Raw genomic sequence first — 72,089 nt, 5'->3', positions numbered from 1 at the left:
GCATAAAACATGTGAAACCATCCATGTACACACAAGTGCCCCATACAGTATAGTCACACCCCTTGCCAATGTAAGGAAAGCACATAGAGGTATGTCATGTAAAGTATATGATATACACTTAGTAAATGAAACCAGTCCTCTGATATATTTAAAAAAAATAAAAGTGAGCAATGGTTAGCAATGCTCAGCAATACTTAGCAAGTGCAACCATTGCTAAGATGTGATTGCTAAGTAGCAGGTAGCTCAGCTAAGTGGATTTGTGCACAGTTAAATACTGCTCAACAACTTCTCCTTTAAGCAGCGTTAAAACCAGCTCAGCGGATTTGCACACTGCTTAGCCGAGCTTAACCTTTTCAAAAAAGTCCAATGACAGCAAAGGATGGGAATATCACACTATTTAAATGTGGCAGGCAGAAATACAGCCATAATCTGTTATAGTCCATCTGTGCAGATACAATGGCTGGCATTGGTGAGGGAGTGCGCTTTTGGGCACAAAGCTGGAGCATTCGGGAGTCCAGGGTCATGGCTGAACTCTTTGTTAAAAACCATGAGGAGAGACTGCTGCAGGGCCAGGACCAGGGTTCCCAATGCAAAGTGGAGGCCTGGGACCATTTGGCATGTGAACTCATCAGTGCTACTGAAATTCCCCGGACTGGTGAGCAGGTACAGCACCACTATGCCAACCTAAAGTGTAGGAAGGGGGCACTCTTGGATCAGTGGATCCAAAATGGATGGGCCCAGAATGCTCCAGTAGTGTGTAAGTATCACTATCAAGTAGTTTGTAGCAAATACTAGCCTGAGAATGTGACAGATATGCATAATGTGTGTCTTTCTCCCCTACAGCTGCATCAGAGAGGGCTAGTTATGTTAAAGCTCATGACGACAGACTGCTGAGGCTGCACAGACAGGCTGGTGAGGACAAATATATTTTGCAGTATTTGGTTAAAATAGCTAAGAAGGAGTACATTGTTTACTGCTAGTAGGTATACTGTTACTGTGTGAACTGAATAAATAAAAAAGTATGACTGATGAATATTGAAGTCCAATAAAGACCTTTAAAAAAACTGTTGTGTTTATTCTGGTATGTTGTTGTTTTATATATATATATATATATATATATATATATATATATATATATATATATATATATATATATATATATATATATATATAAAATGTATACAGGTTCTTCACAGCAAATATGATGTGACAGCATACATTAACTGAAGTGCATCTGTGAACAAGCTATTAGGAAGAACCGTATATGGTGTAGCTGTAAACTGAGTTATAAATGAAATGTGAAATATATACTGCACTAAGCTCTGAACCCTGAATAGTAATATGTTAAGTTCGAAAGTGTGTTCTATCCAGCATTGCCTTGTGTTATCCTTTACTTTCCAGGTTGTAGTAATCCAAACGAGTAATCCACAGTACAATAATCATCTGCCATGCATGCATCACAGAATTACAAGTTTAGACTGTCTAACCAAGAGACTATTAGGCAGAAACCGTTAAAACAAGAAACTGCAATTCCCCAGTAGCTCAGTGTGATGAGAAATAGCTTAGTTGTTACTTTTGCACATCCAGACACGGTTTAAATCCAGGGAGTGATACTAAGATGTGTACATATCTACACACAAGGAATCAGGAATAAATGTAAAAACAGGCATTGCTAACAGATATTTTCCCCACAAGTTTTACAAGTAAGTAAATGTTGCCAGTAGCGGTATGAAGGGTATACTAATAAACTGTGTGCAACTGTTCAATTGTCCCACCACATGCCTGCAAATGACAGCAAGGTAGGTACATACAAATAATTACTCTTCAAGAATCATACCTCTCAATTGTACAGATTTTGAATGTCCAGATATTTGTCTCAGATTTCTGGTCCCTTTTACATAAAGTAGTGGCGTCATGGCAAATCACTGGTAAACCATTATAGATTGAAGTTAGAATATAATGATAGCTATACAAGTGTCAGATGTCATATCCATCAGAAAAAACATGCAAATGTAGTACCTGTAATTTTATTACCTTTCTAAGTTTGTAAGAGCAATATCTAAAAATTGTCCATATTTATGGGCCTTTGTCCCACTCATATGCATGGCTTTGTCCAGATCTCATGCTCTAAGAGGATGAGAGGTATATTTCCGGTACATGTCTCTCAAGTGTCACACTGTCACAGCTAGTGGTCACTGCTGCAAACAATCCTGGACACAGATGCGAAACCAGTTGACATATGCCTGTAGCACACTCACATAACAGCAGTCCAGGGTACCACTCTTGTGCCAGATATGTAACCCTGACACGTAAAAGTCCCCTCTAGTCATGTACCCAGAGTTGTCACAGTTTGCCTCATACCATTCCAGGCTGACAGTTTAATAGGTATGTTTGTACTACAGAAGCAATGGCCATAGGTAGATGTAAAGTGAGGGCAGACCCATAGAGTATTGAGTAGTACTGTTGTGGAAAATAGAAGCATAGACAGCTTTTAATGGATTTTCTGTCCCCTCCCCATCTGCATCAATAATTATTACTCATATACTACTGGTATGTTGTGCTCCAACCCAATGTTGGGACTTGTGTTATAGTATTGTTAATATGTTTGATTGCTTGCAAGTTAACATATCTTGTTCAAATATCATTGTTGGTGCCCTGTTGACGTCAATCTTACTAGCATGCTGTTACGATGCATACTGTCATTCCATTTATGCATGTGTTCTGTTTGCTGTGCAACTGTTTCAAATCTGTTTAATGGGGTTAATTGGAACACTCATACATGCTGTTATAACTAATTTTGAAATGTGTTATTCATGACTAACCAACATATTTTTTAAAAACTCAACACATACCGCATTTGGGAAGGCAGATCCCAATGGATCCATCTGTCCCACCTCTACTGGCCATGGCACCGGGCCCCAGCACATCTGGGACCCAACTCGGATCTCTCTCGTCAGCTGGTCCTGCACCACCTTCGGGTGGATCTGCCAGAGGGGGTGAGGCCCGTCCCCCCTGGGAGTGGGCATGGGACAGGAGGCCATCACCAGCAATCAGATCCAGGGTTTGGTGCCCAGCACCCTTTGATCTGAGTTTGAAGAGCAGCTGTGCCAGATTGAGGGCTGCCTAATGCACCTTGAGGGCAGGCTGCCCCTCCTGTCCAGCCCCCAGCACAGCCATCTTTGGGGCTGTGAAGGTGCAGTGGTGACTGCCCATGGGTGGGGATCTCAGTCCCACTGTAACCATATGGGGGCCCATTGGCTTTGGATTCCAAACCACCCTCCCCATCAAATGTGTTTACTCCCCTCACGTGTCATATACTGCCCCTATCTGCTGTCTTGTCTGTCTTCCTACCCAACTTAGCATCCTTGACATACCTACAATTCTTCCCCAACATCCCACTCTCACCTTAAAAAAAAAGAAAAGGACATCTGATTCAAACAAATATTGCCCCATACATAGCTGTCCATTTCACACACATGTCCACTGGACACGTAATCTGGTCCAATAGGCTTGACAACACATTTCTGTTTCTGTGAGAGAGAGAGAGAGAGAGAGATGTCTCAACAAGATGTTCTGTAGTGATATATAGTTGATCAGAACCTATGGCCATAGCAACTGGGTCTGTCTGCAGTGACATAGATCACAGCACATGACCCTGAGCCAGCCCAGGAAAGGATGGCTCACAAATGACTACTACTGGAGTGCGTGTTGAACAATACTGACTGTGACACTGCTAGGCCAGCTATTGGAATGTCGTAGATATCCATATGTTAATTGTGAATACAACTATGATATGCATGTTTGTCACAAAAATGTGAGAGACCTATACAGGGTATTTGCATAGTGAAATACTGTCGCAGATGTGTGTGTTGAACTGCATGTGATATACTGAGCTCATACTATTCAACTGTCAAATGTTATGCACACTGACCATATGTTATGTGTGCCTCATATTTGTAGTCATTTACTCATAGAGTTGTGTTATGTCTGGCAAATCACTGGCAACCTGTGAAGACTGACATTACAACATCTCCTTCCCTTTCTTTTGTGTGTTCCCTTTAGGGGTCGCCACAGCGGATCATCTGACTCCATTCCCTACTGTCCTCTACATCTTACTCTGTCACTCCAACCACCTCCATGTCCTCTTGTCAACACATCCATACACCTTATGCTAGGCCATCCTCTTTTCCTCTTACCTGGCAGCTTCATCCTTACCATCCTTTTCCCAGTATACTCAGCATCCCTCCTCAGCACATATCCAAACCAACATAATCCCGCTACTCTCTGGCTTTGTCTCCAAACCGTCCAACCTGTGCAGACCCTCTAACATACATATCCCTAATCCTGTCCACCCTCGTCACACCCAGTGCAAATCTTAACATCTTTAACTCTGCCACGTCCAGCTCTGACTCCTGCCTTTTTGTCAATGCCACTGTCTCCAACCCATATAACATAGCTGGTCTCACTACCATCTTGTAGACCTTTCCTCTCACTTTAATAGTACGCATCTGTCGCAAATCACTCCTGACAATCTTCTCCACACTTCCCACCCTGCCTGTACTCTCTTCTTCACCTCTCCCCCACACTTGTCATTACTCTGATCTGTTGATCCCAAGTATTTAAACTCATCCACCTTTGCAAACTCTGTTCCCCACATCCTCACCATTCCTCTAACCCCCCATTCACACACATATATTCTCTCTTAGTCCTGAAGTAGCTGCGCTGGTGCAGCGATTAGCATTGTCACCTCACAGCAAGAGGTTCTCCTGTTTGATTCTCAGCTGGAGTGCCTTCTGGTGGAGTCTGCATGTCCTCCCCACAGTCGAGTGAAGTTAAAGGCATGCAGGTAGGTGTGAATGTGAATGGACATGCCTTCTTTGAAGGTTGGGCGTTGGGCTGGCAACTCGGCACCATAAAAATCCACTGCCAGTCATGAGCAGACCAGAGTTCCGTTGTGGCGACACCTAACTGGGAAAAGACGAAAGACTTTTTAGAGTCCTGATGACCATCATTCCTCCCCTCCCTAGAGCATATCTCCACCTCTCCAGGGTCGCCTCAACCTGTTCCCTACTCTCACTACAGATCACAATGTAATCTGCAAACATCACAGTCAACTGAGACTCCTGTCTGATCTTGTCCGTCAACCTGTCCATCACCAGTGAAAATAAGAAAGGGCTCAGAGCTGAATCCTGATGTAATCCCACCTCCACCGTAAATGCACTTGTCACTCACACCACAGAACTCACTGCTGTCACACTACCCTTGGACATATCCTGTAGCACTCTTACAGATTCCTCTACCACTCCTGACTTCCTCATACAATACCACAACTCGTCTCTAGGCACCTTGTCATATGCTTTCTCTAAGTCCACAAAGACACAATGCAACTCCTTCCGACCTTCTCCGTACTTCTCTGTCAACACTCTGAGAGCAAACATCACATCTGTACAGCTCTTTCCTGGCATGAAACCATACTGCTGATCACTAATCCTCACTTACCTTCTTAACCTAGCTTCCACTACTCTTTCCCATAACTTCATGCTGTCACTGATCAGTGTTATCCTCTGTAGTTACTACAGCTCCGCACATCACCCTTATTCTTATAATCGGTACCCAAACACATTTTCTCCATCCCTCATGCATCCTCTCACTTTCTAAGATTATATTAAACAATCTGTTTAAAAAGACCACTGCCATTTCTCCTAAACACCTCCATGCTTCCATAGGTATATCATCTAGACCAGCAGCCTTTCTATTCTTAACCCTCTTCATAACTATCCTTACTTCCTCCTTGCTAATCTGTTGCACTTCCTGATTCACCATACCCACATCATCCAACTTACTCTCTATCTCATTCTCGTCATTCATCAGCCCCTCAAAGTACTCATTCCCTCTGCTCAACACACTCTCCTCATTTGTGAGTACATTTCCCTCATTATCCTTTATCACCCTTACCTGCTGCACATCTTTACTAGCTCAGTCCCTCTGTCTAGCCAATCGGTGCAGGTCCTATTCTCATTCCTTATTGTCCAACCTTTCATACAACCCTTCATACACCTCATCCTTAGCTTCGCCACCTCTCTCTTTGCCATGCACCCCATCTCCTTCTACTCCTGTCTACTTTCTTCATCTCTCTGACAATCCCACTTCTTCTTCACCAACCTCTTTCTCTGTATACTCCCCTGTACATCCTCATTCCACCACCAGGTCTCCTTGTCCTCCTTCCTCCATCCAGATGTCACACCAAGCACATTTCTAGTCGTCTCCCTTACACGCTGTGCTGTAGTTACCCAGCTATATGGTAACTCTTCACTGCCACCCACTGTCTACCTTAACTCTTCCCTGAACTCAACCTCATGATCACCCTTTTTCAGTTTCCACCATTTGATCCTGGGTGCTGGCCTCACACTCCTCCTCCTCTTCTTGATCACCAGCGTCATCCTACAGACAAACATTCCATGCTGCTTAACTACACTTCCCCCTGTCTCCAATCTCCTTCAAACAGGCCCTCCTGCATAATCTGCCTGTTTGCATCTTCCGCCACTCTTGTATGTTACCCTCTGCTCCTCTGTCTTGGTGAAATTTGTATTCACCACAGCAATGTCCATCCTTTTTCCAAACTCCACTACCATCTCATCTTCTGTATTCCTTTGCTTAACACCATACCTACCCATCGCTTCCGCATTCCCCACTGTTCCCTTCAACAACATGCCCATTGAAATCTGGTCCAATCACCAATCTCTCACCCTTGAGTACAGTCATCACCACTTCATCCAACTCACTCCAAGATTTTTCTGTCTCATCCATCGCACATGCAACTAGCGGAGCATATGCACTAACAACAGTCATCATTACATCATCAATGTCCAGCTTCATTAACATCACTCTATTCGACCCTCTTTTCACCTCCAAAAAAAACCCTTGCCATACTGTTCCTTCAGGATAAACCCTACACCATTTCTCCTCCCATCCACACCATGATAGAACTATTTGGACCCATCTCTGATACACCAAGCCTTACGCCCCTTCCATCTGATCTCTTGCAAACACAATATATCAACCTTCCTTCTGCCCATCATATCAGCTGGCTCTGGCCCTATACCAGTCATACTACCAACATTAAAAGTTCCTACCCTCACTAACACACTCCTAGCCTTTCTTCTCTCCTCCTCCAATATGAGCATCAGGCATCATCCAGGGTATGTCTGTAAATAAATGCAAAGGCTACTGTGTTATCAAATCACTTAAGTGTGTTTCAGCAATATTAAGAAAGTGTCACTAATTGTGGGCCATCACCCCCTTCCCATGTATGTGTGGCATCCTCAAGATGTCCTGCTCTAACAGGTTGACAGGACTGACTGAGCAGCAAGATTGTAACTACAGTGTGCCATACTGTCATAGAAAAGATTGTATATCAGGTATTACCTGTGCACATCTATATATGAGTAGGTGTACCTGGCTGCCTCATAACAACAGACACGGGATGCAAAATGTCAAGTAAATAAGCTGTACATGTTGTACACATATGTAATCTCAGATTCTGTGCATCCAACAGAGTTAGATTTCCGCAGCTACTGGTTGTTGCATTGCCCTGACACAGACATGGGTACTAGAATTAGCATGATTATCAGGTTGAAATTTCAGAGGTGTCCAACCATGTTATAACTTTGTGTCCATGCTTACTACAAACAGATATATGACCACCACCATAGCTGTATGGACTCAGCAATACCTTACCGGTAAAGTCTGTCTCCACCAAAGTAGATTAATCTCATTTGCTGGACAGTAGCAATACAAAAACCACATAATCGGTCACTATGTCGGCTGTACAGGTCAGAGTAGGAGCAGGCACCAACTTGGCAACCAGTCAAACTTTGTCTGAATGAGCATATAAGGTCATGGGTGAATTACTGTAATGCTAACTTTGAGTACAAATTGGACACATCCACCAAGGGGAATCACAAGGCCATCTTCACATATGTCTGCAATCTCAGAGGCAACAACCCAACCCACTCAGTAATGGTGGTCAATGACACCACATACACACACACACCATAGCTGTAGCCAACCTGCTGCAGACAGGTTTAGGGCAAATATCACCCCCCTGGCTCACCATCAGTGTAGGTGGATATGGACAGCACCCCCCCCCCCCCATCATCAGGGAGCAGGTGCATACTGCCAAATTAAAGTCAACAAAAGCAAGTCTCCATGGGACCTGATAACACTCCTGTGTGCATCTTACATGAACTCAGGCATATGTTTCCAGCTCCATTACACACTGTATGCAGGCAAAGTTTGAGCACCATTGATATCCTATCTGCAAGGAAGATAGCCATTGTCATACCTTTACACACAAATTTGAATGATGAATGGTGATTTATGCAATGTACTGGCTCTCCTGGGAGGAACATGACACATCAAGACCAGGAGTGAAATGCAGGTTCATATTGTGCTGATAGATGACAGGGGTATGATGTGGTTGTACGTGGTGGCTAATGATAGGCAATACTGATGTGCTGGCTCTGTAAATAACTCTAGGCAATGTCTGAGGTCCTGTGATGTGTTTTGCTGTTTATGTCTTCCAGGTGCCATGTAGTGTCAGCTGTCATACACTGCTGAGGAAAATGCAAGCACTACAGAAGCAATACTACAGCACCGTGTGGTTCTGTTCAGCCAGAGCCGACAAAATCTGTGGGAGCGGACTGCCCTGTGGGATGACCTTCTCCACAGAGTGAACACTTTGGGCCACCATGGCCACACACATGATCAGGTCAGACATCGGGCAACTGACTTGATAAGTCGTGCCAGGCAAAGGGCTGCTGCCATAGCCAGGGACCATACTGCTATGGGTGGGCATCCAGCCACACAGGCCCCACTTACGGGAACAGAGGAGCTCCTTGCCAACCTTGGGGCAGCCCCCACACAACACCCAACACATGAAACACCAGTTGTGTAGGTGGATGGCACCCAGGCAACAGGCAAGGAGCATACAGGTAAGGCCACAGTGCACATCAATTTATTCATGTAGCAGTCATACTGTCTTCAATAGAGTATCTAGATGCATATGTCAGTTCAAACTGTATTTGTAGGTGGCATTTAGTAATGCACACATGTGCACATCTATGGCGAGGGACAGCAAATTGTGTACTATTATAGCTTGTACTGTACCTGTGCAGACATGTAGCATTCATCTTGTACCAATGCCAAATGTGGGTCTTCTGACAATACTTCTCCCCCACAACTACATAGGTTTCTCTGGTCTGCATGTGGGGCAGCAGCCTGAAGCCGGTGAGTATGGAATGTTTGTGTTGTGGCTCACCAGTATCACAAGGAATGTTAAGTTCATGCATGTGACCATGCACACAACTGTTAATCTCAACTATTGTGCAATATCTGCATGTTCACTTGTGGTGGAGTTAACTGCATTGCATCACAGTGGTCATCACAGGGGCCTACTTGCAGGAGATGTCACATATTTGTAGCGTACCTCACAACATGTCATTGCAAGAAATCTGGACAAAGAATGACAAAATGGGGGGCAAAGGCCCAAAACTAAGGACATATTTTATAAATGAGTGTTATACAGTGCATATAAATGGTCTACATGCACCTATTAGAATGCCAGGTATTTATGAAATACAAAAATGAGAGCACAATAACACATTTCCAAACTCTTCAAACCTGTCATGTGACCTATAGCCTGTACAATTCAATTGTAACAGAAACAAATATGTTAGAGGAACAATTATGACACATAAAAAACGTACAAGAAGTGAGATGTATACATGTGCACAGACGGAAGCTAATACTGTGTTGAAGCAGCTTTAGATATTATTACAGCATTATGTATTATTGGGTACACACCTGTCATCAATTACAGACACTCTTTGCTTAACAGCAAATAACAGTCAGCTGTCTTACCAGGATTATCCTAACTTTACTCAGTTGCCTGCTACAGCAACAGCCATAGTTTGCAAACAGCTTATGAAGCAGCAAAGGGATCTCATTTATGAAAGGTATCAGCCCAGAGAAGGGTGCACACACATTTCCACAACATTACATATACCATGGAACACAGTGAAGACAGCCATCAAATGGTGGTGGACATATGGGGCAACAGTGACATTGAAAAGAACTGGACATACCTCCAAATGTGTGGAAAAGACAAGACCCAAACTGGTCAGAGAGGGTGCCAGCATACCTACAGCAACACTACAGGAGTTGTAAGAATCATTGGCAAGTACCACTTGTATACTACATGTGAGAACAATCTCTCGTATTCTCCACATGTCTGGCCTATGGGGTTGGTTTGGAAGATGAAAGCCTTTTCACATGCAGAACAACATCCAGGTCTTACGAATTTCTCAGGAAAAATACATCCAGTCACCCAGTAGCATGTGGGGAAATGTGTTATGGTGTAATGAGACCAAGGTTGCACTTTTTGGCCACAATACCAAAAGGTTTGTTTGGCACAAGAATAACACTGTGCATTACCAAAAGAACACCATCCCCATGGTGAAGCATGGTGATGGCAGTGTCCTGCTTTGGGATTGCTGTTCCTAATCTGGAAGTTGGCCTGTAGCCAAGCTGGAGTGGATTAGGAACAGTTCAACATACCAGTCCCTTTTGGCACAAAATCGTCATGTGTCTGCTAGAAAGCTGTGGATGGAGAGGACTTACATATTTCCACACAACTCTGACCCATACCATACATCAAAATCCATAAAAGAATGTTTTCTCCAGAAGACAATCAACATTTTGGAATGGCCCAGCCGCAGTCCACATATACATCCAACAGAGAATCAGAGGGGTACCCTGAAGAGGCCTGTGCAGAAGTGATGCCTTCACAATCTAATAGAGTTGGAGGGCTTCTGCAAGGGCGAGCACACATATTGCCAAGTCGAGATGTGCCATGCTAATACACACCTTCCCAAGAGGACTGACTGCTGTTATGAAATCAGAAGGTGCTTTAACTAAGTATTAGTTTAAGGGTGTGCACAATCATGCAACCAGCCTATTGTACGTATTTCAACTTCTACGTTACCCCTAACCAATGTGTTTATTCTTCAATTGGATTGCACAAGTTATAGGTCACATTAAAGGTGAGAAATGTTATCACATGATTTCTATGGCCACATGTTATATATCAGACAAACCTAGCATGTTAACATGGGTATCCACACTTATAATATCCATGGTAAGCTTAGAAGGTTGCAAGTTTAACTGGTTCTGTTGTAACATACATGTACTGCAGGTTTTGAAGTGTGAGAATCAAAATATGTCATTAAATGTTGACAGCAGTCCTCATATCATCCCAGTAATGTGTCAGAGAAATACAGGATTTATGACAAACAGACCAGAAATATGAGCCACAGATGTAGACATTCAGCGACACTCTGCACAGTTGAGAGTTATGTTCTGTAGGAGTTGCCACTGTGCTATACAGGTGAAGAGCAATTATGTGTACATGGGTGCAGTGTATGCTACTTGAAGGCACATCACCTACTAACATTACTCACATATCACAGAGGTGTACATAAGCTGTAACAGAAAGTGGAAATGGCTGCACTGCATGATGTTGAAGGCCTGTCCAGGGTGTGTATGTAGTGGTCTGACTATGTTGTGAATGTCACCAGTTGGCTATTGTGAGATCTGTGTAATGCCTGTCTGCCACCTGACCGGTATGTGTGTGTGTGTCTGTGTGTGTGTGTGTGTGTGTGTGTGTGTGTGTGTGTGTGTGTGTGTGTGTGTGTGTGTGTGTATGTGTGTGTGCATGTGCATGTGTGTGTGCATGTGTAGCAGCAAACGATATAGTGCAGGTATTAATTTGCATATGTTGTCTTTCCCCCACAGGTTGTCATGGTGGTCATGGTCCCTCCTGCTCAGTATCTGATGTCAGTGTCTCTGCAGACTCTGGCAATGATGATGGTCATATTCAGGCACAGGTGTTGTCAGAGGCTGAATCTGTGCCATCGGTTGGCATCCCACAGTCATCCACAATGTCCCGCACACAGTCAGAATGCCCACATATGCCCCATCCCCAGCAGCCACAGATGATAGAGAGTTGACAGGTGGTGGCATGGAACAGGCTAGTGTGGTGACTATGGCAAGTGGGAGTGTAGACACTGTCCATAGCCAGAGTGCAGGAGAGGTCCCATACAGGTGGATAGACAGGGGTGCTCACAGGAGGACTGCTGCTCATTAAGCTGCTGTCACAAGTGCCATAGCACGTGTCACCAGATGCATGCTTCAGGCTGTCGTGGATGCACAGGCATGTAGTGAATGCAACACCAGATAAATACTCAGGGTGGTGGATGCAACTCTTCCTGATTTACCTGGTGGCATACGTGACCTTGTTGAGGCCACACACAAAAACACTGAGATCATGAATAGATGGTGGGGTGAGACCTTGGCAGTCCTAGACTGTGGCATGTCTGCTAGAGCATGTGGGGATGGGCATTGACCATGTGGACGTAGATCAGCACCAACATCAGCTGAGAGTCTATGGGGCTGTGCATCTTCACACTCCCATAGTGGCAGTGACACCAGCACTACCAAAGGAGGGTTGCTGTCCACATCACAATGGAGCTGGCCATGGGCACATAGTCCTGACCAATCCCATCAGGGACACATCTCCAGCAGACAGCAATCACCATCAGGAAGCAGCACTGCATCTTGCCTTGGGCCGGGTGGTGCCAGTGAGACCCCTGGCAGGACCAGTTCACGTGTCCATGGCCGGAGATTGTGAACTGGACACTCTATCATGTACAGTCCACAGCTGTCCAACATACCCCTGTGTAGGGCAGCCACATGGCGTGACTGTGTGCATACATACACATGCACATCTGTATCACAGGCAGGTCACCTCCAGACATACACAGCCCCTCTGCACAGCCCCTCTAGAGGATACCCCTCCAAATGCACACACATGGATGTCAACCATTTGGCCTAGCCTAGGCCTCTGGCAAACCCACACCACACCCTGTGCATATGATGATACCTGTGCAACATCCGTGTCATCCATACCATTGATGCAGGAACAGGCTAATATGGGTCTGATGCACAGGGTGAATATAGTACAGTGTAGCTATGTAATACTATTTAAGGTGCTGTCTGCTTGCAATTGTTATGGGTACACATAAAGGTGTATGCCCCTTATTAGCCATGATGCATTATTGCTGTTAGCACCACTGACTGAATGTTGTCTGGCATGCTGTATTCTGCTTGTGTTCCAGGTGTCTGTGTGTCTGCAGGCTGTGGCCCTGCAGACATTACCGACTTGGAGTTTGGCAGAGTGGAAATACACTGACAATTTCATAGCCAAGTTACAGCTTTATATGTACATTTACCAGGTGTGTGTGCATACAACAGAGTGTGATGGACACTATTATCAGACAGTGTGACCTGGCAGACATACCCCTTGTCACAGACAGGTAGCCTTCAGACATGTCACCTCAGTGTTGTGTAGTACCACAGGCTCACACATTTGGAACAGGTTATTGGTGTACTGTCAGTAGGTCCCTCACCAGCTTAGCCATTATATTGACAGCAGCAGATTCATGTGTCAGCACTTGCTGCCCCTGTCATTTCTTTCCCATACACTCAACCCTGATGCAGTTGTTGAGAGCAAGCATGGCACTGTGTATGACAGGTTTGTGGCATGTATTCCTGAGTTTACAGGGTGGAACAGGGAGACAAAATGGTATATTCTTTGCATACACACAGTAAAAACTGACACAGGGGATGTGCATACAGTAACACACACACAGTTGGCAATGGACAGATTCATAAACCTACATATCCACTTTAATGTACTATAGTGCTACATACACATGACATTCCCCACATAAATTATATGCATGGGACATAACCTACTACCTCTTACAACATGTAATGTTGTGAATGCCTTCATGGATGGTGAGATAACCCACCAGAAATAGCAGCCGGAGTCATCTATTGCTCCTACAAGCGTCAACAAGTGATAGGGTTACAGACATTGTATCAGCATGATGTTTCAGTCAGGTATGACATCTGATGTTGGCATGTGTGTGTCAGTACACTAACTGTGACCTATTTGACAGCAATGTCACATACATGGCCATTGTTAGGGGACATAGACCACATATGGGTTGCAAACGTCCAGATAGTCCATAGACATATGTACAGATGACTGGAATGGCCCGTACAATGGTTTAACAAGCTGCATATGAGGCAGATGCCATTAACACGTGATATAAAGTAATGCTATCGGGAGGTGGCACACAGACATGGATGGTACACACATCAAAATGGTATAACACACACAGGATATGATTCTTACCCAAACACACACAATTTCCAGTATTGAGATTAGAACCCCTACCTATCTAGTTATTTCTACTATAGTGTTACACAGTCATCAGATGGACCACAGAGCTTATACAAATTCACCTTTCCCCAAGGTACTTCTAAGGTGAATGACAGCAGGCCTTGAAAAGTTGGGTGATGGGAAGTGTACAGGGTGGTACACAACTCAAAATGGTATAACCCACACACACTATGATTCTCAACCCAAACACACACATTTGCCAGTATTGAGATTTGAACTCCTACACATGTAGTAAATTCTACTAGAGTGTTACACAGTTATCAGACATGCCAAGGAGATTATATGAATTCACCTTGTCCCAAGGTACTTCTAAGGTGAATGACATCAGCAAGCCTTGTAATGTAGGAGGATTGGAAGTGAACAGGGTGGTACACAACTCAAAATGGTACAACCCACACACAATATGATTCACACACACACACACACACACACACACACACACACACACACACACACACACACACACACACACACACACACACACACACACTACCGGTATTGAGATTAGAACCTCTGCCTAGCTAGTGATTTGTTCTACAGTGTTACACAGTTATTGCACATGCTATGGAGCTTACTGGGCTGGCAACTGGCCAAAGGTGCTGATACACCCATACACACATTTGCCGGATCTACGATTAAATGCCCGTTCTATCTAGTGATTTGTTCTTTAGTGTTATGGAGTAATCATATGCACTACAAAGTATACTGGGCTGACAACTGGACAAAGGTGCTGATAAGGGGAATGACATCAGCAGGACTGATAAAGTAGGGCACTGGGTGGGAAACTCATCAAAATACTGCTTCCTACAAACATACACACTTACACACACACACTTGCCAGATCTGAGATTAGAATCCCTGCCTATCTAATGACTTGTACTATGGTGTTACACAGTTATCACATGTGCTACAGAGTTTACTGGGCTGACAACTGGCCAAAGGTGCTGATAAGGGGAATGACATCAACAGGACTGATAAAGTGGGGCACTGAGAAGTGTTGTGGGTGGGAGTGGCCTAAAGCTGTTTCACATACAAACAAACACACACTCCTTCACACACAGTTGCCAGTACTGAGATTAGAACCCCTACCTATCCAGTTATTTGTACTATAGTGTTACGCAGTTATTGCATGCACTACAGAGTGGGACTCCATTCCAGAGATAGGTGTACTCCAGTCCATGGTTTTGTGTGCCACATCCATACCTCTCAGGAGTAGACATGACTTTCCTCAGGGTACTGGCTTTCTTTAGTAGACATTTTCTGACATATCTATAGTCTGACACTGCAATGTATAGTGCCAGACATCCTCAGATCATCACAGTGCTTTACCAGAGGAATACTAAATGCGTAGACCAATATTATGAGGGCAGCTATGTACATTCTTGCCCAACAAGGCCATTTATGAGGTGTGGCTACAGCCAGTTGAGTGATGACGTGCTGTGTAAACAGTCCAGCAACCTGGTGATATAGTGGTTGGGGTTCTTCTGCTTGTGTGGTATCTTTCTAACCTGAAATGTCATATCCTTGTGTGGGCATACCTTTTACATGTGCATTTTTTGGCAGGTTGTCCAGGTTTTGGCTAGAGGTTTCATCCTGTCTACATAAACTTGTGTTTTATGGCAAATTAGTTACATATAATTGAAGAGTGATGCTTCAAAATAATGACAGAAGTTACTTTTTCAGACTACATAACCTTCAAACAATTCCCACTACTGCAACCCCCTCACCCTACCAACTTTCTTAGTATGTAAGGGCGATATTTACAACACATGCCTATCATTGTGCCTTTGTTCCACTTTTATTCCTGCCCTTGTCCAGGCATCTTGCTGTCAGAGGTTGGGAGTTATGGGTGTGGGTACAGAGTGCATTGTACTGTGCAGGCATGTCCATTATATGTAAAAGCAAACATAAGAATTATTGAGAATAACCATTGGCAACAGTACCAAAAAGCACCTATATTCACAAAAGCCGTGGCACCTCAGCTACACATCCTTCAAGATGTCCATTATATGTGTAGTATATTCCACATAGCACTGTAACTTCCAGGTATTTCAATGGCAGAGAGGTGGGTGTCACTGACATGCATAACAGTTGGCACTGCAGTTATCTGCACATGGCCCTGTCAAAGACAACACTCTATCTAGGGCACTACAAGACTGTCAGCAGAACATTCTGGCCAGATCCTGACAATATTAACCACACATACACATAGCTCATTGACCTCTGTATATTGTGGACAGGCAACATGTTTTCATGTGTATTAGTACAGCTCTGCCAATGTGTGCTATGCTGCTATTTCCCTGCAAACATACATGTTACTGCATTTCTGTAGGTATATGGGTTGGGGAGGGTACACCTGTCAACTGCACACATTTGCACAGACTGTGCTGATATTTGCTTTACATTTTGGTTCCATTTACCATACTATTGCGCCCTGTCTTGGAGACTAGAGGCATATCAGTAAAGAGCACAGGTCAGATTGTAATGGCATACATTTGAGTTTCAGACTTCTTACCCTTCATAGCCTTACTGCAACTGCGAGTCCTGCTGTGCTATCACTGTGTGAGTCTGTAGGGGAATAATTCAACATTGCCACCATTTGTGTGCCTTTGCCAGATATTTCTGTCTGGTTTTCTACAACTGACTTGCTGTGTGAGTGTGAGGGATGGGTATGAGACACCCACCCTGAAGTCCATGCCTGTGGCCTATGACCACCCAGTTAGTTGTTCTCACACACATACTGCAGTGGGATTTTCCACCTTGGGTACTACTGCATAATGTGTGGAGGCCAGTTTTGGCCAGACATTTCCTAGTGTCCCACATAGGTGTCAGTTGTGTGCTGCTATCCCAGTAGGCCACCTCATTCCATTGCATGCATTCAGCATTATTATATATATGCTAGCAAAGCATACAAATCCATTAATGTATTGTTTAGAAGACTGATTTACCTTGTGCCTGTGGCAGTTGTGAGGATGGTGCTTAAGGGCCACCCATGTTGGATGCACACAGTATACTGCCTATACATGGTAATTTACAGGTAATGTGATGTGTGTGTCATCCATTTTACTGTGTGTTTGAGTCAGAGAGAGGTGTCATTCCCTGGGGTCCCTACAGTGTCAGTGTGTGTGCTATGTGCTGCTTCTTTGCTAAGGCCTGAGCATACTGGGCATGCCTGCATCTGCCTACAGGAGCAGGCTCAGGTGCCTCCTCCTCTGAGTCCCTCTGTGCCTGTGGGGACCTTGGCAATGGTGGTGGGCTGTGTGGCCCTTTCCTGTGCTGTTCCTGCTGCAGCTGTTTTTGCAGCATCATATTGTGTAGCATGGCACATACTATGAACATATGTGCACATGTGGCTGGAGAGTACTGCAAGGCTCCACCAGATATGTCAATGCAGTGGAGCTGTGACTTGAGCATCCCAAACACATGCTCTATAATGATCATGGTCTGTGTATGTGCCTCATTATGGTGTTCTTTTGTGGTTGTGTGTGCATTTCTGATGGGTGTCATCATCCATGGCTCCAGTGCATAGCCAGCATCCCCCACCAGATGGCCATATGAAATGCCTCCACTGGCAAATGCCTGGTACAGCTGTGACAAATGTCAGATGTGGGAGATGTGATAGCTTCCAGGGCTGGAAGCACACACATTCATGATAATGCTCTGAGCATTGCACATGACCTGGCAGTTGATGGAGGGGAATCCCTTGCAGTTTATGTAAACCCTGCCCTGTTCACCAGGTGGTACTTTGATGTGGATGTGCGTGCAGTCTATGGCACCCAGTACCTCTGAGTATTCTGCTATATGGTAGAAGAGATGCATATTGCTGGTCCTCTCCTCACGAGTGTTGGGGAAGTAAATGTGCTCACTGGCATGTAGTAGCATGGCATCCAGGAACTGGTGTAGTATCCTGGATGCAGATGCCTATGAGACACCCATGATGTCCCCGGTAGGTCATTGGAAAGTACCTGTAGCTAGAATTCTTAAGGCTACACATACCTTGGTATCCACTGGGATGGGTTGCCCTCTGTTGGCTCTAGGTCTGAGTTGAGGATGGTACACAAGACAAAAATGGACCAGCAAACAAGGCACATTGAAATAATGAAAAATACTTTAATAAAAGTATTAGGTTCTATTAAACAGGCCGGTTTTGGCAATTACTTTACAGAGCCTTCTTCAGTGTTTGAATAAAATACAAAAAAAGAACCTATTTATAAGAAATTCCTTGAATCATGTGATTCATTACAAATGTTCATTGAGACCAGGCTTAAAGAGCCCACCAAGTTTAATAATCCATTTTTTCTCCATTGAATTCAATAAATCATGCCAACCTAATTTATTGTTTCTAGATCTCAAAATTTTATCAATAATGATAAAACTGAAACATGCATTATGATGATTTAAAAAATGTTTATATAAGGCATTCGTTTCCCTCTTATTCCTAATATCACTGAGATGCTTAGATATACGTAGTTTCAATGGTCTTGAAGTTTGACCAACATAAAATGCAGAACAGTTGCACATGGCCAAGTAAATTACCCAGTCAGAGGAGCAATTGGCAAAGAATTTTATATTATACACCTCTGGGGTATTTTGGCTGGTAAAACTTTTAGTTTTGAGTAACTTGGTACAATATTTACAATGTCCACAAGGAAAGCATCCAAATAAAGATTCACTGATAACGTAGTTTGTATAGTTTGAGTGGTTTTGGCATCACAGTGTTTAAAATTATTAAAGCAAGCAGATAAATTTTTGACTTTACGAAAAGAAAATGAACATCTATCACCAAGGATTTCCTAAAGTTTGGGTTCACATGTTAATATATTCCAATTATGTTGGACCATATTGATCAATGTATTGGTGTTACGTCCATAAGTGGTGATGAATCTGGGAGGTTCGGAGTTGGATTTATTGCTGGTCTTATAATGTAGTAGATTTTCACATTTCATACTATCAACAATATGTTTGGTGTGTACAAGATGACCCATTTTGTATCCACGGTCGTGAAATCTGTGTACAAGATCATCCCTGAAACATGTGCATGTGTCTTGATCAGAACAAATGCGTTTAATACGCATGAGCTGAGATTTGGGAATGTTTTTGCAAATGCCTGGGGAATGGAAGCTGAAGGCATGGAGTAGTGAATTATTTACGGGGAATTTACGGTGAATTTCTGTAGACAGCATATGATCAGATGTACGGCAAACCAAAACATCTAAAAAATATATTTTATTTTTATCACAGCTGACAGAAAATTCGATTCCCCATTTATTATCATTCAAATAAGTGATAAATTCTGAGAGGTATTCACTATCGGACCTCCATACCAACCAGCAATCATCTAAGTACCTACGCCAGATGTGTGAGTCTGTATGGGGATAATTCAACATTGCCACCATTTGTGTGCCTTTGCCAGATATTTGTCTGGTTTTCTACAGCTGACTTGCTGTGTGAGTGTGAGGGATGGGTATGGGACACCCACCCTGAAATCCATGCCTGTGGCCTTTGACCACCCAGTTAGTTGTTCCCACACACATACTGCAGTGGGATTTTCCACCTTGGGTACTACTGCATAATGTGTGGAGGCCAGTTTTGGCCAGACATTTCCTAGTGTCCCACATAGGTGTCAGTTGTGTGCTGCTATCCCAGTAGGCCACCCCATTCCATTGCATGCATTCAGCATTATCATATATATGCTAGAAAATCATACAAATCCATTAATTTTTTGTTTAGAAGACTGATTTACCTTGTGCCTGCGGCAGTTGTGAGGATGGTGCTTAAGGGCAACCCATGTTGGATGCACACAGTACACTGCCTATACATGGTAAGTTACAGGTAATGTGATGTGTGTGTCATCCATTTTACTGTGTGTTTGAGTCAGAGAGAGGTGTCATTCCTTGGGGTCCCTACAGTGTCAGTGTGTGTGCTATGTGCTGCTTCTTTGCTAAGGCCTGAGCATACTGGGCATGCCTCTATCTGCCTACAGGAGCAGGCTCAGGTGCCTCTTCCTCTGAGTCCCTCTGTGCCTGTGGGGACCTTGGCAATGGTGGTGGGCTGTGTGGCCCTTTCCTGTGCTGTTCCTGCTGCAGCTGCTTTTGCAGCATCATATTGTGTAACATGGCACTTACTATGAACATATGTGCACATGTGGCTGGAGAGTACTGCAAGGCTCCACCAGATATGTCAATGCAGTGGAGCCATGGCTTGAGCATCCCAAACACATGCTCTATAATGATCATGGTCTGTGTATGTGACTCATTATGGTGTTCTTTTGTGGTTGTGTGTGCATTTCTGATGGGTGTCATTATCCATGGCTCCAGTGCATAGCTGGTATCCCCCACCAGATGGCCATATGAAATGCCTCCACTGGCAAATGCCTGGTACAGCTGTGACAAATGTTAGATGTGGGAGATGTGATAGCTTCAAAAATACAGCACAGATGGAAGAGGCAGAAATCTGTAATCCACACGAATTCCTTTATTAAAACGACTCTTCAGTCCAATAAAATGCAGAAACAATAAGTTTGACTAATCAGTCCACTAACGCGATTACACCAGCACTGCATTTTCGTTTAAACCACTTCATCAGATGGAGACAAATGCATACCTACACAAAAAACACTCCTTATATATTCATCAAAATAATTAAACAATTAGTTAATTAAAGGGAACAAGATACTTAAACATTTAAAGGGGTAAGACTTATAATGCATACAACACATACATTAAAATATATTATTATGGATTCCCCCCACACTGACCTGATACATTAATGGATTAATAAATTAATATTATTATCAAAATTTAATAAAAACTTTATAATAACTTAATCTAATAAAACAAACTAAATTCTTTAATACAACCAGCTAAAGCATTACAGCTTGTGGTATCCTATACTACCAACACTTTATAATGTAAACTGATTTTAATACACATTTAAAATAAGATAAATATAGAAAAAAATAATAAATAAAAAAAACATAAAATGAAAACACTTAAAGCTTAGCTGATCTCAGCTTGAGTACAGGTGCTAAAGAGATGGCATCATTTAGACCTGGAGGTTTATTCGCCTCCAAGGAAAGCTGCCACAACAGCTCTTTATACTCAATCGAAGTTTCCCATAGCCCACCTCTTACATCCTTTTCCACTACTTCCAACACAAAGAAGCTAAATTTAGCTTCCTGGCAAATTAATTTATGTTGGTATAAAGCATTATTAGTACATTTTGTTTTTATCTCATAGTAATGCTCATAAATTCTATTTTTTAACTTTCTTTCCGATTTCCCTATATAAAATGCATCACAATGATCACACAAACCTAAATAAACTATCCCAGAGGTGTGACAGTTCACAAAATATTTGCTCTGGATCAGTCTGTCCCTGCTCTCTAAAAAAATTGTTTGCTTAGTACAAATAAATGGGCATTGAACACCTTCCACATTTAAAGGTTCCTAGTTTCCCTTCCTTAACTTTTTTCATACCATATTTACCCTCCAGAATAGTCTTTAAGCTTTTGCCCCTTCTATATGTACATTTCAAAGGTTCTTCAAAGATACATTTCAAATCTGAAATCTGACCAAACCTACACCATTCTTCCTCCAAAATCTTCCTAATTCTAGGTGCACTACCATTATAATCAACTACAAAATTGCCTGTACCCTCACTGTTAAGCTTTGTAGATTTCATCTCATTCAAGACAAAATTTGAACCCAAAATGGGTTTAAATTTGTCATATCTACCTTCCCTAACTTCTCTTTCTATAGGCTCAATAAGATCTTTAGGGTAGCCTCGATCCATAAACATATTGTGCAAAATCTTACATTCATCCTCAAAATCACTCTCCCTTGATGTCATACGGCTACCCCTCACATATTGCCCCTTAACAATACCTTTTTTCTAATGGTAAGGGTGAGCACTATTAAAAGCCAAATAAGAATTCGAAAATGTTGGCTTTCTAAAAATCTTAGAATAAAAACAACCATCACTTTTGCCTATAGTAATATCCAAATAATTTAAAAATTCTTTGTCCTTATTATAAGTAAATTTTAAAAAATCAGTGGACTCTGAGATATACTTAAAAAATTCTAAAAATTCATCCATCGTGCCCACCCATAAAAAGCACATATCATCCAAGAAACGCTTGTAAAATTTCCAATTATGGGCATATTTTGAATTAATAATAAATTTTTCTTCCCAAGCTGTTAAAATAATATTAACATATGTGGGGGCACATCTTGCACCCATCCCTACTCCCTGAATCTGCTTAAAAAATTCTCCCTCATAATGAATAAAGTTGTTGTTTAAAACTAATTCCATAAATACTAGGATCAAATAAAATTCATTATTATTAAATTTACCATAATTTATCAGGGCTTCTTCAAACCACATCATCCCCTCATTATGGGGTATAGATGAAAAAAGATCCACTATATCAATAGTTATAAAAGTAATATTGTCATCATACAAATCCTGAGTTATACTACGCAAAAGGTCCCAAGAGTCTTTAACAGTCCCCTGGCCTCCCATAGATAAAGACTTTAGCTTTACATCCAACCATCTCGCCAGAGGTGCAGTAACTCAGCCCTCCGAAGCAACAATAGGTCTCAATGGGGGGTCTTCCAAGTCTTTATGTACTTTTGGTATCCCAAAAATAGAGGGGACCTTAGGTTTCTCAACGTGAAGGTATTTAAAAGTTTCAACATCAATAGAGCGTTCCATAAGCAAGTCATTTAAAACCATATATATATTTTTTATTACCTATATTAATCTCATTTAAAGAGGCTCTGACATATTTGCCTAAATCATCTAAAATTTCCATCATCTTAGCTTCATATAAAATATTATCCATAATAACAGAACCTCCACCTTTATCTGGTTTCATAACTCTCACTGTAGTGCCCTCCCTAAATTCCTTTAATAACCCATATTCTTCCTTAGTAAGGTTATATGTAATATTGTTCCTTGGGAGCTCAGCTCTAAGTCTACTCTCCATTAAGGCCTCAAAATTTCTTAATTGTGGGTGTAAAGGTGGGTTGAACAAACTTTTCCTTTTCAAAACCTCACATTTCTCCCCAGTACTAGTATTTCCCTGAAAAAACAGTTCTAAATTGTTAGTGTTTTGGTGAACATTGGAACGGTGATTCTTTTTGGTTTGAGATGTGATAGCTTCCAGGGCTAGAAGCACACACATTCATGATAATGCCCTGAGCATTGCACATGACCTGGCAGTTGATGGAGGGGAATGCCTTGCGGTTTATGTAGACCCTACCCTGTTCACCAGGTGGTACTTTGATGTGGATGTGCGTGCAGTCTATGGCACCCAGTACCTCTGGGTATTCTGCTATATGGTGGAAGAGATGCATATTGCTGGTCCTCTCCTAACGAGTGTTGGGGAAGTAAATGTGCTCACCGGTATGTAGTAGCATGGCAGCCAGGAACTGGTGTAGTACCCTGGATGCAGATGCCTGTGAGACACCAATGATGTCCCTGGGAGATCATTAGAAAGTACCTGTAGCTAGAATTCTTAAGGCTACACATACCTTGGTATCCACTGGGATGGGTTGCCCTCTGTTGGCTCTAGGTCTGAGTTGAGGATGGCACAGCTCGGTGATTTGCTGAAGTATGTCTCTGTCCACCCTGTAGTGGTCTACTATCACCAGATCATGTAGCACCTGGTAAGTTATCCTGAGTCTGAACACTCTTCTCCTCCACCTCAGCTGTGGCAGTTGTCAGCATTATCCTCTTCTCCACCCACAGCCTCTAGCACATACTGATGGAACAAACAATGGCAGCCCCTAACATTTTTCCAGTTAAAATTCCCCCAAATGTGTACACCAATGCTGCAGAGTTTGTGGGAAAAAACAGACTGTAAGATGTTTCCATAATTTATACTTTTGTGCTGCAGATGCTGCCTGTATGATTGGCTGGCTATGATGAATTCCACCTGCTAGCTATGTAATTTGTTCTTGACTGCTTTTATTCTGCTATTTTCCTTTTTTCCTTTTCTTCCCTTCCCATTTCCTCCCCTTTTAACCCCCGAGGTGAGCCGTGCAAACCCGGTGCCCAAATGTAAACAGTCCTGCTATTTCCACATTTTTTTTTTAGACCAGGTGCGCAACATGCAAACCCATTTAACTAATGTAAACACAAAGAAATGGCCCTCCCTGGATGAGAACGCACTCTTCATTTCATTCTATAAGTCAATACAGCCTCAGGCACATCCCCTTGCTTAGCTGTGCTTGGCTAAGCTTATCTGTGTGCCATAGGGCTCCAATGTGCTTATACCATGCCTGACACACCCCCTTTTCATATTTGTTGCTCCTCCTCCTTACGCGATCATGCTATAGCACTTACACGGTTAGTTGCAGTTTGGCACTTAGAAGATTTTTTTGATTCATTAAATTTCCACTAATTTGCATACCCCACTGCCTTAGTCCATAGTTACTGCACTACCCCAGAGCCTTTCTCCTTGACAACCACTGTTCCCTGGTATTGTTTTGATTCTGCATGCCATAGACTATAATGGCAAAATGTATATTTCACTTAAAATTGATTTTTCACCTTTTTTTTTTATTGTTGGCACGATCCCTTTTGCACGCCGTTGCCCTATGCTTAAAAGGCTTAGATTGGCCCAAAAAATAATAACTTTGATTTTTATTAAAATGAAGCACTTTTCCATGAGTATAATACGTGCTTTTTTTTTTTTTTTTTTTTTTTTTTTTTTTTTTTTGGAGCTGTCATGCCTCCGTTTTCATTTTTGCAGAATGTATTCGGCTAGTAGCCGAATACATTTCTGCAACTAAGACTATTCTTGTATGGATGCCTGCCTGCTTGTTGAATTGGTAATTCACCTCATTTGCATGGTTTTCACCAGCAAATTATGTAATTAGTATTAGGTGGTGGTATCCCTGCAGGAATAGTGTAGGCACGATCGTGCACATCAAAACAGTAGTTTACTGGATCACTCGGTAACCATATTCAGTGCAGGAGTGGCTGCACTGTTCCTGCACAGTGAAATTCATTTATTGAATCCTGGGACTGGTCTATGCAAACAGTAAAGGATAAGACAAAAGCAGAAAGTTAAATAAATGGTTTGTATTGGGCATTGCAATTCACCCTTAATGTTATACTAAAAGCATTATGCAAGAAATGGCAACATACCTTGATAATAAAGCAGTGTAGAAAGTAGATAATTTTCCAAAAGTTGTGTTTAGCAGTATGAAGCTCTCTGCATCTGAATAGTCTGCCTCTATGATACAATGGCATTAGCTTCACAATTACATTTATATAGTGCAGAGTCAGCACTCTGAGCACTGTGAGTATGCAAATGAGGTCTTAAATCATAAGCATTCCTGAATATCATAATCTGCACTAAGTTCAGGGAAGGTAAACATTATTTATTTATTTATCTATCTGTTTATTGACAATTAATTACCAGGAAAGTCTGACTGGGTAGAAGCCCATTCTCAGAGTAGGCCCAGGGAGAAAAGTCTTCAAATTATTACAAAACATTTTAAGAACAATAATCTTACACTCTTCAAAAATAAAACAAAAAATTCTGCAGTTTAAATAATTATAACAAATGAGACATAATATAAAATCATTGGTTAAAAATCAGTACAAGATATATGATAATCATATAATATTTAGAGAGATTTTTAGACTGTAGAGAAATTTAAGGTAAGTTAGTCTAATACAAACAGGAATTGCAATATGATTGGTGGAAAAACAGGCTTATGGTATATTTAGAGAGAAAGTCAGAAAGAGAATTTGATAAAAGTAAGAAAGTAAGTGAAGAAGGGGAAAGTAAGGAGGTATAAGGAATTAAAAAGGTACTTCACATTTAGGGATATAGTTTATCCAGGTTCTGAGCAATAACAGAGCCTGATTTTTATCTGGAAAGTATTTCAGAGTGGTTTTCAAATATGGGAGGGAAGGTATTGACCTGATGGATACAGGTAAGGAGTTACAGCCCTTAGCAACCTTGTACAAGAACAGACACTGCCCAACAGATTAGATAGGTTTATAGACAGGCAGGAGTTTTTGATCATTACATCACTGTTACTGACTGGGAACATAGTTGTGCAGGATGGGTTTTAGTGCTGGACAAGCAGATAGATGCTGGATAATTTTATAGGTGATAAGAAGCTGTATCTCTCTCTCTCTATATATATATATATATATATATATATATATATATATATATATATATATATATATATATGTTAGTTCATGAGGCATTCTTAACCAATTTAGGCTTTTTAGTGCTATGCAGTGGTGGGTTCTGAAAGGGGTATTTGCTGCAAATTTAGCAACTTTATTATAACATTGTTAATGTTTTAATATTTCTGAAGCATGGAGGCTAATGAGGATGCAGTGCCAGAAAGAAGTGTGGGGAGGAGATAAGCAAAGAAAGATGTGGTTTTACTTTCGTCGGTCAGAAGTTTTTTGGCTCTGTAAAGCATCCCTAGTTTTTTATGAGTTTTTCTTGTACAATTTTGTATATGCAGGTCAAATGTAAGATTATCAGCCACTATCACCCGTAATAATTTGATATGAGAAGTGACTTCAGTGGTTGTATTATCAACAGAGAGAGAGGACTTTAATTTTTTGTTTTTTCATGAGAGAGGGCTATAGGAAAAAAATGGTAGTTTTTTTTGTGGGACGAGCAAGAGTTGTGAGTTATGAAGCCGTTTCAGAGGCTGTTAAAGCTTCCTGAGTAATTTTTTGGAGGTGTAACATATTGTCAGATGTGCAAATAAGAGTGGAATCACCTGCATATTGTCTTAGGGTAGCCTGCTGTGTGAATGTATAGAGAGTGCTGGTGAAAATGTTAAAGAGGAGTGGACCAAGGATAGAGTGTTGTGGTACACCGATGGTGACTGGGAGGTAAGGACAGAGTGTGAAGTGCCATTTTACTGACTGATTCCTATTGGACAGGTAGCCACAGAGGCTGAGATGAGAGAGACCTAGTGAGGACATTTGGAGCAGAAATTTGCTGTGACAAACTACTCAGAAGGCTTTAGACAAGTCTAGAAATAGGGAGGAAACCAGTTTGCTGTTATTCGTAGCTTTATTGACCGTATCTATGTAGGTTATAAAGGAAGTGCTGTTACTATGGGAAGGATAGAAACCATGTTATGAAGGGGACAGGAATTTTTCATGCAGGAGATAGTCTAGCAATTGTTTTTGAATACATGTTTCAATGACTCCGGTGAGGGGAGATAAGATTGCTATAGGTCTAAAGTTATTAATGTCTGTTGAATTTCCTCCTTTCTACAGATGGATAATGTGGTGACGTCTTCCAGACAGAGGGAATGTAGGATTCCTGGACTGGCCTATTTATAAGGATTGAGAGAAGACAGGCAATGCTATTGGTTGTTATTTTTAAGTACTTGCTTGGAAGGTCATCAGTTGAAAAAGAGTGTGGTTTAAATTTAAGAGTAGATTTATATAGGATGTGGACTCAGGTTTGAAGGTAAATGTAGATCCGGTGATATGTGACTGTTGGGCAGGGTTGGGATTAGATTTTGAGGAAGCCTTAATTAAAAATGTTATACTATATATATATATAAAATAAAAGTTGAACTGTGATTTTTTTTTAGCCAAGATATAAGATTTCTTTAATGTATGTCCAAAATGTTTAGGGTTGTGTTTAGTATTATCCTCACATTTATTATAGTATTGCTTTTTGTCTTCATTTATTAGCTTTTTAGTATGATTGAGAAGCATTCTGAAGTTTTCAAGATATTGAGGTGTTTTACATTTTTGCCGTTCTTTCCATGCTTTTTTTCTATCCTGCATTAGCATTCTACTCTTTTTGGATAGCCTAATGTCATTATTTGATTTAATCTCTTCCTTTGAGGAGGTACAAGGGTATTAAGGATTATTTATAAAGGTTGCATTGAATTCATTTACAGTTTTGTCTAAGGGAAGGAATTTTAAGAAGTTCCAGTTAATAGATGATAATGTAGCAATGAACATTTCTGGGTCAAACTTGGAAAGACTATGTGTTATTTTATAAATATGCTGTTTAACTGGATATGTGATACCGACTGGGAGATTATCACTGAGAGAGTGGAGTATTTCCTAGGGTCTGATACTAGGATCCACATAAATATAAACATAAACATGGTGTAAGGACCCATACAATTTCACACACATGCACTAACAATGCAAGAATGAGCATTGAAAACTGTAACCTGCTATTGTGTTGGAGGTGTCTATGGTTAGTCTGACTGCAGGAACAAACAATGTTTCACAGTCTCCCCTCTTTGATGTAAACTTACTATGGGTATGTCATGGAGAAGAGACTTAACAAAAAAGTCTGAAAGTACACTGACTGAGTTAGAAGACCAACATTCCTAACATTCAAATGCTGTTTTAATGACCACAGTCACTGACTCTTAATAAGAAATGTTGTGCATACCCGAGGAAGTTAATTAAGCATTAATACAAATAACATATGTAATAAAATTGTTCTTAGGATAGCATAGGAAAAGGAATAAAGGAATACACTTGCAGTGTTTGCATTCTTTGTTTTATAGTGAGTGAGTGCATGGGTATCCTAATTGTTTACAATATCCAAATAATTTATGCATTTATTGCCAAATGAGAAGGGTCAACTTTCATACTTGGTTCTGTTTCACATTCAGTATGACTTGATACAACGTTACATTCTGAGTACATCTAAAGCAGTTGTTCTCCTTGCTAATATATGTTTTTGTCTATGGCAAATATGGGAAATAATCTTAAATGATTGTTCCTAATACCCTGGTTTGAGGGTTCAAATCCATAACGTTTCTTACCAAAGTTGACTAAACATCATGAATGTACATTTACAATACTTCAAAATGTGTCTTTTTTCCTTGATTGTTTGCATATAATTTGACATTGCACACCATTGATGGACAGAGGTCAAGCTAAAATCTGGCAAATTTAATTTGGAATGCCATCAAGAGCACAACTGAGATTGGCACTGGTGCACTTTCCTCAGCAATCTCGACAGTACTGATTGAAGAAATTCAAACTGTCAAACACCTATCTCTGTGGCAAAATGAGCATCTGTATTAAGCATAGAAAAACAGTAGAGGTGATACACGGTTCATTTTTACTGAGGGAGGTCATAATAAATCTTGTCAGACATTTTGTTGTGCGAATGTATTGACGTGGGAAACTGAAGTAAGTGCAGTATTGACTAAAAGTAACATACAAATATGCCCATTGAAATTATATCACTATTAACTGTCTGTGATGTGAGAAAAATTAGAGTATTTCTGCTGTTACCTGCCCCCTTTTCCATTCCCATGACATTGCCTAAAGTCCCTGATATTGTGAGACATACATGATAGTAGCAGTGTGACAAGGAAATATGAGAAGGCTGAATGTGTCAATGTAATGCAGTAATAGCTCTGGCCATTGCTAGAGATACGCTGTGATTAATTTTATGTTCCTTCAAATTGTTATACACAAATATTTTTGTGAATGCTTTTGATAAATAATACATTCTCTATTTGCATGCCACTTGGCAGTGAAAATGTCCTTTTACTGCTTAAGGAAAATGTGAAAATTTTAGTTTAAGATGCCTTATGTAGTACAAACAAGCTGTTGGCATTCATCAGATGTCAGCACTATGGACAGCACTCAGTGAAAAAAATAGACCTGTCAGGTAACTTTTTTTGTGACACAAGGTGTAAGTGCAGTGATCTTAGTGAAACAGGACAGCTAGTTTATGGTTCAAATCCACTTAAATGATAATTTTACAGAGGGAGGTCTGAATATATATTTAACCACATTTTTATGATACATTGTATTGTTTAAAAATCAGCTATTGTCTGTATTGTTAATAACGTAAGAGCTGCTGTTTGTACACCTTTGCATTAGTTGTCATTAACTATAAGTCTGATAACATGTTCCACAAAGTATATTTCTGATGTTGCAATGAGATGTAAGAAAAGTGAATGTGTCACCTGAATGCACTTCTTGCTATGGTCATTGTTACATATACCCATTGATTGAATTAAACTTACTGTTGTTGTTTATCTCTACCATATGTTATTTCTAATAATTTTCCCATTTGTTCTCCACTCAGCAGAGTGCAAACACAATTCAATGTCTAAGGAAACAAGTGAAACATTTGGTTTATGCTGCCCTTATATAGCACAGATATGCCGGATAATCAGTGCACAGCCCTCAGCACCATAGATAGTAATGACAGCAGAGAATGCACCTGACAGATGTCCAAATCTGTGGCACAAGGCATAAATGAAGTAAACTGAGAGAAATATGGCATCCTGTTTAGAGATCACATTTCAGTTATTCTCAATATGTATTATTTAATTTTTTTTTAATTTTCAGTGTGGAAACACTAATCACTACCTAAGAAAAAAAGTGAAAAATGTAGTTTAGGCTACCTTATTTAGTGCAAACACACATGGCAATGGTGTGTTTTCCTCAGCAGTCTCGACAGTAGTGAGTAGAGGATTTCCACCTGTCACATATCTGTCTGACTAGCAAAAGGTGTTAAGTGCAGTGAGTTTAAATAAAGAATGCAAGTGATTAATGGTTCAAATACAACTAAACAGTACTTTTACAAAGGGTGTCAGAATCTAATTTCTCACAACATTTTAATTAGGACTGTAAAAATACAGACAAATGATAATGTTAAACATGGTTATTGCAAACAATGTGTCAGTAATGCGTGCATAACTAAAGTTTTCTATTTAGCATATATCATTAATGATTCACATATAAAATCAAGCTAATGCATCTACAATTTCTTAAACATGAGAATGACATTTAATTTAAAATTCACTTGTGTATGTATGATGGGAACAATACATTTCTTATAATCAGCATGATTCATCAAGTATCCTGACTATGTATTAGGGCAGTCATGTCTTATGAAATATGTATGAATGTAACATGCACCAACCTGTATTACTCAGCTCAGTCAACTGCATCTAGATGAAATATATTTAGAAACAGAAACACTGACTTTCATACATGAATGCATTCTGAGGACTAACTCAAATCACACAAATAAAGGCCTCCCTGAAGTGTATCTCCATTTATTTTGAAATTAGTACATCTCTAATTTACATGCTTAAAAGGGAGTTTTCCTGTGTCAATGTCAATTAATATGCTAAGTTATAATTTTTGCATGCTTTATCCCATGAGTTTGATCCCCAGTTGGTACAACAGTATTTTAACATTATGTAAGCCCCAGCATCAAAATATGTTACAATTCATCCTCTTTCTCTTTCCAAACTGGAAGGATTAAAAGCCATGCCATCAAGCAATGCATTGCTGAACATTGGAACCTGTGTCAGTTGGTTGAGAATCATATATGGCAATGCTCAGTATCATGTTTCACACCCTTATTGATATATGCTGTAAGTAGTTACAATCTGTCTGCTAAGGAATCCATATGCTTTCAATTGTGCAAATGCAGTTGGCAAGGCAGTGTATCTTTGCGTACAGTTACACATGAGATCTGAACTGGATTGCCAATTCAGAGATTATCTTGTTAGTGTGACATTTGCAGACCTGGCTTGTGACTGAGAGAATGTGCTAAAGGCATACCCCACATTTTCCACACACAACACACTTTTAAAGGCATGTCCCACATCTTCTATACACAAAACACTTTTAAAGGCGTGTCTCATGTTTTCCATACACAACACATTTAAAGGCACATCCCTACATTTTCCATACATAACACACCTTTAAAGGCACATTCCACTTTTTTTCCAAACAGAAGCTGTTACTGGAGTTGTGCTTCATCTAGGTGTGCTTATGTCAATCTTTTGAGCTTACTAACTACATGTAGTTCTGAAGTTTGGGGCATACTTCACAACAGACTTCATGCAGGAATCAGTTTCACCCTCTTACTTATCACAAATTAAATCTAACAGTGCCCTCATTTGGTGACCATACAGTAATGCAAAGGGTTTAAGAAATAGCCAATACAATCTGTCAGTATTTTCCAAGGAAAACTGACTCTGCTGAAAATGTATAACAGAGCACTTGCAGCCTACTCTGCCTCTGTAACAGACACAACCATCACCTCAGGATAGCCATCAACATAGACCCCCCCAAAAAGAAATACCTCTTTCCTATAGTACTCGAGACACTGAGAGGTCATACAATTTCCATGGATATTTTCTAAAATAAGCAAAGGGACCAAACTACCCTTAGTTTTATATCATGCATTGCAACTCTTAGTTATTGTTTACACATCTTATACAGTCTTGCCATATCATTTGAAGTACCAGGCAAATAAAAATTTTGAATACTCCACTTCATTTGTATTCTTTATGCCCACTTGGCCTGAAAATAGAACATCATAGGCTATGGACAAAAGAATGGATGTCACACAAGTAGAACGTTTGTGTGACCACAAAATTTCCAAATCTTTTTGGGGTGGAATTTGGTAGTGAATGTCCCTCTGAAAATTTGTTTGTATGTTTGGAGGAAATACATACATTAGGCAGGGTGATCAGATGTCTACTAGACTATCAAAAGCAGTGTGCATGTGGGAGAGTGTTGATGATCTGAAGCACTGGACACCATTTCTCAAATGTCTGATCCATCTATGTGCTTTATCAAGCAGTGCTTGTATAAATGTAGTAAACAAGAATTTACTTCCTGTTTCAGGTACCATAGTATGGTGACATCATTTACTCCTTATACACAATAAGCAAATGGACTATAGTGCTAAGATGGATGATAAAATGCTGTTGCATGAATCTACTTCTTCTACTACACTCTCATCTTCACAGCCTCACACAGTATTAACCCTCCAGTCTGTAGCATTTTCAGAAAGACTTCACTAAAACTACTGATTGTTTCGAATACTTTTTATTATTTGTCTAAAGGCTTACATCTTCAGAAAGGTTTGAACTCTAATCCATTGTTTGGATAAGTTACTGGCACTGGTATCTGTAACACATCCTTATATTGTGTTCTCACCCTCAAAGGCAGCAGAGCTTCTTTACCTTGAGCTTTAATGAAAAAAAATGGATTTTTCACATCATAATATATATATAAAAATTGCATAAAATGCATATTTATTTCTTGACTGAAGTCAACAGAACTCCTGAATATTTCTTTTTGATAACACGAGTTAGTTTGCTGGCAAGTGATAGCTACACTTTTATTGTAAACTGATTTCCCTGCAAATGCTGTAGTTGTCAACTTCTGATGGTCATTTTGACTTGAAAATGACCCTTCCTATTAAAGCCAGTACCTCTGCACTGTTTCAGTATATTATATTTTTTTCTGAAGAAGACAGGTGGGTGCCCGACATTATATTAGACACTATATGAGTGAACTGCAATAATGACAAGAGATAACAATAACAAATGCGTGGAAGTCTGTCAGCATGTGTTAAAATGTTTTCTGTTACACACTTAAAATGACAGCAATATAAGTTATCATAGAAGGATCTGTTGTTATAATTTTATAAGAGCAAACAGATTATATAACTCACATATAATACGAGTGTGTCACTCTGAAAAAGTGGCAAATGTATATCTTTACTATGAACCAAATGTCCACGTAACTCTACTGGTACAAGTTAAGAATATATGACTATCTGAATTGCTTTGAAATTATCTAGCAAACTTTTTAATACAAGTATGTTATGATGTTTGTTACAGCATGTGCTTAGTTGATGGTTTCAGAAGAAACTATTTACTATTTGTTTTAGCTCCCAAGGGTGGGCTTTTATGGTCTACTACCTTTCTGCCTTTATTGGAGGACTAGTAGTTCATTTTCATATAATCATTCTTTCTCTAGTTCATAATTACTAGTTCATAATGATGCTTTCCTTTTTTCCCCTTACTACCTTCATGCTGTCTCATTCTCCCGTCTGGTTCAAGGCATTTTATATACAGCTTCAGCTCCAAGGTTTTTATGTCAGTCTGCATTCTGAGGTCATCCCAGGCTGAACAAATTACCGCATGGGCTTCAACTATAATCCCTAGCCATACTGCCTCCAAGTTCAGATCACTTAGTGTTAGGTGCACCCAAGTTGGTTAACATCTCATCCTTGGTCAGGCAAGTAACTTGGATTCATCTTAATTTATATTATTTACATTTTTCTTACTATGTAGGATTTATTTTTGGATGTTTTTTAACTACTAACCCTAAAAAGCAAAATAACTTCCGAGCAATATATGTATACCTCTGTATAATTTACCTTGTGCAAGCAAGGATACACATTTGACAAAATTGTTTTACAGGCTAAATGAATCCAGTTTTAACATAATATACATTGCTACAAACTAGTTTTATCAGGGAAAGAGACTATGCTCTACCAATCAATGTCAGTGCTGCCAATAAGAACAGATCAATATATATATATATATATATATATATATATATATATATATATATATATATATCCCTGTGTGTATGTGTGTGTGTGTGTGTGTTTCAGTCTCTGTGCAATAAACCCATATTCAAGTGTACTAACTATCTCTGCCACTGAGAATCAACAGCTTCCTTGAATACCTCCCCTCAAGTTCTGTAAGGTATTATCTGAGAGCTGATCCTCCCCCATCTCTTTCTTTACGATGCTGCTCAGAGTGATGAAGCACAAGTGATTGCATTACAAGGGGTTGAGCATAGCTGATCAAATATATTGTTGATTTGTCCCAGTTCTGGACCCATGGTAAGTTTCTCCAGGAGGTGTGTGTGTTACAAGCACTGAACATGCTTCCAAAGGAATGTTAAAATCTGTCTCTCTGATGGGTAGCATTTCAATCAGTATTATTTGGATGAGCTACATTTTTCCAAGACTAGCTAGGGTGGTAAAAAGGGTACAGTTCCCATAGGATCAGAGTGCTAGGGGGCACAATCAGGAGATACTGACTGGAAGGGTCGTGCAGTACCCGCATTCATGTGTAGCAAGTGGTTTGCTACAGTTTAAAAAAGAAGAATGATATTTTTTTCTTTTTTGGGGCTTTTTTGAGCTTTGTTTACACTGGGTGCAAGATGAGCCAGCTGTGGCTCCATCTAGTTTGCTATGCTTCAGTTTGACTACTTGACATACTCATATATATATATATATATATATATATATATATATATATATATATATATATATATGTTGTTTATGCATATGTATTGCTTTAATTAACAACCACAGAGAGCATGGTTATGATTTCTGGCTTTACAATACCCTCACTTCTCACTATGCTCAGTGCCTTAAGTGTTGGCATAGCCATGTAACTCTAATTTGACTGAGCTACTGCATTCACACACACTGACACACACACACACACACACACACACACACAGACACACACACACACACAGACACACACACACACACACACACACACACACACACACACACACACACACACACACACACACACACATACACACTGATTTCCAAAAGAGTCTAGTAGTACCTTGTAGTGCTAAAACAACTTTCTAGCCATGTAACAGTTATTGCCACCAAGCAAAAGTCATTTGGCTTTCACAAGACTACTAGCATAGAAATTAACTCAAAAGAAATTTAGAAACTGATGATCATGTTAGCTGAGTAGTCTTTAGAGGAGAGAGATGTAAACAATTCTATCAGAGCAGCGAGCAGTACCTTTATATCAAATAAATAATCTTCAAACTTTTAAAATTAAACTCTCTAAAGCCAGAAACACAGCATCCATGGGACCGGACAACATCCCAGGCTGTGTTTTACATGAACTTCAGACCGAACTGGCTCCCCACCTAAGCACCATGTCCAGTCATAGTCTCACATCAGACTTTGTGACCACTGAATGGCGCACAGCAACAGTTATCCCACTCCACAAAGGGGGAGCCACCACTGATCCCGAGAACTACGGCCCTATTATCCTGACGAGTGTGGTCTGTAAGGCCATGGAACATATCATCATGGTACTCATAAACAAAGACATTGGTAACCTCCAAACTCTGGACCCAACCCATTTAGGGTTTGCGAAAGGCAGATCATGCCTCCTTAACCTGATCGACTTCTTTGAGGCAGTCACCAAGGCTGCAGACAAGGGTAAGGTGGTTCACACAGCTTATCTTGACCTCACAAAGGCTTTCGACACCACCCCTCATTCTAGAATTATAGCTAAACTCACTAAACTAGGTATAAATCCCTACACCACAGGATGGGTTGCCAGTTGGCTCACTGACAGAACCCACACTGTAAAAGTTGCAGATTCCAAATCTGACTTCAAACCAGTGACAAGTGGAGTACCACAGGGTTCAGTCCTGGGACCTCTCCTGTTTGGTATCTACTTCTCTGAAGTACAGGCTAACATAGAAGGCCTTTGGCTAATGAAGTTCGCAGATGACTGCAAACTAGGAGCCATGGTTGAGTCCCCAAATGATGTTGACATCCTAGAGAAGGGCCTCACTGAGACAGATGCCTGGTGTCAGAGCCATGGCCTCAAGCTCAGTGCCAAAAAGTTGATTGTCATCCCCTTTGGTAAAAACTCTGTACCCATGAACTACCATATAGGTGGCAGTCTACTTAACTCAGAATGTGTGATAAGAGACCTGGGGACCCAGGTGGACAGTAGTCTCTCCTTTGATAATCACATCGCCACAGTAGTCAGGAAATCCTTCTATGTGGCACAGCTCATCACAAAAGGGTTCACATCTAGGAAAAAAGAGGTCATTGTTCCCCTCTACTCGACACTCTTTAGACCCGTTATAGAGTACAATGCCACTTTTGGAATGTACCTCACAAGACATCTGCAGCAGCTGGAAGAGCCACAGAAGTACTTCACAAAGAGGATTACTGGCCTCAAACAGATGCCCTACACTGACCATCTCAAAAAAACTCCCGCTTTACTCCGTAGCATATCATCTACTCCAAGATGATCTCTGTCTAACATATAAAGCTATGTCAAACCCAGAGCTGTTGGACATGCTACACCTAAAGAAATCCCAATCCCTCTGAGTCACATGCTCTAGGGACCTAAACCTTGTCACCATAATAAACAGGACATGCTGTAGGGATAGTTTGCTGTCCCAGAGACTTCCCATACTCTGGAACAAGCTACCCATCTATGTCAAGCAAAGTTATTCATTAGCACTCTTCAAGAAAAATCTTGATAAGTGGATGGGAAATAGGAAATACACCCCGTGGATCACTTCTGTGGCTCTGCCCGACAGGAGCACAGGAAAATAACTTTCTTAGGTGGCATAAACCAGGGAACCTTGTTGGCTAGGCTTACTTAGGCCCTTGGGCTGATAGCCTAGTACCTACTAATGAACCTATGAACTAAAAGAAAATGGAGAAATACTGTTTGTGAAAATAAATATACATGCAAGGTGCAATTTTTCTACAACAAAAATATAAAATGAAGTCTTTTAATAGACAGATGGCTTTATAGCCAAGTACTATTTTCTTATTTCTAACTAACCCATAGCTAGATATTTACTAACTTTGTCTACAACTTTGTACAAAGTGCAAATGTGACACACAAAACTGCTAACAAAAATGATCTTAGTCTTTCAGAAAGGAATACTGTCCTGAAACGATCATATCAAAGCAGAATTCAACAGTCTGAGAAAAATGTCTGCTGTTAGCTGGGTTACGATAAAAAGGGTAATTTCACCTGAACACTGAATGGACGTTCAAGATAATAATGCAGTGCTGGAAGGTACACAGCCACTTTCAAACCAATTTCCCTTCTAATGATTTAGTGTCCATGTTACATTCCTGGCCACTGAAATTTGAATTAAAATAACATATGTCAGCTGAATGACAAATTTGTTGGTAACTGTAAAGGACAGCTTTAGCTGTCTTAATAAACTGACTCATTATTACCTCTAAGCTGTGGAATGTCAAACACTTTGCAGCCTACACAAAACCTTACATCTGAAATAATTTTCTGAAAAATCAAATTAGAAACTATAAGCTAAATAACTGTCAATATCTTATGAATAGTAATTATTACTAAAATGTGCAAACAGCAAAGTTGTTAAGAACAATAACTTCTTTACAATGATAATAGTGCATATATAATATTTACCTTAGTAGTGTAACTTATTACAAATCACAGTAACTACCAATTATAGATTTTTTTAAGTTTTACAAACAAATTTTGTATGGAAAACTGTACAGCTTAGACATAAAATGAGAGGGCACTTTTTTTTCAGCCAGACATGAGTTTTTACATGACAGTAAGGCATTCCTGTCTGAATGCTTGTTTACAGAGATATTGCAAAAATATGAAAAAAATATGCTTATTTGTATAATTAGTATCATAAATAACTCTGAATATCTTTCAAGAAGTCTAGCTGACGGTGCAACCATCAATGACAAATATCCTCACTATCATCTAATGCTTTACCTGATGGAATGCAATAGCTTGTAAGTCACTTGATTTAAGAAATATTAATGCACGTATGGAGATATAATTTGCCACGTACAATGCACTACACATGGATGGTGACAATACATCATCTGCATCCCATCATGACATTTCACACCATGCCCGCAATAAATATCCCTCAGTTAAGAAAATATGCATATAAACACAATGTTATGAATAACAAGTGACAATGATTAATAGCTCCATTCCAGGATATTGTACATTAAAATCCTTACACTTTTATCTTCTTATTCTCTATACTAAGTGGAAACAAAAAAGTGCTTTAGGTGTGAATTAGTGAAATAACAGAAAGTATCCCATACACCCCCTCAAAAAATATTGTTTCTTTCACAGTTCACACTTTACAGATAACTACAGTTCCATAGCAAAACAATGACATGTATTGCGCATTTTATTTACATAGTTTTCACTACATTCTATGATCAGCACATATTCTGCATTTCATAGAAAAACTCAGCTCCAGGTTTTATACTGTTTTGTGCATTTTACATCTTGTTAACATTTCTTACTTAAACATTTGGTTACGGATTTCTATACAGTGCTGACAGTATCAAATATTTATGCAGATCAAATATGATTATACAAACCATATCCCTTGTATTTATTCATCTTCAATGTGGTCATTCACTAGGAAAAAGCAATATCTTTATGATGTTCTGGGAGAAAAACAATTTTCAAATTGCATAATAAAACCATTAGTGAACACAAAACTATTAGAAATCTCACTCACCATTGCAGCCAGTCAGTATAAGAAAGACAAATGGTCAGTAGCTGACTAGTAAAACACGTTTAACTCTCCCTCTTGAAGTGACGGCACTATGACATTCTTCCATTAACTTGAGACATGGTTTTGTTAGAAACCCTAGCTGAGATGCAATACAGGACATGCAAGAAGATCATCAGATAAGTGGCTGCATGCCTTGGGGAATTTCATCACCTGTTTAAAAAAAAAAAAAAAAGAAAGCTAGACATCAATCAGGAGTTTCCTAACCTGATTTGGCTTATGAAAGTTTGCTGGGGTTTCAGAGCCAGTGATATATGTAAGATAATCTGATTTTCCAGATTTGCCACAAAGGATTCTAGTTTTGATTGTGATTTTCCTGTTTATTTATATTTATTTATTTTGAATTTATAGCATTCGTACACACACACACACACACACACACACACACACACACACACACACGCATGCATGCATCTGTGAGTTGAGTTTCAGTGCAAAAGGTACAAATCAGCTGTGATTTAACGATTTGTGCATTGACAAACTGCATGGCACTGCTTCATGTGTCATGTGTCTGTGTATGTATAACCTTCTTTGGTATCTGATATCTTTGTTCTGACTGTGAATATTGCTTGGGAAATGTCATTACTATTGTTCTCTCTGATTTGATGGTTATTTATATAGACACAAACACATGCATGCATACACACATACACACTTTAGAAGATTTTTGTTTGACTGGGATAATTTACATATTTATGCATTAAAAACAAATCGAAATTTATCCCCAGAGTATATTTGTTAAGAAGAAATTATGATGTAGCGTTAAGTGTTATACTATACTCTTCTAAGTGGCAGTTTAAACTGCAATTCTGCTACTTTATCAGCATTTTGTTACAGAAGTCCCTGCCTTGTGGGAACTTAAAGTGCATGTGTCTAGAATGTTTATGTTAGTTGCTATTTTCATATTACTTCAACTAGTATCTGACAGTTTTTGGCATCCTTATTTCAGAATTCATGCTTTTGTGAATAGTTACCAATTTTTTTCATCAATGCTGTCCACTGCCGTTGATGTATAATCCTGCGTCTAGTTATTTTAATTGTCTTTCAGTTTAAAATGCTACATCTGTTAATAAGTAAAATTCTCAACTTTTCTAAATGGTTTTATATAACATGATTTTAATTATTCCCTAAAGAACACATTTAGGCAAAAATCTCTGCTTTGCACTATTTCATTTTGCAAGGGCCACTTGAGATTCTGTGTAATATCACTGTAAATGGATATTGCAATAGAGTGAACTATAGTAGTTTTCATCAGCTACATTCATTTATTTTGACTAACATTCTTCTTTTGACATTTTTCCTTCACTGTGTAATAAAAAGAACCATTAAGTACCTCCCTTGACTATACTTCTGCTGTTTCTGTCATCTCGATATTGTGAAATAAGATCAACTAACCACAGCAACAATGCTTCTAAAGTATATCACCTGGAATAAATCTTGTTATGCAACAAACATCTCCCATATGCAAAGTTTATGGCAAAAATATTGGGGGGATTCATGAAAGCCTACATGCTAAGTTTTACTATGTGCATGTTGCGGTGAGTTGCACACACGGGCGCAAAACGTTTTAGATTCAGTAAGCTCTGCGCAGCAGCGTACACTCACATGCAAATACAAAAACTTCAGTGGGGTGCAAATTACAGCATAAGTAGCTGAATTTTATTCTAATAAAGCAAATTAACATGGTGGAGTGATTTAGCAACCTCTAAAGTAACCATGTAGACTCTATTTTCATGTTGGCTGTGTATTTGGAAATTTCCTGAATACAGCAATGGAAGGAGTCTACACTGAAGCAAGAGCAAGTAAAAGCTCTTAAATTTTGTACAGACCTGACCTCAACATGTAACCACAAACATATTATGACCTAATTACACAATGTGGAAGCTAGAATATTATATTTACAAAAAAATATATATTTGTAAGGACCATGATACAAATGTACCTTTGCGCCCCCACCCCCAACAGAAAATGTAACTGCATGTACTGCAGGCTGCTACAATGTTTGAACATCCTGAAACAGAGTATTATATTGTACTTTAAGCATATGTAGTATGTAGCAGATATATGGAATAGGCTCCCTTGTGTTTGCAACATCGTGCACTCGTGCAGTTTCTCACCTGACACATCTAGTAACCATGTAGATTCCAGGCTATCAGCATGGTGAAGATGCAAATTAGGTAAAAACTCATTGGTATTGCTGATTCCCAATAAACAGTAGCCCTGTAGGAATGTTCACTTTGTGTAGACACTTCCACAGTGTTTTTGTTTTCAATGAATATCAACAGTGAGTGATGACATCAGGGGTGTGTATCTGGTTACACTTTCAAAGTTGTACAGGCCAGTCTGTGGAGGGTGAAGGTGCATGTATACTATGCACAAATCACAGGTCTTATGTCATCCTCAGAATTGTATAATGTGTCTTCACTGTCTGTTTTGAATAATTTTTGTAAATTTTTTAATGTCCTTGTTTTTTTAATGTCCTTGTTTGCGCAATGGTGTGCTACACGCACCATGATGCAATTGAGGAATGACTGAATGGCAGCTTTTGCTATGCTTGTCTTACAAATAATCCTGTGGCACCACATGTATACATAGGGCTAGAGTGCAGAACATCCTGGGTTTGAGTACAGGATGGGCAAGCTTTGGTTTTTATACTGAATGATTGTGTAATATCATGTGAAGGGAGGAAAGTAATTGCAATTTTGTCATGCTTGCTATATTTATGAAAAACTGCATGGGGTGTGTGGGGGAGGGGGCAGGGCTGCACAGAGGTGTGTCTGAGTGACCACTTACCAACCTTTATACTAAGACAACATGCTCATTAATTATACTAAACAGACCACCTACTGCCTAATTAGTGACAAAAAAGGTTAACCGCAGCAACTTTATATCCACCCTAAAAAGCTGTAACTTGACCCCACTCAAACAACTCAAGCTAGATGAAGCAGTCAAATATTTTAACTTAACCTTCTTAGGCATCCTGAACTCACATGCTTCTCCCAGAACAGTCAGAACCAAAGTTATATTTACTCCATGACTAACTAAAGAAACCTGGTCACTTCTTAAAACAAGAGAAACAGCCTGGGAACAATGGTATAAAAATAAAACCCATATCTCAAAACAAAACTACCTAGAGCTCAGAAACAATGCCAAGAAAGCTGTCAAACAAGACCAAGTCAAATACTACTACCACAACATACAAAACAGCACCAAAACAATCCTCAAAAGTTATGTTCTGACATTAATAGCATGATCTTTCCAGGTAAATCTAGTACATCCCACCCAAGTGCATCAAATAACACAGACGACATTCCAACTCAATTTAATAAATTCTTTACAGAGTCCATCTTAGCCTTAGCTAACCCGCAGAGTCCCACTCTTCCCTCCAAGTCATCCAAATCTTATGAGAACAACACTTTTTCATTTCAGCTTATCCCAATAAATACAATAAAAATGCTATATAAATTAAAACCTACAACACTGGCAGCAAACAAATTACCAGCCATCTTCCTGAAAATTGTGACTGATGTTATAGCCTGCCCAGTAGCTATACTAATTAACAGTAAATTTATGATAATCACATCCTTGCAACACGGAAAACCGCCCATATCATTCCACTGCACAAAGGAGGGAGTGCCACTGAGCTGACCAGCTACTACCCCATTGCCATTCTTTCCCCTTGTCTAAAATAATAGACAGTTGTATTCATTATCAAATAATGGACCACCTACTCACTCACAGTCTCCTGTCCAATACACAACATGGTTTTTGCTCCTTCCACAGCACTACCGCAGCTCTCATGTCTTTCACCAACACAATAAAACATAATAAATCACCATAGAAAGAATGCTAAGTATGTATCTGCCATATTTCTTGATCTGTCCAAGGCCTTTGACATGATATCACACAGTAAACTCATTAATGGTCTCTCTGACATAAATCCCAGTAACTCCACCATTGCTTGGTTTCAATGTTACTTGGATAATCAGCAACAAGCAGTATTATGGCAGCAGCACCTCTCCCCTCTTCTTCTAGTAATTATAGGAGTCACCCAAGGCTCCATCCTTGGACCACCTACTGTTGTCTCTGTTTACAAACCGCCTCCACTTCTCTTCCCCTCAAGTTTCAGTTATACAATATGCCAATCACTCCACACTTATATGTGCTTATTCTTCCATACAAGAACTACATGCACTAACTCAAGAATCTTTTCTCTCTGTTGAGGCATGCCTCACCAAATCCCAACTAATTCTAAACCCAAACAAAACAAAATTCCTGCTTTTTATGCCTACAAAATCTGTAGCCTCCAACCTGTCATTCAATATCCTGTCAAGCAACAATACCACAATCACCCCTGTAACTCACACCAAACTATTAGGTGTACAACTGGACAATATGAAATTTGATATACACATCTCCCACACCATAAAAAAGTACATAAAAAATGTGAGTTCTATATAGAAACAAGCAGTTTCTTACTAAATGCACCAAGTCCACCATAGCACGCACACGTTTCTTATCGACACTCCTGTATGCCTCTCCAGTTCTCACCAACCTACAAAAGATTGAATTAGCCAAACTTACATCCTGCTATAACAAAATAGCTAGGTTCGCTAAAGACTCTCCTTGTAGGTCACACCACTGTGTTGCTCTAAAACAACTTAAATAGCTGGAACTATCACACCTTCTGCTATACAATCAACTAACCTCTGCTCATAAAATCCTCCATTAGCCTGAGAAAACTCCACACTCCAAAAACTATTATTCCCTTATCCCAACAATAGATTTCTTCACTCCAGTAACACATTTCTTCTTGAGATAACTAAATCCAAAAACACAGCACATGATTCCCTCTTCTTGAACTTCATATCAAAAATATGTAATACACTTCCCACCTACACATCATCTAAATCTTCATTAGCTCAGTTCAAAAAATACCCTAAAAATGTTCCTAACTAATGCTTGTCTATGTTCCTCTACTAATCCTGACTAACTCCTATTCTCTACCCTAATTCTTATTCTCACCTCTAACAACTCAGCTACTGACTTACTATAATCTCTTCCTCTATGGACTTAGTAATATAAGATAATGAATCATCTATAAATATACTCTAAATCACATGTTTTCTGATGAGTTGGCTGTCTGTATATATAAAATGTATTCCTTAATTGGGTATAATGTGTATATTCTTAAGTCCCAAAATGGAACATTTGTGGTATCTTCTTAAATTACTATATAAGTTTGTCAATTTGATTTGAATGTCTTTTCTGTTTGTAGTTCTGTTTAGTGGAGCTTTTCTCCCCATGCCTTCACTGAAAAAGGACATGTGTCCAGTTGGCCTTGTGATGATTGGGGGGAGATGGGCGAAGGCTGCTAGCCTATCAAATAGAATTTGATATATAATTCTGGCATTTGTAAATAAATGTAAAATACAGGCATGTTTTCTTGAATGTAAAAGAATACTGTGAAATGTAGAACTGCAAAATATGTGACAACATTGCACTCTACTGGCCCAGTGAAGCATGCTGTGACCCTTTCAGATTATAATTTGGCTCCAGTGTGTCTGGATGATGGTTTCATGCCCGTTGTTTTAAGATTAAAGTTTATGACCAGAATTTACATGTGGAAGGTGCTTTATTGCTTTAGAGTCTGCTAGAGTGTATATGTGAAATGCCTTGTATTGTTGTAAGTTTCTGAGCAGGTGTTAGATTGCTAAATAATGCAGTTTGTGGCCTGAGAATTCAGACTAGGTGTTAAGATGATGCAATATGAATACTGGGAAAACCTAAGTGTCAAAAATGATGTAATTTGGGAGGGATTTAGAAACATGTTTGTTAGTAATGTTTAAATACTATTTCTCACAAGAGACTGAAAGCATTTTGATCTTGGATATCTAACTAAACACTCTGCCTAAGCTCACATGTATGTTTCTAGCACTGTGATTTCTTGTAGGAATAGTTAAAGCTAGTAAAGATTAATTGGTATTTTTCTTTGAACTCAGACTTGTCCTACTGTATTATTTTAAGTTTCTGTGTGATCTCTGAACTCTTAGATATCTCTGTGGTGTAGTAGTTTTGTCTTCTGTTTTAATTATTTATTATTTAATATTTTTAAAACCTTTACCTGTGGCTGGATTGTGTAGAGATAAGATCTAGAGTACATTGCATATTTATAGAGGTTATTGTAATAGGCTACTCTAAAGTAAGCCTTGACTGTTAGTCATACTTCCATTGTATAATAATATTGCACAGTAATAATTGGACACCCTTTTAAGGGCCTTTTAGTAGCTGATATTATTAGCTGAGTGGTGGCAGAGATTACTACCCTATGGTCTGAGTAAAGGGGCACAACTGGAGAATCTGTGTCAGTCTTTCCCAGGAGTGTCAGTAAAGTTGTATAAATACTTATCTCAATGTGTGTGTGTGTTGTGACAGCTACTTGGCAGGGACATGAAGCACTGGTTGGACAGAGAGGGTACTGGAGATTCTAGCTTGCCCAGCTAGGCTGAGACCTGGACCCTATAGCTGTGCCAGTGGGGAGTCTTATTGGTGACCTGGTGAGCAAAAGAGTAACCAGCCCCAGACTGACTGTGATCTCTGTGTGCACTTAAGGGAAATTGTACTTTACTGTGTGCATTAGTTATCCTTTTCTCTTCTAGGAGATGACCTCTCTGGTGTTAGTGGTGAGGATTGAGGCTCCTTGATTGCTGGGCTAGGGCACGATCTTCACAAGTGTTTGGCAGTGGTGGGATCTACTTCACATACTAATTGGCTTGTAGTGGTGTGGGTTAGAGCAAATTCCTGTAGCTTATGTACAGTGATCTCTAAAAGTGTTTTGTACTTTAAAACAGCCATGCAGTGTGTACTCAGAGTTCAGCTCACAATTGTTTTATTTCTTTTGTTAGCTTATTGTTAGTCAGGGTGAGCAGGCAGCATGTCAGCAGAAGAGTATGGAAAGCTGACAAGGAGCCAGCTGGTTGAGATGTACCAGGGTAGGGGGCTGGTGCATGGAAACCTGACTAAAGCAGACCTGATTGCAGCCTTGGTTACAGCTGCATCAGAAAACAGCAACCTGGAGGACAATCAGACTGACGGTGGAGATACAATATCCTCAGAGAATGGACAGCTCAACCTTTCTCCAGTGGACTTAAAAATCCAGCTGGAGCTAAAGAGACTTGAGTTGGAGGCCAGGCATATGGAACTAGAAGCAGCCGAGAAAATGAGGAGTCTACAAGCTGAGAAAAATGACCGGCAGAGGAGGCATGAGAGGGAAATGCTGACTCTTCAACAGAGTCATGGAGGTAATGGGGAAGGGAGTAACCAGACCCCAGAAGCACAAAAGGTCAATACATTTCTTCCACAGTTTAAAGAGGAGGATAATTTTGATAGCTTCATTCATATGTTTTAGTGGGTATGTAAACAGTATGAAGTTGACCAAGGGCTCTGGGTATGGTTCCTGACCCCCTTACTCCATGGTAAAGCTGTAACTTCTTTAGCAAAAATGCATGGCACTGACTGTTTTGATTATACTGCTGTAAAAAGACATTTCTTGGAATATTTTAAGCTAACACCTGAAATGTATAGGAAAAAGTTTCATGAGCATAGACACAAGGCAGATGAAAATGTATGTGAATATGTTGCTGAACTGAGCACTTATTTTCATAGCTGGGTGAGTGGATGTCAGGTCACCACTTTTGAAAGGCTGGCAGACCTTTTGGTAAGGGAACAAGCCCTTAGCACTTTGCCTGAGGACATGAGGATCTGATTAGCTGATAGACAGTGTGCGACTTCAGAGGAGTTGAGGAAGAAGGGAGACCTATACCTAGCAAGCAGTGCAGCCCTGCACAGGAAATGGACTCCCAGTATTGCTAATGGGAGTAAAGGAACCCATGGTGGGCAGCACAGACTGCCGCAACAGAATCCGCCAGTAGCAGGGGAAGCAACTAGTCCAGGTACATGTCCAGGAGCTAGGGTTAAATGTTTTGAATGCAACCAGTGAGGCCATGTGTCACACAGATGTCCACAGAGGCAATGTGGGGAACCAAAGGTGAGGGAGCTAGTAAATGGTAAAGATAAAATGCCAATAGTAGGTTGTCTTGAGACAACAGGGGTATGGAACTACTGTCCTGCAGATGTCCTGAGAGGGAATTATTTGGATGAGGCAGTACTATGTACTTATGCAGTTAGATGCAGTGAGGCTAAGAGACAAGCATGTGGGTCTGGTAGACTGGGGTAGACCCAGACAGACTGCATACTTGCAGCCAGGACTGCTGAGGTGGTTACTTCAGGGAGTGAGCTACACTGTAGCAATGGGACTGAATGTGAGCCACAGCTGCTTGTGGGTAATGATGTTCCCTTGGACAGGGTAACTGCAAAGGTAGAGGTGAGTAGTAGTACCCAGGCTGACAGTGAGGGAGCGCTGTCAGAGGATGGCAGACTTCCTGTGGAAGAGGAGCTGGGAAGGGTTACAAGGAGAGACTTGAGACAGGCTCAGCTCTCAGACCCTACATTGCAAGGCCTGAGGCAGGTAGCTAGGGAGACACCTGATTCTCAAGGGAAGGGGGAATCTATATACTGGAACAAAGGGTTACTGTACAGAGAGTGGACCCCTGAGAGAGGGCTAGAAGGTGAAAGAGTACAGCAGTTGGTAGGACATAAAGCTTACCATCTGGCGCTTTTAGCCATAACCCATGATATTTCCTTTGCAGGTCATGTGGGCATAAAACGTACAAAGAGGCATATTATGCAAAACTTCAATTGGCCTGGAATTTTCAGAGATGTAATAGGGTACTGCAGGACCTCTGAGCAGTGTCAAAAGGTAGGCAAGGCAGGAGACAAGGTGAGAGCTCCTTTGATGCCTTTGCCTGTGATTGAGGAGCCATTTCAGAGGGTAGCTATGGATATTGTGGGTCCACTGAGTACCCCAAGTTCCACAGAGAAAAAGTATATCCTAGTGATTGTAGATTATGCTACATGATACCCTGAGGCAGTGACTTTGTCCTCCATTGAGGCAGAGAAAGTGGCAAATGCTTTGCTAGGGATTTTCAGCAGGGTAGGTTTCCCAAAGGAAATACTGTCTGACAGAGGTGTCAATTTTATGTCAGACCTGCTGGCTTGTCTGTGGAAGTCCTGTGGGGTGAAGCACATGACAAAATCCAGCACAAAGGAAGATTAAGGTTCCAAAGTCTTATTGTGGCAAGCTCCATAAATAAAATATCCACAGCAAACCGGTCTCGACTGAGAGTTCAAGCCTTCTTCAGTGCAGAAAAATACATTAGAGCAAACCCTGATACCTTGGCTTAATCAGCTTAATAAGATGATTGAAATATTTAATCATTAATTAGACAAAAAACTTGGCCATCCAAGGCTGTATTTAACTTAGCTCATTTAGGCCTGGTTTAAATAAAACATCTAGCCTGATTATCCAAGAGGATTCTTTATTGTTTAATATATTGTGCCAGCCAGCTTTGCATGTTCTGTTCATTTGAATTTTGTCTATAATGGTAAATGTGAACTTAGCAGTTTGGTGTACTAAAGTGTGTTTGTAAAGAGCGTCTGAAATTATTTTTTTTCTAATTTCGCTTAGATGTTCACTGATACAATGTCTAAAGGGTCTAGACGTTTGTCCAACATAAAATGAAGAACAAATGCAGGTGGCTAGATAGATAATCCAGTTGCTACTATAATTCCCAAAACATCTGATTTGGTAAAGTTTGGAAGTGTTGCAACTGGTAAATTCCTTCGTTTGAAATATGTGTGGACAAGCACTGCAATGACCACATGGAACACAACCTGTCAATATATCACCAAATAGAGTTTTTTGTAAAGTGTAGATTGGTACTTATGTACACTTGATGTCACCTCCCTTTATACAAGTATACCACATTGGGCGGGATCAGAGGCCATCCAATATTGGCTGTAAAAATCTAAACTTTATTCCCCTGGCTTCAATACACTTCTTCTATCCTTAACTGAACATGTATTGACAAAAAATGTTTTTCAATTTCAAGGTAAGATATATTGGCAGGTCCGTAGCACAGCAATGGAAGCATCTTTTGCCCCTCTTTGTGCTGATCTGTTTATGGGATTTTTGGAGGAACAACTTATATATGATGATAGCCACAACCTTTTTCTTGTTCAGTTGGACATTTGGAGACGCTATCTGGATGATTGTTGGATGGTGTGACGGGGTGATCAATTATATGTGCATGAATTTATGGAATATCTTAATGAGAATAAATGGGGTATTCAGTTCACACTACATACTGAATATCAGGAAATTATTTTTCTGGATGTTATCATCACCAGACAGGATGGTCATACCTTAGAGACGAAGGTACACAGGAAATTTCCAGAATACAAAACCCTATTACATGCCTCTAGTTATCATCCCTGCCACATCATCAACAACATCCCAAAATCACAATACCTACGTACTAAACATATTTGTTCCTCTGAACAAAATTTTCAAACATGCCAACGTGACCTAACCAATAGATTGCTTACAAGGGGATATCGTAAGGATTGTATTTCCCGCACCATAACTGAGGTAGACCAAATAGAAAGATGTCATCTTTTAGTATACCAAGAAAGGACTGATCATGATAATACACAAAAATCACAGCCTATCAGGCTAGTAACCACTTTTGGGGCAAACACTTATAAATTCAGAAATATTAATAATCATTGGGATATTTTGTTGGCTCATGACCAACTGAATGAAATACTTGGTTCTCGATGTTCATTTTCTTACAGAAGATGTAGAACAATAAATTCACATTTAACCCACTATAAACACTATTATCCACCGGTCACTTTACAAAAAACTCTATTTGGTGATATATTGACAGGTTGTGTTCCATGTGGTCATTGCAGTGCTTGTCCACACATATTTCAAACAAAGGAATTTACCAGTTGCAACACTTCCAAACTTTACCAAATCAGATGTTTTGGGAATTGTAGTAGCAACTGGATTATCTATCTAGCCACCTGCATTTGTTCTTCATTTTATGTTGGACAAACGTCTAGACCCTATATATCAGTGAACATCTAAGCAAAATTAGAAACAAAAGAATTTCAAACACTTTTTACAAACACACTTTAGTACACCAAACTGCTCAGTTCACATTTACCATTATAGACAAAATTCAAAAGAACAGAACATCCAAAGCTGGCTGGCACTATATATTAAACAATAAAGAATCCTCTTGGATAATCAGGCTAGGTGCTTTATTTAAACCAGGCCTAAATGAGCTAAGTTAAATACAGCCTTGGATGGCCAAGTTTTTGTCTAATTAATGATTACATATTTCAATCATCTTATTAAGCTGATTAAGCCAATTTAAATATATATATATATATATATATATATACATATATACATATATATATATATATATATATATATATATATATATATATATATATATATATATATATATATATATATATATATCTATATGTAGGTATCAGGGTTTGCTCTAATGTATTTTTCTTTTGCACTGAAGAAGGCTTGAACTCTCAGCCGAAACTGGTTTGCTGTGGATATTTTATTTATGGAGCTTGCCACAATAAAACTTTGGAACCTTCATCTTCCTTTGTGCTGGATTTCTTTTTCTGGACTTTGAATGTTTTGGTTTAATCCGTGCAGTTAGTCTGCCCTGCGTATCTTTGGTTCAGTCTGTGAAGCACATGAAGACCACCCCCTACCATCCCCAGACTAATGGTCTTGTTGAGAGGTTAAACTCTGCAATCAAGTCCATGCTACAGGCATTTACATATCAGTTTATGAGGGATTGGGACAAATATTTGCCCCATCTGTTGTTTGCTTACAGAGAGGTTCCCCAGGAATCCACAGGTCTTTCACCCTTTGATTTGTTGTATGGGCATAGTGTGGGGGGACCTCTAGATTTAATTCAAGATGAGTGGGAAGGTGAGTGTGAGTCTCACAAGGAGTCTGTTATGGCATATGTCTTGAATCTCAGGACAAGGTTCAGGGAACTCATGAACTTGGCCTAGGAGAACCTGGCAGAAGCCCAACAACAGAAAAAGGTGTGGTATGACAGGAATGCTCGAGCTAGAGAGTATGCTGTAGGGCAGCAGGTGATGGTTTGCATTCCTGCCAGACACAACAAGTTGCAAGCAGCTTGGGAGGGACCCTACAAGGTGTCATGAAAGGTATGTGATGTTAACTACATGATGGAACTGCTAGGTAGAAGGCAGGGGCACAAATTGTACCATGTTAACATGATGACACCTTACCATGATAGGAAGGCCCTTGTGCTGAGCATTTGCAGTGGATTGCAGGAGGAGTCTGATAGAGATCTTGTGACTGATCTCCTCAGTGGGGCTCAGGCTGACACCTTAGTGGAAGGGGACGCAATGTCCCAGCAGCTATCTCCTACCCAGGTTCGAGAAATCCGAGCAGTGTTGCAGGAGTTTGGGGGCATGTTCACTGGGAAACCAGGGAACACCCACCTGGTGCAGCACCAGGTGGATACAGTATCCCGAAGGCCTATCAGGCAGGGCCCTTATAGGGTGCCTGAGAGAGTCAAACAGACTCTGAGGGAGGAGGTACAGGAGATGTTGGAACTAGGGGTGATTCAAGAGTCTAACAGTCTCTGGGCCTCACAAGTGGTGTTGGTGCCAAAGAAAGATGGCAGCAACATGTTCTGTGTGGATTATAGGAAATTAAATAGTCACACAGAATCAGATGTTTACCCCATGCCTAGGACAGATGAGGCCCCAGAGCAGCTAGGTGGGGCTAAGTATCTTACAACCATTGATCTTACCAAGGGTTATTGGCAGGTGCCCTTGACTCCCAGTGCCAGAGAGAAGTCAGCCTTTTTTACTCCTTTTGGCTTGTATGAGTTCACAAAGATGCCCTCTGGGATGATGAATGCCCTGGCAACTTTCCAGAGGCTGGAATATCATATCTTAGTAGGAGCAGGAGGGTTTGCCCTTGCTTACATGGAAGATATTGCTATCTACAGCCATTCATGGCAAGAGCACCTTCAGCATGTCAGGGAGGTGCTGGGCAGACTACAGAGGGCAGGGTTGACCATTAAGCCAAGCGAATGTCAGGTGGGTATGTCAGAGGTCTCCTACCTAGGACATAGAGTGGGGAGTGGTAAGATAAGGCCAAGACCTGACAAGGCAGAACAGGCCAGTTAAGGTAGTGTGGACCCCAGCATGTGAGCAGGCATTTCAGAAGCTTAAGGAAGCTTTGGGAGGACCTCCTGTGTTAGCCAGTCCAGGCTATAGCAAAGAATTTGTTGTGCAGGTGGATGGTTCAAACTACGGGGTGGAAGCTGTACTTAGCCAGATTTCTTCAGAGGGAGAAGAGCACCCATTTATTATCTCAGTCATAGGCTCCAACCCAGAGAAAAATGTTATGCATCAGTACAAAAGGAATGTCTAGCCATAGTGTGGGCACTGCAAAACCTTCAGGCTTATCTGTATGGAAGAAAATTCACTGTGATGACAGATCACAACCCTCTAACATGGTTAAACAGAGCCAGTCAGCAAAATGCCAACTTGCTAAGATGGAGTCTGCAAGCATATGATATGTCAGTGCAGCACCGCAGTGGGAGTAGCAGTGCCAATGCAGATGGGCTCTCAAAACAGGGAATGGGATGAAGTACACCCAGATAGACCTGACACTCTCAAGCAATGTTTCTCAAGGGGCACTTGAAAAACTTGCTTGAGTTCCCCGAGGTGGGGGAGAGATGTGATGATTGGGGAGAGGTGGGCAAAGGCTGCCAGCCTAGTCAAATAGAATTTGATATATAATGCTGGCATTTGTAAATAAATATAAAATACAGGCATGTTTTCTTGAATGTAAATGAATACTGTGAAATGTGAAACTGCAAAATATGTGACAACATTGCACTCTACTGGCCCAGTGAAGCATGTTGTGACCCTTTCATATTAGAATTTGGCTCCAGTGCGTCTAGATGATGGTTTCATGCCCATTGTTTTAAGGTTAAATTTTATGACCAGAATTTACATGTGGAAGGTGCTTTATTGCTCTAATTTCTGCTAGAGTGTACATGTGAAATGCCTTGTATTGTTGTAAGTTTCTGAGCAGGTGTTAGATTGCTAAATAATGCAGTTTATGGCCTGAGAACTCAGACCAGGTGTTAAGATGATGCAATATAAATACTGGGAAAACCTAAGTGTCAAAAATGATGCAATTTGGGGGGGGGGGCTTAGAGGCATGTTTGTTAGTAATGTTTAAATACTATTTCTCACAAGAGACTGAAAGCATTTTGATCATGGATATCTAACTCAGCACTCTGCCTAATCTCACATGTAAGTTTCTAGCACTGTGATTTCTTGTAGGAATAGTTAAAGCTAGCAAAGATTAATTAGGTATTTTTCTTTGAAATCAGACCTGTCCTACTGTAATATTTTAAGTTTCTGTGTGATCTCTGAACTCTTAGATATCTCTGTGATGTAGTAGGTTTGTCTTGTGTTTTAATTATTTATTATTAAATATTTTTAAAACCTTTACATGTGGCTGGTTTGTGTAGAAATAAGCTCTAGAGTACATTGCATATTTATAGAGGTTATTGTAATAGGCCACTCTAAAGTAAGCCTTGACTGTTAGTCATACTACCATTGGATAATAATATTGCACAGTAATAATTGGAAACCCTTTTAAGGGCCTTTTAGTAGATGATATTATTAGTTAGGTGGTGGCAGGGATTACTACTGTATGGTCTGGGTAAAGGGGCACAGCTGGAGAATCTGTATCAGCCTTTCCCAGGAGTGTCTGTGAAGTCGTATAAATACTTATCTCAAAGTGTGTGTGTTGTTTCAGCTACTTGGCAGGGACACGAAGCACTGGTTGTACAGAGAGGGTACTGGAGGTTCTAGCTTGCCCCGCTAGGCTGAGACCTGGACCCTATAGCTGTGCCAGTGGGGAGTCTTATTTGGGACCTGGTGAGCAAAGGAGCAACCAGCCCCAGACTGACTGTAATCTCTGTGTGCACTTAAGAGAAATTGTACTTTACTGTGTGTATTAGTTATCCTTTCCTCTTCTAGGAGACGACCTCCCTGGTGTTAGTGGTGAGAATTGAGGCTCCTTGATTGCTGAGCCAGGGCGCGATCTTCCCTGGCCTTTCCTGGTAAACAAATGTAAAATAATAAATAAATAAATAAACAATGCATAGCACATTCACTGACCACCTAGATGCCTAATAACTTTCTCCTACTTGCAGACATAGTAAAATTGATGCCAGGCAACTCACACAACCTGTAACTCCCCATGTACTGTCTGTGTAGTCCCCACATCAGACAGAGTCAGCCCTAAATTCAAAAATGTGTGCACTGCTGCACTTGTAAGATATGTCTTGAACCTAGAGCATAGTTTTGGAGTGATATTATGGCATACCCTGGTATTTAGTAGGTTGGAATATTATTTAAGTAAATAGTGCTGCGGTTTTGTGCAAAAAGTACTTTAACATGTGATAGCAGGGAAACTATGAGTCCATTTGTAAGTACTAGGCCTCAGGGATGAAATAGCCACACAGACCTGCCTCTGAAGTATTATGATGCTCACTACATGGCCTTATTTTTGCACCATACCTTTGAACTAGAAAATTCGTAAAGAGAGACGTTAGTACTGATACACATTGTAGTTTCTGACTTCACAACCTTTCCCAAGATCAAACAACAGGCAGGAAGCAGAACAAGGAGAGTAACATGATCATCATATCCTTGTTTGTGCTACAGCAGTATCAGCTTTGCTTACCCACAAAAATACCGGCTATACTTGTTTGTGACATAACAGTACATGACCACCCCCAAAGGCAGTGTAGCCTTGCTTGTGCATTAACAGTAACTCAGCAATGGTCCCACCAAATCAACAATATATGGCTCTTTGTGCCATTCCATCTGGCCTTCACTCGGTGGCAAATGCATATCATATAACTCCCAGATAATATCTGTACACATTTTTAAGGCCAAGGATACTGAATGCCTTACACACGTGAATGTCTGACAGTACTATTCAGATAACTGATGAAGTACTAAGAAGCAAAGACAAGTAAAACAAAGATGTATATTTGACAACAGAATCCTAACAGGTTGTGTGATCAGTAAGTACAATATGTCCAAATGTAATAAAGAGGGTTAAAAGTACTAGAGACAGCTAAAGATCTCATAGCAGTGTACATCCTGATGTGTTTGTAGTGTGAGCAATTAATTCAGTTCTTTGCTGCAAACATGCTTGTATGGCAAAGAGGTCTAAGGCATTCATCCTGTTTTCTGAATCTGCAGTGGTGTGAGAGTTCAAATCCTGAACTATGTAGAAATATCTCATGTGTAGTATCATTTTGTAGTGTGTTTGTCATACCTTGCTTTTGCTCAGTTCACAAATGTCTCCCTTTCCATTTATTTTCCTACTTTTCTTTTTTTTCACCACTGTTTTCGCAATGCTCCACATAGAGCAAACAAAGAACTGTAGGTTTGGCTGTGCTTATGTGACTTGTGCGAAGTGCAGAATTGTTAATACTGGACCAGCTACGAAGAAGACAGGCAGATATACAAACTGGAAACATTCAAAAATGATTTGGTCAGCATGAAAACCTGGCTTGGGGTAACTGTCACATATGAGCAATGTGGCTCTTGTTTGCACACTACTTACCTACATGCAAACAGCTGTATCTTGCATGCGCATACACTTAGTTAACTATAGCACAAATCTGCTGCCAAATGCACACCTTTCAACTGTATAGATATTTGTAGAATGCCCTGATTTTGGCATTACGTTTTTTCCCAGATTCTCATAAACAGCTTGTTTTCTGGCAAATAATTTAAAAATACTTGACTATTTAAGCCAGAAAACAGTGACAGACATTTGAAATTCAAAACTCCTACCCTTTAGACAATTTACATTAATGAAAAACATGTTAGTCTATCGACTGTATAAGTTTGTAAGAGCAGTATGTGAAACGTATTCCCATGTTTTGTCCTTTTTCAACCCAATATGTATGGCTTTGTCTAGATTTCCTGCTATAACAGGTTGAGGAGTATGGCCCAATGTGTCATGGAAATGTATATATGATGCTGTCTGATTTCAGTCCATGTGTTGGTCACACAGCCACAAGCATTATAACCCTGGGTTCTCAGTTCATATTTTTCCCCACATATATAAACCAAACGACCAACTGTAATTTATAATTTTGTGTGCTCCCTCATGGACTGTGCCAGTTGGTGGTGCTCACTACCATGTTCAGACATCCAAATATGTTCAGTAAGGGTAATTGTTTTGTTATACAGCTAGGTTTCTAAGCAGCCTAGTGCTATTAGGCTATTAGCCTCATATGACTTGATGGCCCTATGTGCCTATGCAGGCCTCCCAAGCTGTTGTCTCCCACATAACCTGCTGATGTAATCTACTATAAGTTCACCTGCACTCCTGTATAAACAATACTTGTTCCTTGGCATGTGCATTAAGTACTGTGCTCCATAGTCTGTGCACTTAGGTAGGGGGGCTGTTTTACTGCAGTTGACTGTGTGTGTGTGTGTGTGTGTGTGTGTGTGTGTGTGTGTGTGTGTGTGTGTGTGTGTGTGTGTGTGTGTGTGTGTGTGTGTGTGTCTAATTAGCAAACTAAAAGTGCTATCCTACAGCTACATCTCGAATGGCATGGCTTGCCATTTTTTTGAATAGCTGCTCATCCCTACATAGTCATTCTATAATTGCCTCCCAAGCTGTTGTCTCCACAGGACCTGCTGATGTCATTAATATAAGTTCACCTGCACTCCTGTGTACATCAGACTTGTTCTGTGGCACATGCATTAAGTGCTGTGTTCATAGTCTCTGCACATAGATATGTTTGTGTCCTAATCTCACTCCAGTCAACTGGGTATGTGTGACTCTAGGCAGCAGAGTAAGTGGTATCCCACAGTTACCTCTCCAGTGGTATGATAGCTGCTCATCCATAAACAGTCATCCCAAACCAGCCTCCCAAGCTGTTGTCCCCCAAAGGGCCTGCTGAGTTATTCTACTATAAGTCCATCTGCACTCCAGTGTAAGTCAGACTTAGTGTAAATCAGACTTATTCCATGGTACACGCATTAAGTACTGTGTTCCATAATCTGTGCACTTAGGTAGGGGTTCTAATCTCAATGCAGTCAACAGGGTGTGTGTGACTCTAGGCAGCAGCGTATAAGTGGTATCCCACAGTTACCTCTGCAGTGGTAAGGGTTGGCCATTTTTTTGATAGCTAGTTATTCCGTACCAGCCTCTCAAGCTGTTGTCCCCCACAGGGCCTGCTGATGTCATGTGCTATAAGTTCACCTGCACTCCTGTGTACATCAGACATGTTCCGTGTTGTGTGTGTTAAGGACTGTGTTCTTTAGTCTGTGCACTTGGATATGTAGTGGTTCTATTCCCACTGCAATCAACTGTGTGTTTGTGTGTGTGAGTCAGCTGTAACTTGATATGGCAAAGAACATTTTACACCAGCAGATGGAACACTGTTATATTCTCCTCAGCAGACACTGCTGATGTCATCAACTATAAAGTGTTGTCTGACACACTCCCATTCAGCCTTGTGCTGTTGCACTTGTATAAAGTCCTGAGTTCTGTAGTCTGTGTACTTAAATAGGTAGGAGTTCTGTTCTCAGTGCAGTTAATGGTGTGTGTGAGTCAGCTGCAACTTGATATTACAGAGAATATTCTACACCAACAGGTGGGAAACTGTTATTCCCATATGCTTAGCAGTCAATGAGGATGTTATCAGCTATATCACAGTAGTGTATATGCATGTATCTCACTAGGGCATGATCAGACAGTGGCCTAGATGTCTGGCAGACATCATATCATGTGATACAAGACAGATTAATGTGACGTGTTTTTATATGTACACATACATCATGGCATGGTTTGTGGGCTCTGTGTTAGCTTGATAAGAAAGACCTGTGGGTTGTCCTACAGATGCATGTTTCAGGTGAGCTACATGCAACAGAGAGCAAGATACTGTACTGTTATGATGAGATTACACTATAGTGCTGTCATGCAATCCAGAAATCTGAATGTGATGTCCTGACTTATGATGTACACCATACAGTCAAACTGGATAGTCATTAAAGAGAACAGTTAGAAAGTAATGAGGCACCTTGCAGTTGTTGACTTCACCACCCTTACAAGAGAATGCAGTGTAAAGTAGTGCAATGATGATGCTATCAATTGTACAACTTGGCAAGGCAAATACAATTCACAGGTACAATTAACACTTAAAGAACACAAATGTAGATATACGAAACAATAATGTAGCTAAGCACCCTGTGTATCAGACACAAAGCTTTAGTTTCCCTGAATTCAAAATAGACCAATCAAGTTTATGGCACAGTTATCACCACTTGCACAGGATGTTGGGGGGGGGGGGGTCAGGAGCCCTAGGCTGACAAAAAAGGTTGTTGATTGTGTGTGTGTGTGTGTGTGTGTGTGTGTGTGTGTGTGTGTGTGTGTGTGTGTGTGTGTGTGTGTATAAACAGGGAAGGAGGCAGGCTGAACATTGTAACTGTTGTGTGTGTGTGTGTAGGTGTCCTCCATGTGAAAGTGGTGTGTGACTGTGTGCATAAACATAGATAAGCTCAGAGCTACCTCTATATCTTGGTATGCTGGACAAGTATGAACTGTGCATGGTACATTTGTCAGGTCATCTTTGTTTACCCTGACCAAGAGAATTAGCTCTTTTAGGAAATGCATTGGCAGCTCCACTCCCAAGGTCAAATGCAGTGCTACTACCTGTGACTGTTGTCTGCTTAATGTGCTTCCTTCACGGGAATTCCCAGGGCCATGACCCCATGGCCTGCCATGTTTGTGTTTGGACAGTGCACTCTCTGATGCTGCAGGGAAAGTACTGCCACTACAAGAACATGATAGGGCATGGCCATGTTGGCTAGCAGCAGATGGTGTGGTTGAACTATGTCCATGTGGATGATGACCCCTCCCAGCATATGTGTCATCACAGACATTACATGGTCCATGATATAAACCCATCATTCCATCACAGGCACTCCATGTTTTTTCAACTATTTCATTGGCTTGGCTACATGGTGGTGGCAGTCATGGATGTCAGACTGTGCCACATCTAGAGCCCTGAGCATTTGTCTGGAGTGCCTTTCAGAATGTTCCTATGCCTCCATGATGGCCCTAAACATCCATTGAGTGGCACAGGAAGAGACACCTGCACCAGGTGGAGGAGGGACAGCAGGCCTCCTCCAAGCACCCCTATAACCCTCTTTCATGACACTTTGCCTACACTTTGGCCACAGACAGATTCGGCAGGCACTGAAGCTGCAGTAGCCACACTCCTCTGATCAATGTCCTTGTCCTTAACGTCTCCAATATCTCTGACTTCCATGGACTGGGTAGGCATAGGCCTACTGACTCTGTCCAGGGAAAATGGAGGGTACCACTGGATGTCAACCTGTGTGCCAGATTCAACCACTGTATAGCCCCCCCCCCAATGTGCCTCAGTTTGGCCACTTTCATCATTAGTGTCTGTGGATACATTGACATCAGGTGTCAGAGTGCCCTCATTCCCACTGTCATGCTCACCTGTGATAAAAAGAGAAAACACAGGAATACGTTAATGTCTACACTACTATGCTGCAATATATGCTAAAAAAGTACACTGCTCTCACTAATACAGACAGTACAGAAATACACGCAACAGTCCTGAGAGGACACATTATGAGATATCTTGAGATTTATCAACAGCACTGACATAAATGTATTAGGCTTACCATCTGCAGGGAGGCTGCATCCCTGCATTCCTGATGGTCCCGAAATAAGTAAAGCAAGACATAATAGCAACAAGATCACATTTAACAGTAATACAGGGAGTAATACATTTACAACAGTCTATCTGCAGTATGGCTGACAAATTCAAATTAAGCTTTTAACTGTAGCAATCCTAAATCCACCCACCCAACAAACAAATGACACAGACATATACATTATTCAAGTTAGTGCATTATGCCACAGTATTTTCACCTTCATTATCATCTAATGAAACATAGCTAGAAGCTCCTCCTGGGATGCAGGTGTTGCGCCCACATCCAGAACATAATGTGCCATGGATTGCTGGGAGCTGTCCTCGGTGGCAATGTTCGCTAGGAATTCCTCAGTGGCAGTGAGAAGGGGTTCTGCAGCAGGGTCTCCACCTGTGACTTGACAGTCATGTGCCACTGCAGCTGCACGCCTACATGCTGTAACCATGTCTGTTGCTCTCTGTTGCACCTGCTCATATATGCAATTGTGTTGGCCAATGGTGTTAATGTTGGCCACTAATTCATCCCAGAAGGATGTACATTCAGCCATAATGGCTCGCCCCCTGGACAGTAGCACAGCAGTATCTTTCCTTATGGCATCAATGATCAGATTATTCCCTGCATCTGTAAATAGGGGTCTGTGACGAGCAGACATACTGTGTCCTACAAGACAAAAGAATGATAATATATAAGGATCAAATAAAGAGAAATTAGCTGTTTACCAATAAAGCAGTAAAGGAAAGCTGTCAGTATTCCCTCATGGATAACATGAAAGAGTCTGCATATTTCTACAAATAACAAGATGAAGGTTACAAAACAAGGGGACTAACAAGAGAAGCATATTCAATAGACTCCCTCTTATCTGGTCTCCCTTTAACTGCACTCTTCTTTAACCGGCAATATTTTCATCAAGATTTTTTTTTTCCATGAATCAAATGTCCATTGCCAATTCTAGGAAAAAATATAGTGCACTATACTCAGAGGCAATGTATTACTTCTTCCAGAAAGTAAAGTAAAGTTAAATAAGAGCACTGGCAATCGATACTATATATATATATATATATATATATATATATATATATATATATATATATATATATATATATATATATTATATGCAGTTTTTTAATCTGGTTTACAGCTTACAAATGCTATTTTGTATGCTTTTTTGGATTAACCAGCCATTCATTTATCCAACCTAAGGTCCAGTCCCAGTGAGACTGGATAAGAGGGAGTCTACTGTCCTCATTTGTGCCTTAGCAATAAGTATAATGTGGGTACCTACCAAAACAACAGTGCAGTTTAGTGATTGCCCTAGCACTAATTATCTTTGTTCCCCCAAAACAAAATGACAGGCTAAACAAACTCTGTGCTAACAAAACATCTTTGAGATACTGAAAGAGCTATCAAAGGACCTGTCCATGTAACATATGCATATATTTATAACACAACATTCCCTTTTCAGGTTTTCTCATGCTGTGTACCTGTGAAATGGCTTGACAACCAAGGCCATACTATCATTACTTCTAAGTAATGCATGCAGATTAAAATGTAAAAGCCATTACTTCACATTTATTCTTAACTACATTCCAGCATATGATTCATGGAGGTAGCAAAATGGGAACATACCTGCTGGAGTGCAATACTGCTCTGTAGAGCAATATTGTAAAGACATATGGCTGTCTTAGTGAGTTGAACAATCTACTGATTCTCCTCAACATCAGTCTAGCGATACATTTGCCTTTTTATAATGGAGTGCATTATTAATGGATTGCATCTGTCCTACTCTGTGCTCCAGAGATGCCAATTACCATATATGCAGGTGAATTGCATTCTAATCAACCAATCCTGTGAAGCTATTCAACAAGATTTAAAGCATCTATGCAGAGTCCATGCTAGTTTTTCCTAGAGATGTCACAAAGTGTGGAGCATGGCATTTACAAGGTAAGTCCTAAACAGTGTAATGCATAATAGTATTATGGCATGTACTTGTATTTCCTCAAGTGGTACAGTAAGCAGATAAAATGTGGGACATGTGTACAGAAAGTCAAGTAACATGTGACAGCAGAGAGTTATTTCACTTGTGTGTGTCCATTAGAAAGTAGCAGTCTTCAGCCATGCAAGATTAACATAGTCATAACTCTCCAAAGTACTGGTGATCAGTGTATGGCTTCAGTTTATCCATATGTTTATAATGGTAATATCTTTACATACAAAACTAGTGCCATAACATGACCTCAGCTTGGCCCACCCCATCGTAAGAACAGGGTACCCTTACATGTACCATAACAGGAATTCACCTTTGCTCCCACCACCAAAGGAGCAGCGTATGGTTCTTTGTGCCATCCAACCTAGCCTTCATTTGCTAACAAATACATATCATATTTGGATACATATCATATTATTCCCAGTTAATATACACACACAATGTAAGGTAAATGCTGCAGACTGGCTGTTACAATGCATACCTCTGAATACTGGTCAGATAACTGCTGAATGTACAAGCAACACAGATTGGTATAATTTCCAAATCTGTTTCATATAATACATGTAAAAATAACAGCTGATGGCATAATATTAGTTAAAATACATTGTGGAAGAGTGTTGTGTGATGGATAACTTAATGTTGTTTTCTGCCAAGATGTGTGTGTGGCTAATGGGGAGAAAGCACCCATCCTGTTTTCTGAAGGTGCATTGGAGTGACATTGAAAATCTAGACCTCTGCTGGCATACCTTCTGTGTAGTAACAAACTGTATTTCCCCTTTTTTCTTTCACATTCTGTCATATATTAGTGGGTAAAGGGGGATGAATTGAGGTGTGCATTGTTTGTGTGCTGTGCAGCTAAGCACAAACAGGTTTGGCTATACTAATCAGATTTGCATGTAGAGCAGCAATGGGCAAAATAGACAGCTGGACAACCAAGGTAGCAAACAGGACCCAGACAGCCAAACATAGAAACTGGATGCTTTCTACTAATGTAATTGGGCATTGCGCAAACCTGCTAAGGGTCATTGCACTGTGGTTAACAGCAAGAACTTCACAATGAATACTGATTTAGGGTATGTTATGTAACTTACTCTGTGGCAGCAGGTGTTAAGTCTAGGTCTGAAGTCTAGATTGTTCAGGTTTTGAGTACAAGGTGTGCAGTCTTTGTTTTACTGTTGTGACATTAGAGTCTTTAGCTATGAACTGACACATAAAGAAAGGGTTTCCTAACATTCATGTGGCAATAGCTGTCAGTGCAGGTCTACAATCCATATGATCCAGGGTTAGAATACAGTATATGTCATTTAATTTTAATGTATCCATTCACATTATAGTCACTCTTGCTTATAGCAGGTGAGCAAGTGTAGCTTATATAAATTATATATGACTTAGGACAGACACAGTAATATTGTGTCAGTTATGTGAGTATTTATTAATCTATGTATTGTCAAGCTAATATCAAAAGTATGAGTGTGATTATAATTAGACCAATACAGTCAGAGAATTATATGCATCTCAAATAACATAGAAACTGCATTAGTTATCAAACTACTGCATTGCTTACCATTGCATAAACACATTACACAAATTGCACACTATTTGTGTGATAGTAAGAGGTGCACAGCTTTTTCACCTACATTAGAAGCTGACGTTAAGTACAAACTTGGAGTTTTAAAAGTACTGTTTTTCATTTTGTACCTAATTGTGTGTTTCACTGAATGGTGTGTGTGCTGTGGCTCTCTCTGCTATAAGAGGGGGTGGTAGTCTTTTCATTTCTTGTTATCTGATATTTAACTGTTAGCCTACAGGGATTCCTCTGTATTTTAAGTGCTAGCCACAAAGTTAGAGAAATCATTTTATGCTCTCCTTCTGAGAGACTTGCTTGGCTATAATCACCTGCATTAGAAGTTGAAGTTAAGTGCAAACTTGCAGTTTTAAAAGTACTGTTTTTCAGTTTTTTCTGTACCTAATTGTGTGTTTCACTGAATAGTCTGTGTGCTGTGTCTTTTTCTCTGCTATAAGAGTGGATGGTAGTCTTCTCACTACTTGTTATCTGATATTTAACTGTTAGCCTAGAGGGATTTCTCTGTACTTTAAGTGCTAGCCACAAAGTTTGAGAAATAATTTTTTGCTCAACTTCTGAGAGACTTGCTTGGCTATAATCCCCTGCATTAAAAGTTGAAGTTAAGTACAAGCATGCAGTTTTAAAAGTACTGCTTTTCATTTTTTCTGTACCTAATTGTGTGTTTCACTGAGTAGTATGTGTGCTGTGTCCCTCTCTGCTGTGAGGGGGTGGTGTTCGTCTCACTACTTGTTATCTGATATTTAACTGTTAGCCTAGAGGGATTCCTCTGTACTTTAAGTGCTAGCCACAAAGTTAGAGAAATAATTTTATGCTCACCTTCTGAGAGACTTGTTTGGCTATAATCACCTGGATTAGAAGCTGAAGTTAAGTACAAACATGCAGTTTTAAAAGTACTGTTTTTCATTTCTTCTGTACCTAATTGTGTGTTTCACTAAATAGTGTGTGTGCTGTGTCCCTCTTTGCTATAAGAGGGGGTGGTGGTCATCTCACTTCTTGTTATCTGATATTTAACTGTTCGCCTAGAGGTATTCCTCTGTACTTTAAGTTCTATCCACAAAGTATGAGAAATCCTTTTATGCTCAACTTCTGAGGGACTTGCTTGGTTATAATCACATGCATTAGAAGATGAAGTTAAGTACAAGCTTGCAGTTTTAAAAGTACTGTTTTTCATTTTTTGTACCTAATTGCGTGTTTCACTAAATAGTGTGTGTGCTGTGTCTCTCTCTGCTATAAGAGGGGGTGGTGGTCTTCTCACTTATTGTTATCTGATATTTAACTGTTAGCCTAGTGGGATTCCTCTGTACTTTAAGTGCTAGCCACAAAGTTTGAGAAATCATTTTATGCTCAACTTCTGAGAGACGTGTTTGGCTATAATCACCTGCATTAGAAGTTGAAGTTAAGTATAAACTTGCAGTTTTAAAAGTAGTTTTTTTTCAATTTTTCTGTACCTAATTGTGTGTTTCACTAAATAGTGTGTGTGCTGTGTGTGTCTCTCTCTGCTATAAGAGTGGATGGTGGTCATCTCACTACTTGTTTTCTGATATTTAATTGTTAGCCTACAGGGATTCCTCTGTACTTTAAGTGCTAGCCACAAAGTTTGAGAAATCATTTTATGCTCAACTTCTGAGAGACGTGTTTGGCTATAATCACCTGGATTAGAAGCTGAAGTTAAGTACAAGCTTGCAGTTTTAAAAGTACTGTTTTTCATCTTTTCTGTACCTAATTGTGTGTTTCACTGAATAGTGTGTGTGCTGTGTCTCTCTCTGCTATAAGAGGGGGTGGTGGTCTCTAAACATCTTGTTATCTGATATTTAATTATTTGCCTAGAGGGATTCCTCTGTACTTTAAGTGCTAGCCACAAAGTATGAGAAATCATTTATGCTCAACTTCTGAGAGATTTGCTTGGCTATAATCACCTGCATTAGAAGCTGAAGTTAAGTACAAACTTGTAGTTTTAAAAGTACTTGTTTTCATTTTTTCTGTACCTAATTGTGTTTCACTGAATAGTGTGTGTGCTGTGTCTCTCTCTGCTATAAGAGGTGGTGGTGGTCTTCTCACTTCTTGTTATCTGATATTTAACTGTTAGCCTAGAGGGATTCCTGTATACTTTAAGTGCTAGCCACAAAGTTTGAGAAATCATTTTATGCTCAACTTCTGAGAGACTTGCTTCGCTATAATCACCTGCATTAGTAGCTGAAGTTAACTACAAAGTTGCAGTTTTAAAAGTACGGTTTTTCATTTCTTCTGTACCTAATTGTGTGTTTCACGGAGTAGTGTGTGTGCTGTGTCCCTCTTTGCTATAAGAGGGGGTGGTGGTCATCTCACTACTTGTTATCTGATATTTAACTGTTAGCCTAGAGGGATTTCTCTGTACTTTAAGTGCTAGCCACAAAGTTTGAGAAATCATTTTATGCTCAACTTCTGAGAGACTTGCTTGGCTATAATCACCTGCATTAGAAGCTGAAGTTAAATATAAACTTGCAGTTTTAAAAGTACTGCTTTTCATTTTTTCTGTACCTAATTGCGTGTTTCACTGAATAGTGTATGTGCTTTGTCTCTCTCTGCAGTTTGTTCCCACCCACTCTCCTTGTTCTTGTTTTGGTGTTAGTGTTGGTGGCTCTGGAATTGCCCACCCCTCCTGTAAGTCTGTATTTGACCACTCATCTTGAGTCCATCTCATTTGCTCACTTAACTGAATATAGTGAGATCATATTCTGAGTCTAGTGTTCACTTTATTTAATACAGAGAGAAAATTAGAGAAGTCCAACCCACGTAAGTTCTTCCTCCCTCTTTACTTGCACTTTACTAACAAAAAAAATTTGCACTTTATTCATCTGCTTTTACTGTATTTGTGTTTCCTCCTACTTTATTTTACTTTTGCTTCTTCTTAAAAGTACTCAATTTTATTTATTCTGCTGCATTTATTACTGCTTGGTAGCAACCTTATTAAAGTTTCACTCTTATTCTAAATCTTTTTGTTTAAGCACTTGCTCTTCATACCAGTTGTTTTACATTAAGAAGGTTTGTGGTCTGCACTGTTGCGGCAGGACAGGTAGCTTTCATCCTATTAAGTTGGGAATTGCTGATTGAAGGCTCAGTGTCTGCTATCCTAAAAGTGTATTAATTCTGATTTAAGCACTTGGGCTTCAGGCCAATTATTCTACAGTAAGATTTGTGGTCTGCACTCTTGTTGGAAGAGAGGCTGGATTCTGCCCTTCTGAGCTGGGAATTTCTGGTCACAGGCTTATTGTGCCTGCTTATTTGAACTGTTTCTTTCTGAAATTGGTGCACCTTGTTGCTGTAGCATAGAACCAGATTTAGGCCTGATGGATCTAGCTTTGTTTGTATAATTTGAACACTGATCCAGGCAATCTTTTTTTGGAGAAGGTTCCTCTGCACCCTAGTGTACAATTAGAACTTGTCTGATTGAAGACTGCTGGAACAGGGTTCGGTTTTGAGCTTTTTTTCTGGTTAATTGGGTAACTTGTTTAAATCAGTTTGTTCATTTTCTATTGTTTTATATATATATATATATATATATATATATATATATATAAAATTGTACTTTATTCAACCACTTTTACTGTATTTGTGTTTCTTCCTACTTTATTACTAGGGGCATTGACTAGAACTCTGAAATGAGATATATAACAATAAGTATCCTTTTCTGTGCATTTAGAGTGTTTTTTTTTATTGTATCTGCCTTATTTTCTGAAAAAAAAAAAAAAAATATATATATATATATATATATATATATATATATATATATTCGTTTCCTGCCTTTCTAAGCTAGTATAGTCCAGTTTTCAGGTTAGTGCTGAATTCAGGACTGTGTTACAAATCTCTGTGTTTGCCCATACCTTTCTTGGATAAAAAGAAGTTTCTCTGTTCACCTGTGAGAGGGGGAGCTTTGAGCAGCCTATCTGTCCCTGGAAGAGTGGTGTCAGCCCAGAACTTAGTAGTTTATTGGCCATATTGGGCTAATTTCTATCTCTTTCATTTCCTTGCTATAAAAAATGGATTTTCCTGGCTTTGTGTGCCGGGCAGCGCTGGTTAGTTAGGGTATAACGATTCCCGGCTCCACAAAGTTTCTTCTTCAATTTTTCCCTTGAAACTAGACAGACTTTCAATTTAAGCACTCAAGCCATTCATTTCTCAGCCTGGTACTTGCTCAAAACTCATAGCAAGCACTTATAAACCCTAGCACTAGACCCCCCATACTGTACAGAAGGACAAGGCTCTCTATTTGACCATACCAGCTATTCAGTAAAACAGTTAACTGTACCTATCCAGGCATGTCCAAAGGGCAGTTTCAGGTGTACTCTCCAGTCCAACTGGTGAATCTGGGCATTTTGAGGCAATGTTACAACTGCCTCATGTACACAGACAACCCTCTCCTCCTACCACCAAACACTAACACATGTGAGAGATTCAGTTATGCAGCCAAATTGGAGGCTAAGCTCTCTCAACCCAAGACTGGATCAGACAGTCAAGAGGAGAAGGGAAATACTGGCATCACACCACCAGTCTCACATAGACCCATTAAATCAGCACCAGCAAAAAACACACATAAATGCACGAAAACATACTCGGTGGCTCTAAATAAAAATCTGCAAAAGCAACAGAGACCTCCAAAGCAGACATCCAAGCAGCCTCCACCCCCCAAGACAAACCATGAAACACATACCTCACAAAACCAGTGTGCCAAACAATCACAGCCCTTAAGGCAAAATAACATACCCAACATACTAGTAATAGGTGACTCTATAGTCAGGCGCACTGACGTCCCACTCACTAGGCTGAATATGGAGAAGGTTACTGTTAGCTGCCTTTTGGGTGCCAGGATCCGCCACATAACACAAGCACTCAGGTCACTCCAGAACAAGTACAAATATGACTCTGTCATTGTCTATGTTGGTGTGAATGACCTGAGCCATACCTCCCTGAACTACATGAAAAGAGACATGGAAGAGCTCTCTGGTCATGTAGCCCTGGCCGGTATGACCCTGAGTAGCATCCTGGCCTCACCAAGAATGATACAATGGTATAAAGAAAAAAATTATCAATTTCAACAATTGGCTAAGTTTCTGGTGTCATTCAAAGGGGATCCAGTGTCTGTCCACCTGGGATAACATGCTCGACAAGCCACGCTGCTTCGCTAGAGATGGCTTGCACCTTTCACCTTTAGGCCTTTGAATACTGGCCAAGGCTCTTGCCACCCCCATAGTGCCTTTTTTAGGCAAGGCTCAAAAGGCAAACCCACCACTGTAAATAGCACAAGTAAAAAAAATCTGAGGGTAATGCTACTCAATACCAGAAGTCTAAACCTCAAAATGCATGCACATGAGGCACTCCTCAATATGGGGAAAATCGATATATGTGCAGTAACAGAAACCTGGTTTAAGGCTCCAGAGACCACGTCAGCACTATCAGGCTACAACTCATACCATACATTTTGGCTACAGAACCCGGGCCGAAATACAAAAGACAGGGGAGTATCCATATTCATCAAGGATACCCACACCTCCAGGCTAGTGGCACAGCACGATGCTTCAGAGATCATCCACATGTAACTAACAATGGGCAAAACTGCAATTCAAATTGTAGCATGCTACAGATCACACACCATGTCCCAGGACCCCCATTCCGCATTTCTGGAAACACTGGGAAACATAAAGGTCCTACCAAACACCCCAATATTGGGTGATTTCAACTACCCAAACATTAACTTGGAGAACTACTCAAGTACTAACTCCATTGCCCAACATTTCCTGGAATTTTTTAACTCAAATGTCCTGGATCAACTGGTCAACACTCCCACCAGAGTTGACAACATATTGGACCTGGTCATCACCAACATGGGTGACTGGTGTTCCACACAGGAGGTCTGACCATAAGCAAATCACTTTGGATATCCACATTCCACCCCCCCACCCCCGGACAAGGAAACTACATTAAAAAACTTTTCAAAAGCAAACTTCACATTATTTAAGACCATGGTGGAAAGTTTCAAAGCCCCCATGATAAAGGATGACACTATCTAAGCTGCAAAATCCTTTACTAATGCATTCTATGGGCACCTACAAGAATGCATGGATTGTGCTATCCCAAGCAAAATCAAGACTCACTCCTCCAAGAAAAGGAAACCAGTCTGGTGGACCCCTGCCTTAAACAAGCTATACAACAGAAGGAGGAAACTAGTACAGAAAAGAGTAAAATCCCAAGAAGGGAAGACATCCCTGATCAGTATCAGCAAGAAACTACGATCCTTCATAAAGTTGTCCAAGGCAAGCTTTGAAAGAAAAATTGCCAAGGAATCCAAAGATAACCACAAGGCATTCTTTAGCTATGTCAAGAATCTAAGTGGCAATGCTCTGATCTGCTCAGAGTTAATGCAAAATGCCAAAATGCCAACCAATATTGCCAGTGTCCTGGCAGACAGGTTCAGTGCAAACTTCACCCCCCTCTCACTCCCAAAAGGGCCCACAACCATACCAGTAGAATGTAGAGCCCCTGAAATCACAGACACTCAGGTTAAAACAGCCCTCTCCAAAACCAAAAACACAGCATCAATGGGACCGGACGGAGTCCCAGGCTGCGTCCTACATGAGCTCAAAGATGAACTAACCCCTCACCTAAGCACACTGTTCAAACTCAGCCTCTACATAGGCTACGTACCCATGGAGTGGCGCACAGCAATGGTTATTACGCTCCACAAAGGTGGAGCCACAACAGAACCTGGGAACTATAGCCTTATAAGCCTGACTAGCTTGGTCTGCAAGGCTATGGAGTGCATCATCATGGAACTCATTAACAGAAACACTGTACCCTACCCAATTCAGCTTTGTTAAGGGCAGATCATGCCTCCTAAACCTGGTGGACTTCTTTGTGACAGTTACCAAGGCTATAGACGAGGGAAAGGTGTTACACACAGCATACCTAGACCTCACAAAGGCTTTCAACACCATTACCCATTCTGGTATTATAGACAAGCTCACCAGCCTGAACATAAACCCCTATGTCACAAGATGGGTTGCCATTTGGCTCATGGACAGAATCCACATGGTGAGAGTTGCGGGAGCTAGGGCTGACTCTAAACCGGTTACAAGTGGCATTCCCCATGGCTCAGTCCTAGGACCCCTCCTGTTCAGCATATACTTCTCAGAGGTACAGGCAAGCACAGGACGACTATGGCTGACCAAGTTCACAGATGACTGCAAACTAGGGGGCTATAATTGGCTCTCCAGCTGACACAGACATCCTCCAAAAGGGTCTCACTGATACCTGGTGTCAAAATCATGGCCTCAAGCTAAATGCCAAAAAGTGCATAGTCATCCCCTTTGGAAAAAACAAAGTACAAACAAACTACCACATAGGTGGTAGCCCCCTAAATACGGAAAAAGTAATAAGGGATCTGGGGACCCAAGTAGATAATAATCTCTCCTTTTATAATCACATTGCCAATGGGGTTAGAAAATCCTTCTGTGTGGCCCACCTGATCTCAAAAGGGTTTGCATCCAGATCAAAAGAAGTCATTGTGCCCCTCTACTCATCACTCATCAGACCCATCATAGAGTACAATGCCCCATTTGGGATGTACTTTACAAGACACCTGCAACAGCTAGAAAGACCACAGAAGTACCTCACCAAGAAGATCCCTGGCCTCAAACAGATGCCCTATGCAGCTCAACTGAAGAAAGTCCAGCTGTACTCAGTTGCATACCCCCTACTCAGAGGTGATCTCTGCCTGACATACAAGGCCATGTCTAACCCAGAATTGATGGACATGCTCCACCTAAAGAAATCCTTATCCCCAAGAGCCACACTGTCTAGGGATCTAAACCTCACCACGACAATAAATATGACATGCTGGAGGGATAGATTCCTGTCCCAGAGACCTTCCATGCTTTGGAACAAGATTCCAATCTGCATTAGGCAGAGCTCCTCACTAACACTCTTCAAGAGAAACCTTGATGAGTGGATGGGAAACAGAAAGTTTACCCCGGGGATCACTTCAGTGGCTCGGCTGGACAGAGGCACAGGGAACTAATCTAAGGGGGCGGCGAAAGCCAACACATTCTGGATAGGCTTATAAATGCCTTTGGGCAGATAGCTCAGTACCTACCTATGAACATCTGAACCTATGAAATCAGAAAGAGCACCCTCTGACTAAACACGAGTACATGCAGT

The sequence above is a fragment of the Protopterus annectens genome, chromosome 5.part0 (assembly GCF_019279795.1).
Source record: "Protopterus annectens isolate FY-2018-M chromosome 5.part0, PAN1.0, whole genome shotgun sequence".
NCBI classification, from domain to species: Eukaryota; Metazoa; Chordata; order Ceratodontiformes; family Protopteridae; genus Protopterus; species Protopterus annectens.
Note: the sequence above shows the minus strand (reverse complement) of the source record.